The sequence below is a fragment of the Bacillus rossius genome, chromosome 10 (genome assembly GCF_032445375.1).
Source record: "Bacillus rossius redtenbacheri isolate Brsri chromosome 10, Brsri_v3, whole genome shotgun sequence".
NCBI classification, from domain to species: domain Eukaryota; kingdom Metazoa; phylum Arthropoda; class Insecta; order Phasmatodea; family Bacillidae; genus Bacillus; species Bacillus rossius.
This window is the reverse complement of record NC_086337.1, coordinates 57,574,124-57,642,523: the sequence shown is the minus strand read 5'-3', so window position 1 is coordinate 57,642,523 and position 68,400 is coordinate 57,574,124. Positions and strand designations below refer to the sequence as shown.

At 39.1% G+C, this 68,400-nt stretch overlaps 3 protein-coding genes across 8 annotated transcripts in view; 2 read left to right on the top strand and 1 right to left on the bottom strand.

The window, feature by feature from the left end:
• Positions 1-8,264: 8,264 nt before the first annotated feature.
• LOC134535666 (uncharacterized) lies at positions 8,265-26,346 on the bottom strand. 6 transcript variants are annotated; one of them, XR_010075674.1, is made up of 8 exons: positions 26,273-26,342; positions 25,145-25,214; positions 17,817-17,927; positions 15,721-15,822; positions 15,395-15,478; positions 11,966-12,118; positions 9,031-9,708; positions 8,265-8,754 (listed from the first exon to the last, which is right to left on the bottom strand). XR_010075674.1 is itself a non-coding variant. In XM_063374858.1 (7 exons), the coding sequence occupies exons 3-7, from the start codon at positions 17,913-17,915 to the stop codon at positions 9,640-9,642; spliced, it is 507 nt and encodes a 168-aa protein (XP_063230928.1). In that variant the 5' UTR covers positions 17,916-17,945; positions 25,145-25,214; positions 26,273-26,346; the 3' UTR covers positions 8,265-9,639. The 6 variants fall into 6 exon arrangements, 5 of the variants coding, with proteins under 5 accessions (XP_063230928.1, XP_063230927.1, XP_063230932.1 ...); XM_063374858.1 differs by having other exon boundaries at positions 8,265-9,708; positions 17,817-17,945; positions 26,273-26,346; XM_063374857.1 differs by having other exon boundaries at positions 8,265-9,708; positions 26,273-26,344.
• A 19,937-nt stretch (positions 26,347-46,283) lies between these two features.
• LOC134536361 (uncharacterized) lies at positions 46,284-55,168 on the top strand. Its single transcript, XM_063376114.1, has 6 exons — positions 46,284-46,340; positions 46,390-46,764; positions 49,372-49,441; positions 50,709-50,797; positions 52,462-52,609; positions 54,793-55,168. The coding sequence occupies exons 1-6, from the start codon at positions 46,284-46,286 to the stop codon at positions 54,870-54,872; spliced, it is 819 nt and encodes a 272-aa protein (XP_063232184.1). The 3' UTR covers positions 54,873-55,168.
• A 6,026-nt stretch (positions 55,169-61,194) lies between these two features.
• LOC134536259 (uncharacterized) overlaps positions 61,195-68,400 on the top strand; it is a 16,936-nt gene continuing 9,730 nt past the window's right edge. The window contains exon 1 of the mRNA XM_063375969.1: positions 61,195-61,355. Coding sequence (XP_063232039.1) covers positions 61,278-61,355 — 78 coding nt within the window. The 5' untranslated portion in view covers positions 61,195-61,277. The remainder of the gene's footprint in view (positions 61,356-68,400) is intronic.

The following is a 68,400-nucleotide window of genomic DNA, read 5'->3' as shown; positions in this document are numbered from 1 at the left end:
GCCCTCTTGCAGCCCTCTTGCAGCCCTCTTGCAGCCCTCTTGCGGCCCTCTTGCAGCCCTCTTGCAGCCCTCTTGCGGCCCTCTTGCGGCCCTCTTGCAGCCCTCTTGCAGCCCTCTTGAAGCCCTCTTGCAGCCCTCTTGCAGCCCTCTTGCAGCCCTCTTGCAGCCCTCTTGCAGCCCTCTTGCAGCCCTCTTGCAGCCCTCTTGCAGCCCTCTTGTAGCCCTCTTGCAGCCCTCTTGCAGCCCTCTTGAAGCCCTCTTGCAGCCCTCTTGCAGCCCTCTTGCAGCCCTCTTGCAGCCCTCTTGCAGCCCTCTTGCGGCCCTCTTGCAGCCCTCTTGCAGCCCTCTTGAAGCCCTCTTGCAGCCCTCTTGCAGCCCTCTTGCAGCCCTCTTGCAGCCCTCTTGCAGCCCTCTTGCAGCCCTCTTGAAGCCCTCTTGCAGCCCTCTTGCAGCCCTCTTGCAGCCCTCTTGCAGCCCTCTTGCAGCCCTCTTGCGGCCCTCTTGCAGCCCTCTTGCAGCCCTCTTGCAGCCCTCTTGCGGCCCTCTTGCGGCCCTCTTGCAGCCCTCTTGCAGCCCTCTTGCAGCCCTCTTGCAGCCCTCTTGCAGCCCTCTTGCAGCCCTCTTGCAGCCCTCTTGAAGCCCTCTTGCAGCCCTCTTGCAGCCCTCTTGCAGCCCTCTTGCAGCCCTCTTGCAGCCCTCTTGCAGCCCTCTTGAAGCCCTCTTGCAGCCCTCTTGCAGCCCTCTTGCAGCCCTCTTGCAGCCCTCTTGCAGCCCTTTTGCAGCCCTCTTGCAGCCCTCTTGCAGCCCTCTTGCAGCCCTCTTGCAGCCCTCTTGAAGCCCTCTTGCAGCCCTCTTGCAGCCCTCTTGCAGCCCTCTTGCAGCCCTCTTGCAGCCCTCTTGCAGCCCTCTTGCAGCCCTCTTGCAGCCCTCTTGCAGCCCTCTTGAAGCCCTCTTGCAGCCCTCTTGCAGCCCTCTTGCAGCCCTCTTGCAGCCCTCTTGCAGCCCTCTTGCGGCCCTCTTGCAGCCCTCTTGCAGCCCTCTTGCAGCCCTCTTGCGGCCCTCTTGAAGCCCTCTTGCAGCCCTCTTGCAGCCCTCTTGCAGCCCTCTTGCAGCTCTTCAATGCGCGGTTCCCTCTTGGTCCTGGTGACAGTGCCTTCCTTGCGTTGTACCTCTCGTTTGTTACCATAACATCCCATTTGATTATTTAACAGTTTATTTGTTGTTTTACTTCCATGTAATAATATTTTTTTTAAGTCAAGATATGCCAATAAAATCCTCAAGTACCATCAAGTATTTAAAACTTAAATTTTTTTAGAGTTGAGTTTAAAAAAATTGAATGAAAAATATTTAAAGTAGATAAACAATAGTATCTGTTTGTTTTGACAAGAATAACATACATATTTATAACTGCAGTAGCTATCAAATAAACATTTGTATTTTCCACCAGATGCTCTGGGAATGTTTTTTTAGTCCTTCAGGAAAAAAATTTGTTCCAAAGACTTTTTTTTGACACTTGATATGTTAATGGGTATTTTTAATAAAACATTTCATGAGTTGAGTGTTTCTTGAAATTTCATACGTCTGTGTTTTCTATAATTAATTTGTTTTCTAAATGCCTAAAAACAAGTGTTTACATGTTGCTGGTTAGCTATCGTAAGAAAATCCTACTTAATTATTATTTTTTTTACTGTTACTATCAACAGTGTTAATTTTTGTCGTAAAAGTTACATTGTCTAAAATTTAATTGTGAACCGATTTTGCAGAGGTCCGTAAACACAGGTTGAGAGCTTATGTTTTAGACATATTTCGAAGGAATACTACCTATTGTAGCCTTCATGGTCCATACATCCCAAAACTGATACATAAAATGTAGTAATGTAAAATCTAGTTCGAATTCGTTAATGGGCCAAATCGTACCAATACGGTAAAAATGGGAAACGTTTTTTGAAAAACAGGAAAATCGCTATGACGGATATCGCATCGTTCGAACGTATGGATATTCAAGTGTGTGTATGTTTACAGGTTTGAGGTACTCTTTTAGAAGAGTTGAGCTGTAGACTGCTGTTGGAGGAATATTCTGGTAAATGAGTGTATGCATGTACAAATTAGAGGAGAGTTTAACTGTAGACTGGTGTTGGAGGAAGAGTGGGTGGGTGTAGTTGAACTGTAGACCGGTGTTGGAGAAAGAATCTGGTGGATGAGAGTGTGCATGTTACAGATTAGAGGAGAGTTGAGCTGTAGACCGGTGTTGGAGGAGGAGTCTGGTGGATGAGAGTGTGCATGTACAGATTATAGGAGAGTTGAGCTGTAGACTGGTGTTGGGCGAGGAGTCTGGTGGATGAGAGTGTGCATGTACAGATTAGAGGAGAGTTGGACTGAAGACGTGTTGGAGGAGGAGTCTGGTGGATGAGAGTGTGCATGTACAGATTAGAGGAGAGTTGAGCTGTATACCGGTGTTGGAGGAAGAGTCTGGTGGATGAGAGTGTGCATGTACAGATTAGAGGAGAGTTGAGCTGTAGACTGGTGTTGGGCGAGGAGTCTGGTGGATGAGAGTGTGCATGTACATATTAGAGGAGAGTTGGACTGAAGACGTGTTGGAGGAGGAGTCTGGTGGATGAGAGTGTGCATGTACAGATTAGAGGAGAGTTGAGCTGTAGACTGGTGTTGGAGGAGGAATCTGGTGGATGAGAGTGTGCATGTACAGATTAGAGGAGAGTTGGACTGAAAACGTGTTGGAGGAGGAGTCTGGTGGATGAGAGTGTGCATGTACAGATTAGAGGAGAGTTGAGCTGTAGACCGGTGTTGGAGGAGGAATCTGGTGGATGAGAGTGTGCATGTACAGATTAGAGTAGAGTTGGACTGAAAACGTGTTGGAGGAGGAGTCTGGTGGATGAGAGTGTGCATGTACAGATTAGAGGAGAGTTGAGCTGTAGACTGGTGTTGGAGGAGGAATCTGGTGGATGAGAGTATGCATGTACAGATTAGAGGAGAGTTGGACTGAAGACGTGTTGGAGGAGGAGTCTGGTGGATGAGAGTGTGCATGTACAGATTAGAGGAGAGTTGAGCTGTAGACTGGTGTTGGAGGAGGAATCTGGTGGATGAGAGTGTGCATGTACAGATTAGAGGAGAGTTGAGCTGTAGACTGGTGTTGGGCGAGGAGTCTGGTGGATGAGAGTGTGCATATACAGATTAGAGGAGAGTTGGACGGTAGACCGGTGTTGGAGAAAGAATCTGGTGGATGAGAGTGTGCATGTACAGATTACAGGAGAGTTGGACTGTAGACCGGTGTTTGAGGAGGAGTCTGGTGGATGAGAGTGTGCATGTACAGATTAGAGGAGAGTTAAGCTGTAGACCTGTGTTGGAGGAAGAGACTGGTGGATGAGAGTGTGCATGTACAGATTAGAGGAGAGTTGAGCTGTAGACTGGTGTTGGGCGAGGAGTCTGGTGGATGAGAGTGTGCATGTACAGATTAGAGGAGAGTTGGACCGTAGACTGGTGTTGGAGGAGGAGTCTGGTGATTGAGAGTGTGCATGTACAGATTACAGGAGAGTTGAGGTGTAGACTGGTATTGGAGGAGGAGTCTGGTGGATGAGAGTGTGCATGTACAGATTAGAGGAGTGTTGGACTGTATACTGGTATTGGAGGAGGAGTCTGGTGGATGAGAGTGTGCATGTACAGATTAGAGGAGTGTTGGACTGTAGACTGGTATTGGAGGAGGAGTCTGGTGGATGAGAGTGTGCATGTACAGATTAGAGGAGTGTTTAGCTGTAGACCGATGTTGGAGGAGGAGTGTGGCGGGTGTGCGCAGAACACGGCGGTGCGCATCCAGCGACTGGTGCAGGCGCTGTCTCCCGTGCTGGGGCGCAAGCTGGGCATCACGGCCACCAGGACCCGGAGGGGGCCAGACGGCAGCAGCAACTTCCTGCGGTAGCCCGTCCTCCAGGTCTGCTGTCATGGGGCAGTCCGGGTGCACTGCAGCGTCTCACGCACGTCCAACAAGACATTACACTGGGAAAAAAAGGGGGTATTGTCTGTAAAGTCTGTTTACGGACGATAATTTTACGTGATAACGTCATAAAGAAATATTAATGAAAAATTGCATACTTTTTTAATTTACAAATATTATTAAATTTTTTTTGCAAATTTAACTAAAATAATTAGTTTAAATATAATTACGAACAATTAGTTATAGAAATAAACTGAAATCAAATCAATGTCAATAAATTGTTAATCTGAAATAACGAAATTGGAAAATATAAATCAATTTTTTTTAAAATTGCTGCTTTTAAAAAGCCCACCTTAACCTGTTTGATATTATAGAAGATATTCTCGCACTATGGTTGGCCGGTTCTTGCACTCTCGGCTCAGGCGGAAAGTGAAAAAATGAGTCATGCTTTTTCGTGCGCGCAGCCGGCGTTCATCGATTTGTAAGACGTTATCACGTCAATAATTAGGGGATCAGACAAAAATATTCGAAAGTAAATACCAAGTCCTTTATCGGGCTCCGTAGCTCGGGCTCCGTAGCTCGGACTCAGCTGAGACGCCTGCCCGCAGTCTCAACCACGGTTAATTTAAAATTTTATTTCGATGTCACTGGAAGATTACTTTTGCAATAATACTTCAGGTTATAATTTAAATTTTTTTATTTATAATAAATCAATAAAAAAATGTATTTTTCAATCACTATTCAATTTGTTCCCCCTCTCCTCCCTCGAGGACTAAGAAGAAGGTAGTTTTTGAACTTGGAACGATATTTAAGGAAGCAAGCAATTATTTTACTCACAATAGTGTCAAAAATAAATGGCACACTAAACAACTGACATCTTTTGCCATGTTCTCTTGTCCTTATTAACAACTTGATTCATTCTTCGATAGCTAAAATGTTCTACGTGTCAGCTTATGACTGTTGACAAAACCAGAAGAACCAAATAATGAGGTTAATACGAATAATTTACGTTAATATTCATGCGGTCGGCAATATTTAATAAATACCCACATTTTATTACTTATTGCTTCTGAATCTGACCATTTCTTTCCTCTACAATCATTTAAACAAAATGCAGAAAATTAACAAACTTCAAGAGGGCTTTTCTGCCTATACAAAAATTAACTGTCTGCCATTCCAGTCTTTTATGTTTATTCAATTAAATTACAAAATGAAGATACTAAATAAAGGGATAACCATCAAATTTTATGTCTACTAGCCCAAAAACCTTTAATTTAAAACATTTAATTTCGCTATATTGTTTATACCTGTTTTCTGTTTGAGGACTGTTCGACCTATACAACGTTGTATAACAGGGTACAGCAGTGTACAACAGTGTACAATAGTGTACAACAGGGTACAACAGTGTACAACAGGGTACAACAGTGTACAATAGTGTACAACAGGGTACAACAGGGTACAGAAGGGTACAACAGTGTACAACCGAGTACTCGCTGGACCTCCACATCGGGAACTGCGTTCACCTCGAGGCGAGTGACGAACCAGTAAGACCCTGTCTGTCAAGAGGGTGGTCTATCGTACACTGTTGTACCCTTTTGTACCCTGTTGTACCCTGTTGTACACTGTTGTACCCTGGTGTACCCTGTTGTACCCTGTTGTATCCTGTTGTACCCTGTTGTACACTGTTGTACCCTGTTGTGCCCTGCTCGCCCTACGAGGGACACCCTCCTATCACACGGTGCTTCACACAGACTCTCTGGCGGAGTTGGGATGTATAGTTGCTCAGAGAGAAGTACTCTGGCTGAAGGAGTCCCGAAGGAGAATGTACAGTCTCCTGGCTCCAAGGAACTTCACCGACCAGCACCGCAAAGGACAGTCTTTCGAAGTCTGGTGAGCCTGGACCGCTCTGGCGACGTGTGATGACTTGGAGCAAGTCGGAGTTGGTTACCCCAATGCAAAACCACTCCGCAGGCAACTTTACAAACGCAAGTGTGTTGCGGACGGTCTACAACCAGGCGTAAACTACTGACGAAACAATAGGGGTATGAAAAAACTTTCAGGTAATACTTTACATCTGTTACACATTTACAGTGCAATGTTTCTTTAAAAATATTGGATTGTGTAGTATGTTTTGTTGTATATTGTATTTGTAAGAATTATCTTAAAGTATCTGTGTTTTTTTTCAATGTCACTGATAACCAATAATTATATATTTTCTCTAAAAGCTTTTCTTGGCTAAAAACTGAATCTCTAGATATATAAAAAACTATTTATTGAATATATTTTACATGTCATCAAATTTATTTTAGCAGTTTATAGAAATCTAAAACATTATAATGTATGCCTAATTAAATAAAGTTTCAATAGAAGTTCCAGGATTTTTCCTGGTAGGAAATATAATTGCTAAAGGCTTTCTTTGGAATAACAAATATACATTAATTTCTTCTTCCTTCAGACAAATTATTTCTTTGAATAACAACCATTGAAAAATATTTGGTGTGCATCACAAATAAATAAAAATTTCAAGTTTGTACTGTTTATTAACAAACATTAACTAAAACTTCTTATGACAGAGACAGTGACAGCCTAGAAATCATGCATCGCCTCAGGAAAAAATCAAAAGAATGTACAAGAACTCTAGGCATTTATAGTGACAAGAGGGAAATATTTTTTCCTAATTAAAAGCAAGTTATTCATTCAATCCTGTTTTGTTAATTAACTATTAATTATAGTCAATTTGTTCAATTCTTTTAACTATGCATTTACAAGGTTTTTATTTAAGTAAGAGAATTTTAATTTGTAAAAAAAAGCTAAATTTGAAATCTTAACAAATCAAATATCTTACGATTCTTTGGTTTCTTTTATCAATTCAGCTAAACATTTATTATGTCAAAACAAAAATTTGATAAATCACACACTGGAAACTGAAGCATAACCTAATGTGTTTTTGTCCAACAACTGAAAATGTTCCAGCAAGACATTAAATTGACATGCCTTAGTTTGTGTTACCATTTTATTTGCATACCTAAGACATGATTATTATTTTAACTGAAGTTTTTTTTAACAAAAATGTATACATATGATGTTCAGTAATATCATTTGCTTATTTATGCAGTCAATAAAGTGTATACATACTTAATATTTTCTCAAAGTGAATGAAATAAAAGTTATTTTTATTAAGTATTATTGTCAATATATTATGTATAGCTGGTTTATTAAAACATTACTTGATTTTTATTTTTGTGTTTTTAATTTATATATTTTTTTAAAACCTTGTTGCCTAAATAAATATCCTAAAACAAATGTCACTCATTTTTTACATGAGGCGTTGCTTTTTGCCAACAAAAGTTCGAAAGCACGTTAGAATCCTACCTTAGATGACATTGCAGCCTCGTGTGCATTGGGCTGCGTTCCCAAACATCACTCAGCCAGTTCACATTCATCTAAAACTGCCCCAATTCAGTCCAAATAAGTATTTCACTCAAAGACTGGAAATTAATATCTGCGAGCATGTTTCCGAGGTAAAGTATTTACTCTTGATGTCAGTAGCTTATTAAAATCTGGATGGCAAGAATGAGTATTAAAATATGAATTTAGATAAGCCAATCAATTCCTCAAATTATTTCTAAAACTTCGCTTTTATTAAAGTTCTTAGAACTACTTTTATTTCACTACACCCAAAGAAGTAATTTTTTATTTTAATAAAAATTAGTCATAGATACTTCTCAGTCACCTTCCCAGAATTTTTAAATTTTAACTGATATAACTTTTTGTTTTATAGCTAAATGAAAATAAATGACACATACAAAAGTTTTTTCTCTCTTGTTTATTAAAAATGTTTTCAATTTTTATACAGTTTCAGGGGAAACATCTCCACGCGGTTTAAACATTAGAGGTAACAAAAAGTAAAAAAAAAAATAGTTTTTTTTATAATTAACTTTGCAAGTATACATTCATAAATCACGATAAAAACATTTAGTTTGTAATTAAAAATACAATTTTACTATAGAGCTAGTTCCATTCGTGAACAGTAGGCGTGAAAGCCCAATGAAGCCACATAGTATGACATGCGTAAGAACTGCAACTGCACATAAATAACTTAGTGGTTTTACAGATAATTTTTACAATTTTTACAATTTAATAGGTTTTTTATTATACAATTTTTCACTTTTCCAGCTTTGGTACATACAACAGGACACTCCAGCACTTAGTGCTCTTTTGCCTTAATATAATTTTAAATTTATTTACAGTTTCTATTTGAATAATTGAGAAAAAAACATGATTCAAATAAAAGGAAACATTTTAAAAAACCTTTTGCTTTGTTTTTTGGAGTCTTTTTTGGATTTAATGTCTTCGGTATGATAGTGCTTTAGGCAACACACAAATAATCATTCACCTTCGCACACAACTTCACACGTTTGTGTGACGTTATACGGACATACATCTCTGCAATTTGGTGTTAATGATAAATCACTTGGAAAAGGCTGCACAGAAAGCTGTTTGAAATAAATTTCGCCTTTCGTCACAGTTAAATAATCCATCTTATGGTATGAGTAATTCTTAGAAGTGATGATCCACTTTCACTAACGGATGTAACCTACAATGGCGTACATGGCCAAGAAAAGTTGTTTAACCAACCAAAACTTACTAAAATCAATTTTAGACGCACGACTACTACAAAAAAAAATATTGCTAGGCAGTAAACTGATTTTCTTTTACCTATAGTTTTTTTTTTTTGCGACACACTCTGACCGATTGTGTGCATGCGGAGTATGTAGTATCCATGCCACTGTCTCATTGGTAGAGACCTGTAAAATTCGCGGATTCATTTCGCGATGGGATAGGGTCCAAATACTTTTGACATTATTTTGCTTCAGTGATTGGGCCACAATTTATCTGAAGGACTCTGGGCCAATGAAAAATATTCAACAGAAGAATTAGCGAATCACGATAATTCCAGTCAACAGGTGTTACGAGTAGGTAACCAATCAGCCGATGTAATTTGCACGAGTGCATAGAGGATCATGGAGTCTATCTTTTAGGGATTTGAAATAGCGAATTTTACAGGTCTCTACTCATTGGACGTGAACTTAATTTTAACATAAAACTTTTTCTTTCTCAAACACGTACTGCTAGTCAATGGCAAAAAAAATATTTTAAATAATTATTTACAAGGAAGCATGTTTGATGCATGGTGTCCTTTAAGATATAAACCTTTCAGCAGATAGTTTATTAGCTTCATGCCGGTACGTTGTGGATGGCAGTCCATCGCTCGGTGCTACAGTCCGGGCCTCGGGAGAAATGTTAAAACTTTTCACTTAAAAATAACAAAGAACGCTCGTCGCAAATTATCCAGCGATCTTCGTGAATTTTCCGTTATCCTCGTGTATTTGCGAGTATTGAGTTCACACACTTTTGTTCATTGATAAACAATAATAATATTATTATATACAACTGAACATTGAAAAAAAAACTTATTTTTGTCTTCCGCGTGTGTTTTATCTTGTTTACAATACGTCACGCAGATCTCTGAAACCGACGTAGATTCCACGAACAAGCAGCTATCAAGAGCTTTGAAAATAACTGGTCGGTTTTTTGAGGTCGATTCTTGGTTGGAAAGTTGTCTGCTCTGGTGTTGGTCTGTTGGGCGTGGCGTGGCTGCTGATTCTTCTGTGCCCTCCTGGAGGTCGTCGCTAGGAGAAGCGAGGTCTCAGGGAATCCCGTAACTCCACACCGGCCCTGCGCGCGTTGTCGTACGAGTCCTGCAGACAAGAGCAGTGTTGTTAAACACCTGCAATGTTCGCAAACTTTCACGGCCATTGTCTGAAGTAGCTTGGCTTTTGGGTTGAAGCCGCGTCCTTGGCGAATAATTCACCGACGTTTCGGTCGCTATCATCAGGGAGCAGTTACCTACTGAGGTAACTAACTGCTCCCTGATGATGGCGACTGCAATGTCGACCGAAACGTCGGTGAATTATTCGCCAAGGACGCGGCTACAACCCAGAAGCCATGCTACTAAATACATACTACTTGGAAACACAAATCTTGTAGGTTTTTTTTTTTGTGTGTGTGTGAGGCATTTCGAGCTGTAATGGGGAGGAAAGACGTTATTGTAGCCCACTAAGGAGAAGAAAATAAATCCTCTCAAAATAATATCTCTGTAACCGTATGTAGCTAGGTTGCTATAATTGTGTTATTCTGCTCAGCTTTGTCTTTTTTTTTTTTTTTACATTTCTTTTAAAACCTGGAAGAGAGGAGTCCGTACCTCCCCCCTAGCTACATTTGGGTTGGACGAACTGAAGTTTATAGTCTGGCATTCGTCTTTGGCAATAAATTCCAAATGACCCGCCAGGAAGTTGGGCGCATCCATATCCCCACAGGCTCGGCCTGAACCCAGCAGCCCAGAAGAACACAAGTAGTTGGTAAATTAATAAAGTTATTGCCATGTGGCCTGGAATCTGTCTGGCAGTTCACGTGATGTCTTCCAAGTTTGGCCTCAATATGAGCTCTGTGGTGGTAGAAGAAACTAGTATAAAATATATAGTAGTGTAAAAAAGAGCTATAAAAAGATTAAAAGAAAATACAAAATTCATTAAATAAAGAAACATCTACTTAAAGCTCTAAGAAAATTAAAGGACCAAAATTTATAAAGTATAAATATAAATTATATATTTAATGAACTAAAAAATTAAATAAATATTCAGTATTTAGTATTAATGTGTATAAACATTTGTATATTATTAACGTTTTGATTTGGTAAAATAATCGATATAAATTTAATAAGTAATGAAAATTTAAAAACATTCTGAATTTTGATTCTAGTTAATTTTTTAAATTATTTATTAAATGATCATGTATAAATTTATCAATTACTAGCTGAAGTACCTGGCGTTACCTGGGCTGAACACAGGGTGATATATTGTCCGCGAGTTAAAAACAAAATGGATAGCGCTATATGACATTATGGTGGACATAGAGAAATGACACACCAATTTATGTTTGCATGTCTATGACCTATGATTTTCTGTTTACCCATGGTGATCGGTTGAACGATTTAGAAGTTGATTCGCTGCAGCGCCATCTAGCGGCGAAATACAAAAAAAAATAACTAGATTGCACAAAAACCTTCTGCATGAAAAAAAAATCCCTTCAATGTGCCAACTTTAACGGCGATCGGTCAAACGTTGTCTCACTTTATCGACGTCGTACATACCAACATCCGATTTTATGTGTGTAGATAATGCAAATAAATTATACATACGGGACCATAACCTCACTTTTATAAAAACACTTGAAAAAATTTATAAGCACGCTAATATACAAAATAATTATTTGAATCACATGACTCTGTATTCAGTATCAAGCACTGATGACTTAAAGGCACATATGTAATGTTTATCTCTCCCGGGGCTCGACTTTCTGTAAGCTTGTGGACATACGCCATTGCTAAGCGCATGTATGTCTGTAGAAGAAAACTACAAAAAAACACAAACCAAGCAAAAAAATTGCTGTTGTCAACAGGATATATACACCACATAATATTCCATAACAGGAATATGGTCAACAAACAAAGAAAAAAAAAAGAAAAATGGACTAAGAGAACGAAAAAAAAACCACAAATGATGAATTAAAACTCCAAAAAAATTGGTTGTCTGTAAAGTCGGTTAACGGACGATAGTTTAACGTGACAACGTCATAACAAAACATTGATGAAATTATAGTTTAGTTAAAGTACTAAATTTAAAAGCTACTTTTGAAAAGCCCGCCTTAGCCTATTTAATATAATAGTAGATCCATAGGCCAATCGAGCGGAAGAGAGATGGATGCGGCGCAAGCGTACAATGAGCATAACGGGACACAGCGTAACGGGGCAACGTGCGTAACGGGACACTTTTTTTCGTGCGTGCAGCCGGCGTTCATCGATTTAGTAGACGTTGTCGCGTCGAGAAATCCAGCACAGCAGTTGAAACGAGACAGGAACACAAGAAAACGGGGCTCGCAGAGCGACCAGGCACTCACGTTGATGGCGAGGCGGAACTCTCGTCGGAAGAGCCGCACCAGGCCGTACAGGTTCCTCCTGATGATGTCCAGAGCCTCCTGCCGCGTCAGGCGGTAGGGCGGCTCCGTGGTGCTGGCGCCCGCGTCAGCCGGCGTGGGAGGAGGAGGGGGTCCCTGCAGGCACGAGGTCCCTGCTTCGAGGTCCACCCCCGCGGCGCTGCGGCCTTGTGCGTGTGACCTCGTGGGCTCGTCCACAGAACTGAGGCACTGGCCTTCTTTCTATTCACTTCAATATGTTTACTCACCGGTCGATAGAAAACTGGAGGTAACAAGGGAGGGGGGGGGGGGGGTGTTGTCTGTAAAAGTCGGTTGACGGACGATAATTTCACGTGATAACGTCATAAAGAAAAAAACATTGATGAATAAATATGCATACTTTATTTTTTTTAATTTTCAAATATTATTCATACAGTTTTGTTTTTGCAAATTTAAATTTAAAATAATTTGTTTAAAAATATATATCACGAACAATTAAGTTAACCTGTTCGATTATTATAGAAGATTTTCCTCGCACGGTGGTCGGCCGGTTCTTCTTGCACGCTCGGCTCAGGTTGGAACGTGAGAATTTTTTTTTTTCGTGCGTGCAGCCTGGCGTTCATCGATTTATAAGACGTTATCACGTCAAAAAATTAAAACTATGATGAAAGAATTGCTACTAATTTTTACGCGTGAGAAGAAAAAATCGTCTTAATATCTTCATTACCGTTGGAGAGAAAACAATTGGCAATTTGGCGATTCTAGCCTCGACTCGTGTAAAGGTATCGTAAGGGGTAAAACGACAAAGAGAGAGAGAAAGAAAAAAAATATTACTCACTTCAAAAACCTACTCAGGATGTCACTAGTTATTTATCAATCAATAATGATTAATTAACAATAAATGTTACTCACTGTTGAAATACTCACAAAAAAAAAGAAAAACTGTGCGTGTTACTGTTTCTTCAAACAATTTTGCAATTTGGAACACGCCAAATCTCTCAAAGAGATATGAAATTCATGACAGTTAGTACTATATATGCGGGAAATGCAGGTACTGTCTCAACAGCGTTCTCTACGCTGCTGGTTGAACAAGGAATAACGCACGCTGGTAGCAAATATAAAATTCAAGTCATTCACAGCTTAATGTATAGGATACCTATATCTATTTTCTGAAACAAACTCATCCTCATACTGATTTATTCTTTCGTTCATCTATCTCTCTCGGTTCTTTTTTTATGGGGGACGTATCATTGCACAAAGAGGAGAACGAACTCGAGCCCAACAATATATACAGCAAAGTACTCTCTTTGTATCTATTTGGCTAAGTACGTATTCTCTGTTCTTTTAGCTTCAGAAACGTTTTACAATTTTTTCACGAAAACGTTGCGATAAAATTCGGTCTGGAAATTTTACTGTCATAGCGCCCAAAGAAGTTTCACTTCAAAAACACAGTATTTAGTTATCACTAAAAATTGAGCTACAGAACGCCTTTAAAGGTTTGCATTTCTCCAAATTTTCATTCCAATACTTTTTAAAATAAAATTTGTCCATTTAAAATTAATTAATATAAAAATTAAAGTTGTTTGGTAAATATATACTTTGGCCATATTTCCAGTGAATTGGTTTGGTTTATCATGTATTGTAAACAAAATTCAAAAACTAAATATGATAATTATATGTAGATATATATAATGTGATACATACCCATAAAACAAGAAAATAACAATCTATGTTTTAATATATTACCATTAAAGTGTTTTATTTGAACCTATAATCAGTATAATATAAAATAAGTTAGCTTTGTTGCAAAATATTGAATAAATGTTTGTTTAATAACGTTTGTTATTTCTAACATTAAAGTATTGTCAGGAATGAATACACAACATTTTCCCAGAGACAACTTTAATTTTGGGATGTGGGAAAAGTCATGCAATAAGCAGAACTGTTAATTTAAGGTGACCTTTAAAAACTCAAAACTAACTGCGGATTAACTATACCCGTGCTTGGTTGGTAAAATAATTGAACAAACAGTGTTTAAAAACCAAAACAAACATAAAAAGCTTATATTCACATACAAATGTTAATCAAAGCCTTCAAAACACTGTTAGTCTTGCTTCCTGAACCATTAAGTGTATAAGAAACGGTTGAACTTCTCAAAGTTATTGGCAAATGATGTAAGATTTGGTTGTGTGTTTAAAGCAGTCACTCGACAATTTCCTGTAAAGGCGGTGTGGTGTCTCTCATGGCAGTTGTGTTTTGCAAATTGCAGACTTCAAAAGCCGCAGGAGTGTGTTTTACTCACTGAGTAGACTATGGCACTAAGTACTTTATGCAAGATGAATTATTAAACATGGAAATGTTAATTTTAGTCTATCAGTCAGATTTATACCCTCCCCTTTGAGCTTTGCAATACAGCTTTATATATAATTACTTGTTACCAGCATGAAGCTCTCGAACAACATTCAGAATTAATGATTACGTTTGTCTCCTCGTGGTTTCTCAGCAACGTGCAATGGATATTATGAAGAGTGAAAGCCACCAGATAAGCTGTCCCTTATCAAATATTATTTATTCATGTACTGAAAAAATAATAATAACTATTTTATGTGTCTTATAATTACAGACAAAGCAAAGGTTCCGACCAATTCGTTGCACCGTTTTTTATGAATATCTTCATGATAATGACAGTAAAAATTTAAAAGTAAATAAATGTGCATGCGTAACGAACTAACATCCCACATAGTAGGTATTTCATGAGCTGAAATCTCAGGTCACTAAAGTGCAAAACTTCCCACTCCGCTACTCACACACTGCTGTCCTGTAAAGAGTGTAATGTGTAAGCAGGCCAGCAGTTCTACTTCGATTTGCCTTTCTGCACTATTTATCAAGAGCACAAGTATTTGTGTTCAAGAAAAACTTGCGAACCAGCGCTCGGAATGATTCACTATGTTCTCGTTACAGATGAACCAGGTTTCATAAGTTTACACAAGAATGTAATTTTAATCGTGTTTACGTTGATTCTCAGATTGACGACGCAAAGGTGCAACATAAATGTTTGGACAAAAATAACTTCAGTTTTTAACAGCGATTCTCACATAAGCCAGCACATTTGGGTATGATAGCCTAACGAAAACAAACTATTGTTCGTCATCACGACACGGCGACACCGCGACACCGCGACAACGCAACACCGCGACACCACGACAACGCGACACCGCGACACCGCGACACCGCGACACCGCGACACCGCGACACCGCGACACCGCGACACCGCGACACCGCGACAACGCGACACCGCGACACCGCGACAACGCGACACCGCGACAACGCGACACCGCGACACCGCGACACCGCGACAACGCGACACCGCGACACCGCGACACCGCGATACCGCCTAGATCTCATGCCACTTACCTGAAGCTGCAACATGGGCTTCACATTCGACTCTTGGATGAAGCCCGTGATGTTCCTGAAGGCTTGAACCACGTCACTGGCGGTCTGAAACAACCAGAGCATCTGCGAAAACCTGGGGAAACATCTGCAGCTGTAATTCACCCAACGCCGTCTGAGAATTCAGAAGTCAAAATTTTTCTAAAATACTTAGCACCCATAGCTGACCTTAAATTTTATCAAACATTGACTGGTTTACCAAACATCTTTCTAGCAAAAATTATATTAAGTAATGATTTATAATTTATTGCCATCCTGTGAAGGGACAGAAGGGGGGGGGGTGGACTCACCCCAAACACCAGCTGCCAGAGAGCTCGCAGCACGCCCAGTCTCCTGCCGCCTGCAGCTGTCTGTCTCCGCGACCTGCTGCTGTCCGGCCTGTCAGCTGCGCCCTGGGACACGCGAGCAACTGCTGACAGCTGGTCCAGAACCAGTCTCGTCTCTCTACTCGTCCTCGCCCTGACACTGTGCCCTCGGGAAACCCCCTTGTCAGCGCGCGAGCCCTGCTCTGGTACCGAACCTACCACATTTCTCTACTTACTTTTTATCTCGAGGAAATAGTGCCTCCTTAACTGTCAATAGACTAATAATTTTTAAATTGTAAATTGGTAAGTACTACTAAAGCACTTTAAAAAAAATATAGGTTCCTTTTGGAGGAATCTACTTTATTGAAAACGCAACAAATCTACCAAATTTATCTACTTACTTTGCATAATGCTCTGTGTATCAAGGAAATAGTGTTTATTTTACTGTAAATTTTTTAATAATTTTAATGGTAAACTGGTAAATACTACAGAATCACATTTAATAAATATATGTTATTTTTGGAGGGATCTACTTTATTGAAAACGAAGGAATCTACCAAATGCATCTACTTACTTTGCACAATGCTCTGTTTATCAAGGAAATAGTTTTTCTTTTACTGTCAATAAACTAATAATTTTGAAACGGTAAACTGGTAAGTATTAATAAAGCACATAAACAAAATATAAAAATTATTTTTTGAGATATACGTTTTTGGAAACGTAAATAATATATGTTGTCGGTGTCCACAAAACCCTAATAATTGGTTTATTTACTTTTCCCCCCGTGACTAACTTACTTGAAATGTGTATGCTTACTTTTTTTACAAATGCTATTGCATGAAATCACATAAGACTTAGGCGTCCTCACATGAGTGGGAGGGTGAATGTTGTCCATTAGGATACCACATGAAGTATTGCAACTTCTAAGCAGCTTTTGATGATTTCACATATCAGCCTGTTTAGCATCATGCAAGTTAAACTGCAGTGACGATCCGATGCCAAAATTAATTTGCCAAAGAACATAAATATGGTATTGAAAACCAAGATAAAAAAAACATGGCCTAGAACTTTCAACACATATATATGATACCGTGAAATTGAGGAAGGGGGAAGAATATGCCACATAAACGATTTGTAACTTTTTTCCAACAGGATCTCCCAAAAACCTTTTAATGCTTTTAACTTGAAGTGTTACAACTAGGTCTAGTTCAATAGCAAATTGCAGGGCATTGTCGCGCTATAAAAGGAATTCAGGCAAGTTCTAGCTAACTCTGAACATAGTACAGTATGTTCATAAAAGAATTTCCCGGTTATAATATTTAATGGCATCAACTATAAGTGTTGTAGAGTGTTCGTTCAAGATCACAATTATGGAGTAAATTATATATGCGCATACTTTGTTGTTTTTTCGCTTGCAACGCGAAATAATAGCTCTTTTCCAATTAGTAGATGGTAAACCTGTAAACTTTATTTGCCAACAGGATAAACCCTCTCCCCATTGGAACCTCTTTGCACGAGAGTGGTTGAACGTCGAAGTCCTGACCGTTGGATTGGAGACGACAGAGCTTTTTTTTTTTCGCTGGCCTCCAAGTTCACCTGACGTAACGCCACGCGATTTTATTTTTCCTTTGGGGCTTCATAAAATATCGTGTCTACGTTCCGCCGCTACCTAATTATTTGCCAGATTTGAGACATATAATTGAATAGGTTATTTCTTCCATTACTCTATGGAAGTGTTAACCAGAGTGTGGGAAGAATAATTGGACTTTAAGTTTGGACGTGTGCCGTATAACCCAAAAGTTGCACACATTGGACATTTGTAAGAAAGAAAAAAATAGGCTAGTTTGAATTTAATTTGCTTTGTGATTTGTTGTAAATGGTCTAAATTTAACTGAAGTAAATATGCCATTGAAACTGGGAGATTCTTTTATGGACATTCTGTATGACTTGGTGTTCCTGGGAGCTGGAGGTAAAATGACCATCCGGCGGTGTAAGCAGGAGCACCACGGGAAAACCCCAGAGGGCGACCACGTCTTGTCAGGTGAAGCACAGGGCCAGGGTCGGCATGGATGACTACTCGCCTGCCGGCCGGAGGAGCTGCGTGGTGATTGGCTCTCGGGCAGAACCAGGCACACCACCCCCAGCGCCAGGACGAGCAGGAGTGCCAACCTCTTCAGCATGGCGCCCTGCTACTGCAAGGTTGAGATCAGCTAGCATTGGGAAAACATAACAGCAACACATGTAGAACCTCGTCATCCACAACCACGCATGATGCGGTGATTGAAGATTTGTTGTATTTACTGTACAATACACGGCGGAAAGTAATTGTGATATACTACATTGTTCAAGCAATTCCCGCTTTAAAAAAAACACCAACGTAATTGTACGGATCAGTGACTCGCAATTAAAAAATATATATTTTGGTTTCGAGGTTAGAATTGATAATTTTAAATAATCAACATAATGTATCGGAAACTTAATTAATGTTAACAAATAGCTATGTTGGCAGGCTGCTGATCAGTTGTCGCGGTATAGAAATAAGATATTTCTAATATTTACCAACGCTACCAATATATGTCGGATACTTCAAGAAATTTCATTCGTCAACATTAATGCATAACAATTCAATTGTTAACCGATTTCACGTAGGTCGTGTTCATAGTCATTCATGTAAATATCCGCCTTATGTGCTACAATCATGCGCACTCGATATTCATTAAATATTCAATAACCAAGTTTGTACGGGTATGACGAAAAATATTCTCCTTAAGAATATGATAGAACGTGTTTATTTTTATGAAATATACGAAATAAATGTATTACGAAACATAAATTATTTCTTAATACTAAGTACGGATTAAAGAACCAAATTTATGCACTTAAAGTTCATGTGTAACGTTAATACAAAGATAATTAACTCACAGATTGTTGGCATAGTATGTACATGAAAATTTTATGAAGTGTTGGTTAGAAAGACGTGTGTGTGATGTTAGTGATACGTGTTAGTGAAGTTTGGTAACTGCGACCTACTAAATCTATTACAAAACTCTTCATTCTTTCTTACTCTGCTCAGTTTCGTTCCCACTGATGCAACGAGGGTGTTGTCAGACTCCAGGATAGCCTTAATGACGCGCGATATCACTGGATCTAGTTCCACACGCCTGGCTCCCAGCTGGGCCCGTGGCTGCCAGCTGGGCTCCACTTCTCTAATACAAGACTGCTCAACTGCTCGATTACTCCACTGGTAGACTGCTCGACTGCTCGATTACTCGACTGGTAGACTGCTCGACTTCTCAACTGCTGGACTGATCAACTACTCGATCACTCGATTCGTAGACGGCTCGGCTTCTCGACTGCTAGACCGTTCAACTGCCCGATTGCTCGACTTCTCGACCACTAGACTGATCAAATGCTCGATCACTCGACTGATAAATTTTTCGAATTCTCAATTGCTAGACCGCTCAACTACTCGGTTGCTCGACTGGTATACTGCTCGACTTCTCGATTGCTAGACCACTCAACTACTCGATTGCTCGAATCGTAGACAACTCGACTTTTTGACTGCTGGACTGCTTAACTGATCGATTGCTCGACTGGTAGACTGCTCGACTTCTTGATTGCTAGACCGCTCAACTACTCGATTGCTCGACTCGTAGACTACTCAACTCCTCGATTGCTAGACCGCTAAACTACTCGATCGCTCGAACCACAGATGGCTCGACTTCTCGACTGCTAGACCTATCAGCTGCTCGATTACTCGACTGATAAAATTTTCGAATTATCGATTGCTATACCGCTCAACTACTCGATTGCTCGACTCGTAGACGGCTCGACTTCTCGACTGCTCGACTGGCGGACCGCTCGGCCACGCCACGCGACCCGGGAGGACGCCATGTGGTCATCTCCGCGGTCAGTAATCCTGCCCCTCCCTCCGCGTGGACGCCGGTTCTGGCCGAAAGAACTGAAACACAGCTTTCACTTTCCGTGCGACCGCGGCGCCGCGTCGCTGATAAACCGGCCGGTGCAGGACCGCGCCGTGACGCAACGAGGAAGACATGTCTGCCCGTGCAGCCGCCGATACGAGCCGCGCTTGCACAACCCTAGTGGCCACCGCAGGGTCGGGTCAGTGACCCCGAGGGTCACGCTGCGGTCATCCTGCGGGGAGAGGGCAGCATGCAGGAAGTGAGCAGTCTCCGCAGCCGGCAGGGGCGAGTCGAGGCCACGTCTCTTGGGACGTCAAGCTCAGGAGTGGGGCGTTCGATTATAACATCGGGCAAGCGATAGTGAAGCGACGTTACGGCACTGTCCCCCCCTTTTCCTTCGTTTACGCTGAAACTACCTTTCCGCTAAAATCACATTTTAATGAATATAATTTAGGGATGGGCCAATGAAATCCAAAAAAGCCTCAGATCCCATTAAAACCTATAGTAGTTGAAGGATTCGATATTCGAGGAAAGAGATTCCAAGGGAAGTATTAGAGAAAATATAGTAAATTATTTATTTTTTATAGTAAATTATTTATTATTTGTAAGACGCCAAAGGCGCTCGTTAAAAATCTAAAATACACAAATTATTTATTTAAATTATAATTTATTATATAACTGTGATAATGATAATTATTTCTGATGTATAGGGGCCTATATGAAATGATAAAAAATAAATTTTATTATTGAAGAACCTCTTCGAAAACCACATTGCGTGTTAATTGTCTCTGATCATTCAGTAGTATTTATTCCTCGCTGTGGATCCAGCTCAATACAGCGTGGGAGATGGAGGGTGAGGGGGGGGGGGGTAGTGTCGCTGGTACGCGGCGCGTGAAAGCGCGCGACCCGGGCGTGTCGCGACTGCCGACTGTCGCTCCACTCTGCGGGCACTTCCGGAACTGCGTCGCCCGCCGGCTGCTTTCCCTTCATTGTTTCATTGTCGTTGAAGCGAAGCTTCTTCGGGCTCGATCAGAGCCGAAGTTCAAGGCCGAATTTCAATGCAAACGTTTTCGTGAAACATTGCCTTCAGACGTTTCTGAAGTGAAAAGGACAGAGAATAGGTACTTGTCCAAAGATAGATAAAGAGAGCACTATGTGATATATGTTGCTGGTTTTTTTTTTCGTTCTCATCTTTGTGCGATGATTCGTCCCCCCCCCCCCCCCCCCCAAAGAAAAAATATATAACCGAGAGAGATAGATGAACGAAATAATAAGACAGAAAATTTTGGCATATATTTTCTCAGAAAATAGATATAGGTATCCTATACAGTTAGCTGTGAATTCCTTGAATTTTATATTTGCTACTAGCGCGCTCGCGTTATATCTTGTTCAACCAGCAGCGAAGAGAGCGCTGTTGAGAAATTCCCTGCATTTCCCGCATATATATCACTACCTGTTAGAATTTAATATTGCGTCCAGAGATTTTTTGGCCTGTTCCAAATGGAGGAAATGTTTGAAGAATCAGTAACAAGCACAGTTTTTTCTTCATGGAGTGAGTATTTCAACAGTGAGTAGTATGTATTGTTAATCAATCATTTTTTATTGGTCAATAATTATTGATATCCTGAGCAGTTATGAAGCAATGAGTAATAATTTTGTAGATTCATGTTTATTTCTCTCTTTCTTTCGTTTTATCCCTTACGACGTACCTAAATGTCGAGGTTTCAATTTCCAAAGAAGTTTCACTTCTTTTACGTGCATTGAGCTACACGTCGCTACTAAGCAGAGTATTTTACTGCAGATGTATCACTATAGCTCTCTAGAATTTGTTCTTGAGTCCTAAATGTTCTCATCAGATATTTCCTGAACATAACTTTCCAGCTGCTATCTTAATTATGAACAATTGCGTGGTTTTTTTTACAGCTTTTAAATAATATTTTCAAACAACTGTTGAGAGAAGTTGAGACGAAACATAAAATGCAAGAGAGCTACCATGATTTATTTACAGGAAGAAACCTCAAAAAAAGGAATAACAAGAAAATGAAACAACCTGCATTACGTAAATGAAAAGGATGTCCGCAATTTCCTTAGATTTTTTTTTAATTTTAGGCACACTTTTTTTTAACTTAAAGTTTCACTAATTTACAAATACAAAAGATAAATTACCCTTTCATTGTTATTGTGATTTTCGTATAATATAGCTTATTGCAAATAATAAAAGTTATGTTACTGTTATAAACAATCTGTCATTAACTAACATGTATCTTGAAATTTTAACTCCTTAAAAACTAAGTTGTTAAACATAGACTATTGAATTTCGTTTCTATAATTTTCTTTCAAGTAAATTTTGTATTTACTGTTTCAAATAACTTGTTTTCAGTGTAAGAGAGTATACATATCAGTTTGCGACTTACATATTGAACCAGTCCGTTTGATACTTAAATGATTGATGTGTCACCTCCAGACATGCTCGTAGAGCAAAAGGTGATCGATGCACGCCCTCATAAGGGCGAAACAACAGTTGCTCTTAAGGGACCTGTCTAGTTAGAGGTGTGTTTGTGTTAGTGGTTCTTCCAGTGCAATATCGCCTTTAGGCACAAAACGCAGTCTTCTCGTCGCGCATACAGACTACTGTGGAATTTTGAGGGGCAACAAATACATTAATGGCTGAGAAATAAAGCTAAAGGAGTGTACTGAAAGTTACTTTAAATGCTTTCAAGAATCTGTAGCGAGTGTTTCACGACTGAAAATTATTTTAAAACGCGGGTTTTATCAATTTTACTCTTTAAAAAATACAGTTTGAAAAGAAAATATGGAAACAGAACTTAAGTGCATCTCGTAGACAGTCAGCACTCGGATATCTCGAGTAGTTTTCAAATCCCATGGATACTTCTGAAGCCCTCGCACCGTGTGTGTGAGCGGGTGGGCGGGCGCCTTAATCGGAATCAGTCGTCAAACAGGAACCCAACTGGAACGTGCTATAAGTATAGTCGTGGGTGGTTTGGGCGGGAAAAGGAACACCGGTTTTACGTCCCAGCCACGCGACGGTACACTTTCCTGGCCGGTGGGTATGGTGTGCACTGTTCGCTCCGAGTGTACTCTCGAGTTGTGCACACCTCGCCGTGAGATATTCTGGACGTCAAGTTGCTGGGTGTATTCAGGCGCATGTGCACAAAAATAATTACCTAATAATGTAACGATTTTTAAATTAAAATATAAAATAAAACTTTAACTGACAGGTAATATAACAATTACGAGATTTAAAAGCACAATTTTTTTATGTGAAGTAAAGGTAAAACCTTTTTTCAGATGTATACTGTCGGCGAGCTGTTGCTGAAGTAGTGCTTCAGGAAGTGGTGCTTCAGGAAGTGGTGCTTCAGGAAGTAGTGCTTCAGGAAGTGGTGCTTCAGGAAGTAGTGCTTCAGGAAGTTGTGCTTCAGGAAGTAGTGCTACAGGAAGTGGTGCTTTAGGAAGTAGTGCTTCAGGAAGTGGTGCTTCAGGAAGTAGTGCTTCAGGAAGTAGTGCTTCAGGAAGTGGTGCTTCAGGAAGTAGTGCTTCAGGAAGTAGTGCTTCAGGAAGTGGTGCTTCAGGAAGTAGTGCTACAGGAAGTGGTGCTTTAGGAAGTAATGCTTCAGGAAGTGGTGCTTCAGGAAGTAGTGCTACAGGAAGTGGTGCTTTAGGAAGTAGTGCTTCAGGAAGTGGTGCTTCAGGAAGTAGTGCTTCAGGAAGTGGTGCTTCAGGAAGTGGTGCTTCAGGAAGTAGTGCTTCAGGAAGTAGTGCTTCAGGAAGTGGTGCTTCAGGAAGTAGTGCTACAGGAAGTGGTGCTTTAGGAAGTAGTGCTTCAGGAAGTGGTGCTTCAGGAAGTAGTGCTTCAGGAAGTGGTGCTTCAGGAAGTGGTGCTTTAGGAAGTAGTGCTTCAGAAAGTGGTGCTTCAGGAAGTGGTGCTTTAGGAAGTAGTGCTTCAGGAAGTGGTGCTTCAGGAAGTAGTGCTACAGGAAGTGGTGCTTCAGGAAGTAGTGTTTCATGAAGTGGTGCTTCAGGACGTGGTGTTTCAGGAAGTGGTGCTTCAGGAAGTAGTGCTTCAGGAAGTGGTGCTTCAGGAAGTGGTGCTTCAGGAAGTAGTGCTTCAGGAAGTAGTGCTTTAGGAAGTGGTGCTTCAGGAAGTTGTGCTTCAGGAAGTAGTGCTACAGGAAGTGGTGCTTTAGGAAGTAGTGCTTCAGGAAGTGGTGCTTCAGGAAGTAGTGCTTCAGGAAGTAGTGCTTCAGGAAGTGGTGCTTCAGGAAGTAGTGCTTCAGGAAGTAGTGCTTCAGGAAGTGGTGCTTCAGGAAGTAGTGCTACAGGAAGTGGTGCTTTAGGAAGTAGTGCTTCAGGAAGTGGTGCTTCAGGAAGTGGTGCTTCAGGAAGTAGTGCTTCAGGAAGTGGTGCTTCAGGAAGTAGTGCTACAGGAAGTGGTGCTTTAGGAAGTAGTGCTTCAGGAAGTGGTGCTTCAGGAAGTGGTGCTTTAGGAAGTAGTGCTTCAGGAAGTGGTGCTTCAGGAAGTAGTGCTTCAGGAAGTAGTGCTTCAGGAAGTGGTGCTTCATGAAGTGGTGCTTCAGGACGTGGTGTTTCAGGAAGTGGTGCTTCAGGAAGTAGTGCTTCAGGAAGTGGTGCTTCAGGAAGTAGTGCTTCAGGAAGTGGTGCTTCAGGAAGTAGTGCTACAGGAAGTGGTGCTTTAGGAAGTAGTGCTTCAGGAAGTGGTGCTTCAGGAAGTGGTGCTTCAGGAAGTAGTGCTTCAGGAAGTGGTGCTTCAGGAAGAGTTTTAAGACACTCAGCAGCTAAGGATCCCGTGACCTCACAGACTGTAGTGGACTCCAGGGCTTCAGAGAAGTAATGGGCTATGTCATATCGCAAGGTCCAGTCTGGTTTCCGCCAGGAATGACTTCGGGAAGCATAAATCCAAACGGCCGCACCCCGGAAGGCAAGGCGATAAGTTCGACCACCGGGCCGTCTCGTATTGTAAGGACGCCCTAAGGCACATTCATGGAGCTGAGCTTTTGGCACCCCCTTCAAGGAAGTAGTTGCAGGCTGGTCAGATTGGTTTCTGCGGTTAGTTTTATTCAGTGCGTAACACTACCACCTGGCCGCAAATTAAATTTCGTTCCTTAACGGGAGTTAAGGAGCCTAGTAATCACTCATAGGTAGAGACCGGAAAAATTCCCGAATTTATTTCGCGATAGGCTAAAACACAAATAGTTATACCTCAGTGCTGCCCCTGCTATTGGCTCACAACTCACCTGGGTTACTGTGGGCCAATGAAAGCTTTATCGAATCACAGGCTGCTACGTTGGGACGTCTCACAAGACAGCAGCCAATGAGTGGGTGACATTTGACCGAGTGTACGTAGAACTATGGAGTTCATCCTAGAGGTCATTGAACCCGCGAATTTTTCTGGTCCCTACTCATAGGTAGTCAGGAAACTTCGTGGTAGCAGCCTAAAAGGCACGTACCTGCTCAATCAAGCGTGAGACTTCCTTGGAGTGCGGGAAACGTCATCTTGTTGAACCCTCCAGCAGATACCTGTGGTGGGAGAAGAAATGACAGGTAACATGTATTTTTAAAAAAGTCCCACGACTTGGCGGCAGAGTGCGTGCTCTCGAGCTGTGCTATCACTGGTTATCACTACACTAGCTTCCTCCCTGGGCAAGATCTCAAACCAAAACCTTTCCCGACAACACCCCAGATCACCACCACACGTATTCTAAACAGTAAATGGTAAATGAACAGATTTATTTTTCAGTCATTTCCTTTATTTTAATCATCCAAAGTCGGATAGTACGTGAAAAATACAAGGTTTTTTTTTATATTAGACGTTATACATGTATTTATCTTGATTACAAATAATTAAGTTAATCTGCCCTCCGATGTATATATTTGTGTTCTAACAAAACAATATTCAAATAAATATTTAAAGTAAATATTACTGCGCTGGTTAACTGTCGCCGCACTCCCCCCCCCCCCCCACCCCCCCCCCCCCCCCCCCCCCCCCGCGTTTCGTTCCTGGAGAGAAGCAGTAGCACACAGCCGCCTCAAGTCTCGCGTGGACGACCTGCTGAGGTTGGTATATATATATATATATATATATATATATATATATATATAAACTTACGCATAAGTAAGTAAAATATTTTTTTTTACGATACTATGTCTTGCAATTTATGTGTTAAAAATTGGACAGGGAAAAAAATATTTATGATGTTATTGAATAATCCCAATATTAAAACAACGTAAAAACCAAGTAAATAATGATTTCTTTGAATGATTCTTCCATTAGGAAAGATTTATTTAAAATGTGTTTTTATACACGCCATTGCCTATTAATTGCACGAAATTATCTGCGCGGTCTATGCACTTAACTTTTGACATCGGCTGATTTTTTCTCTCGTTCTCTGCGTTTGCGTATTCGTATTTTTTTTTTTTTTTTTTTTTTGGTTCGTTAATGGAGTTTCTATGTGACATTCGCTGTAGCCAGAAAAAATGTAGTATGACCGAAAAAAGAAACATTATACGTGATACTGAAAGTTCTGTGGGATTCACATGTGGACCAATGACGTGGACGCGAGGCTATAGGTACTCACGCGTGTTGCGGGTCCTCCCATGGGCGTGGCAGGAGAGGAAGGCAGTGATCCCACCGCGGCGCGCCAGCGACTATCCTGGCCGCTAGCACGGCGCCGGAGGTAGCCCCGCCCCCTCCACGCCGAGCGCCCCACTCCTCGCAGCCACGTGGCGCTAACCCGCCCGCCGTGGGAGCATTGCTGCAGGGAAGCCCGAGATGTCCATCAAGTTCTGTCCCTGCCCGAACACGCCCGAATATTCACCTTCGGCCAACCTCAGGTTCATTCATATATATTTATATTTCTCTGTTTATTTTAATGTAGCTATACTAACCGAACTAACCGCCCATAATGTTTTAGTGTAGCTAACCTAACCGACCACTTTTGATATTCGAATACATTTTCCTGCGCGAAAATAAAACAAATCCCGAGGTTGGCCGAAGGTGGATATTCGGGCGTGTTCGGGCAAGGACAACACTTGATGTATATCTTATGTTTCTCGTTGCTGCCTCCCTTCCTATAGGCCTACTTCTGCGCGCGCGCTAGAGGCGGTACTCACTCAACACTAACTTAATTTAATTTTTTTTTTTTTTTTAAAGGGGGGTTTGTTTACGGACGATAATTTTACGTTATAATGTCATAAGAAAAAATTGAAAAATGTGCATACTTTTTTAATTTTCAAATATTATTTACAGTTTTTTTGAAAATTGAATTCAAATAATTCGTTTGAATATAATTACGAATATATTAGTTTTAGAAATAAACTGAAATCAAATCAACGTCAGTAAATTGTTAATTTGAAATGACGAAATTGGACGAATAATTTTTTTTTAATTGCTGCTTTCAAAAAGCCCGCCTCAACCTGTTTGATATTATAGAAGATTTTCTCGCACGGTGGTTGGCCGATTCTTGCTCTCTCGGCTCAGGTGGAACGTGAAAATGAGTCATGCTTTTTCGTGCGTGCAGCCGGCGTTCATCGATTTATAAGACGTTATCACGTAAATAATTAATAGAAGTGAAATAATAAAAGGACTCGTGTATACGGCTGGTAAAGTATAAATTCAATCCAATCAAAAATTACTCTTTATTCAATAGTAATGTAAACATATGTATAAAATAAATTACTCATTTCAGAATGATAATCTAGATAAATATTAATTAAGAATGAAAGTCAATAAATATGCTGTATGTTTATACTTATTTAAAATTTTAATTATTTATTGAAATATTACTATGCTTATTAATAAGCGTGCTTAGAGGAAATATTTTTAAAAAAATGTGTGCTTGCACAAAATATAAAAATTTAATATTATGCGCCTGATTTTGTAAGTGCAGCTAGGAATATTCGGTTATTGTTTCCGGAAACGTATTTCATATATGCGAAAAAATAACCATGTCATTGATTTTTACACATTTACCATACATTTCTTACAATATTACAAACTATTTCTCGACAACTGGTTTTCAAAGGACTATTTTGTAAAAGTTTAAACAAACAAATATCTGCTTGGCTCCAGTGAGTTGACGATGACCCAAAATATTATTTGATGCTTATGTTGACAGTCAGGCGCGGAGTTATGCTGTAGTGTCTTTGGGGGCAATTTTTTATAGTAAACTACTTAAAGTATTCGAATTATATTTCTGTACAGAAAGAGAAAGAAAGCAAACGAATATGTCAAATGCCTATCTTCCAGATTTTTCACGTCTGGTAGAAATTTTGTTTTTGACGCGGCTGAAATGGGCATTTTCAAAAGTTTACTCCATCTTGGATTTCAAGGTGCAGCCAGTGGAATGACGTTTCTAATATTTTGGCAGGCATCATCAGGAATGCCAACTGCAGAGCGAAAGTTCGGCGCGCCAGACACGCGAAAGGCAGGTTTCGTCTACAAAACAATGGTGACGAAAGCCTACAATTTGCTTTAATCTCCATGCTGATTCATCTCGGAAACTTTCAACCGAGTATCAGCGTTACTATCCCAGCGCTCCGCGCTGATATTTGTCAAAAACTTCCCAATGATTCAAACACAGATATCCACCGTCGCTCGCAGCAAATGGAAGTACAAACATGACATTCTTAGCCACTTACATTAGCTGTATTTAAATACACAGGGCATAGCAAACACACACACAACCCATCATCCCTTAGCAATGCAGCCACAACGAAAAGGACGCATTCCTAAAGGATGGATGGTTTCCGAATACTTTTATTGCAAGCACCACCTATTGACAGTTGGTCTTACTTAGCTATTTCGAGTCGTGACATCTGCAAATATTCAGTAAAACGTAAATAACAACGACCAGTTAAAAAATATATATTGTAACGTGAATGTTATGAATGTAAGCTATCTAAATTAAAAGTTAATTATGAATTTCTAAATATAAAAAATACTGTATGCGATCATTAATTAACTCTACGTGTTTAAGATCACCTTTCCGTTATTTTTACTAACGTTTTCATTAATGTTTATTACTTACACTTTTAACGTTTTAAACAGATATTATACTAAAAAAAAACTGAAGTAACATTATACACAAACAAAATAAAACACGAGTCCGAAGTAATAGACTTAAAAATTTTATGTTTTTAATTAAAACTTAGTTTAAAAATTATTAAGAAATTTAGATAAATTAATTTTGAGTTAAGTTTATGTAAAATTGTCCGGAAAAAATTTCAGCCCTAGCAAGAAGTAGATAGTAGCAGTTAATTAAAATAAAGTATTATTTTGTGTCATCGATTTATTTTATATTAGTTGTTTGTCAAAAAATGTTTTTTTTTAAAGCATGAAAATGCAATAATGTTTTTATAATATTGTAAATAAGATAAGAGGTGATGACATATCGCACGCCCCTACGAGACCGTGTCAGAGCGAGTAAACTTTCATTTCACTGAGCGAGTTGCTAGCTACTCGCTTACAACCTGACTCGCCAAGGTGTATTCACGCAAGTTCGTTTAATCAAAGCTACATCTGCTATTCGCTAGTCGTCGCTGGGTTCTCATTTGTGGTACGAAGTCTCGATGGATTTTTCAAGCCACTTTAAGTAGTTTCATTTAATTTAAATCCGAGTAAAAAACAATTCGAAAATAATATTTGAAGGGGAAAAAATGCACCTTCTTGGAAATACCTTTTGTGAGCAGTAAAGTAGTTTTACTCACACTGTGTAATAGAAGCCCTCAGATACAGTTTCATAATCTTTTTTTTTTTTTTCATATTGTGTTATTTTTTCTAGTTTCAAAAATTTATTGCCATGACTCGGCATGAATTAAATTATCCCTTGCATGTTACGTATTGTTTTAAAATGTGATGTTTTTTTCTTTTATTTCAGTAAATGCCCACTTCGACACCACTACCTTTCGCTTTGCCTTTTAAGGAACTATTTTTAATATCACATTTTCTTAACTCTCCGTCTGGATGCGTTTGCGCGTATTTTGAGTATAGTGTTGCAGTTGGTTTCAATTTTTTTTTTTTAACCAGGTCGGGTGTTGAGCTTGTGCTATCTACGGAGTGCACATGGCGGATACCACGATGTTTGTCGACGAGTTGCAGCCTGAAACATGCGGAGTATGTAACTGGTTATTCCACTCAGGCGACTGCAGCTGTCGTAATCAGCGCCGGTCTGCGAACACTGACTCCTTAAGAGGCCAAGGTCACGTCACATGCTGATTTGAGCCACTGTATAGTCATACACTGCACTGCAGTCCTTGGGCCAGGACTCCGTCTCACACGCCGAGATTCTTGTTTGGTTTCTTGTCATTGCAATTATTTAAAGGTTTCTCCTCTCATTTTAATCTTATAAATCGCTTGTATTTGCTGTTGGGTTACAAATAATCTCACACAGATATTTACCCAACGTTCCAGATCGCGCAAGTTTTTATTGTCATGAACGTTTCACCGCTATCATATATATGGTTTCTCTCGTCACTGACTCATTGACTCTGTTACGCTAAGAAACCACAGCGATTCGAAAACCTCTCCACAGCTCAAGACATCCGAGTGGTGTCTGTTTACGAAAATCATATAAGAATACTCTGAAGGTGGATGGGTAGATCTGTTCATGAATTTCGTTTTTGTACTTTTTTTTATTTAAAAAAATGGCTAAAAATCGTGTGTTATTCGGAATAATTTTCAGGCATGTCACCTCCGAAACACATTCTTGATAGTATTCGAGGGAATTACATTATACTTTTAACTTAATTTCCCCAACGTTCAGTTTTATGGTTGCGACGCACATTTCATAGTTGCCAGATGCTAGGTGGGCCACTTGAAAAAAAATTGGATTTCGATAGTCTGGCATGGCGGTGTTCCTAAGCGTGAACGGATTAAAAACATTTTACGGTGTAGTGGAAGACTTGTGCTGAAACGCAAGTGAGCTGTCGTGATGAATTTATTGGACAGTGATGAAACGAAACGAGCCGGAGTCCAGACAGCAGCGGAGATCCCGCCGACAGAACGGCTTCCAGGGGCTTCCAGGGGCTTCCAGGGGCTTCCAGGAGCTCCGCCGGGGACAGCCCCGGCTGCGGCGGGCCCCACGGGGACTAGGGACTCCGCCCCTCCCACAGGGGCCGTGCCGTAGTCCAGGCACGCCGCCACAGTCGTGGTACGAGTACCGTACCGTACCCTGAAGAGCAATAAACCAGTGTTTGCCAACTCGTAAGTTACTAAGCTGTAGAGTTGTGTCTGAAATGTGCAGGCAAAAAGTGGTACACTTTATTTCAATTTTAATTATTCCTTAATAAATTAAGTTTATATGCCCTATTTCTACATTAAATCTATATGTATAAAAAAGAGTTTCCGTTGTCTTATTTTTTTTGTTGTTGGTTGGTACACCATGCTACATTGTAACTCCGAAAGAATGAAATTTTGGCTCAATTTTACCTTTGAAACGTAAGGTAACGAAGGGGGAAAATTAAAAACCCTCCTTGTTGAAATTTCGCATTTGCATAGTTTGATGCTTTCGTCATCTCCTGGAAACAAACTCTTCCATTGTTTGATTCTTTGTATTCTTGGTACGGCAGTGGCGTACTCACGGAGGAGGGACAGTGAGAGAACTTCAGCTAGTATCGCATAAAGATTTATAGTAAATCAATATATATAATGGTTCAACACTTTTTTTTTATTGAACAGCAGTTGAATTTAATTTCCGAGACCTGCGTGTGAGGTTTTCAAGCAGCACTGCTGAGGGATACACAGTAACACGAAGAACACGCCGAGAGTTGTCGGCTGCGTACCGTACTCCGCGCCGGCGTGCCGTAGTTACGGGGAGAAGGCCCGGGGAAGGCACCAGGCCGCTGCCACTAGCAGCAACCAGCTGAAACCAGCTGCAGCGCGGCCATGAGGGTGGACTCCTGCTGCTGCGGCTGCAGCCTGCGAGCCGGCAGCATCGCAATCGGCTGCTTCATGGCGGTGCGTACATCCCCACCCTCCCTCCCCCAAAACCTCCCTCGTTTATTTCCTCCCACTTCTTTATTCGTCGCACTACCCTCAGCAGCAAGTGGGTTCGAGTCTCTCCCGCGATCCCCGCCAAAAGAAACAAAAATTTTAAAAATACCTTAGAAGTAAACCCCGGTATCACACGGTTACACAACCCCGTTTTTGGCTAACTGCAGGATACACCAGCTCTTCTGTTGCGGTGCAGGAGCCATTTTCTACGCTAGTACCGTCTGGCGGTGGCAGTCTGCAAACAAAAGAAGTGCGTCTGTACGTCAAAAAAAAAAAATCTTCCAGAGATTCTCTATGAACTATATAAGGTTTGAAGCCCGTATGTGGTACCGTTTAGATTTTATGAATTTTTGAATTTGTATACTTCTTTTGTGCTCAGCCTGTATTTTCCACAGACATCCACGCATGAACTCTTGTTTAACAACAAGAGGCAGTGGCTTGGGACACCTCGCGGGCCCTTGGTTCGATACTCGGCTCCGGCATACTGTGTCTCGGTGTTGTCTGATCAAGCAAACAGTCCGAGCAAAATAATCCAACTCCGTTCCTCTCATTGTTCCCGAACAATTGTTCAACTGGCGAACCTTTCTAGCGCTTTTGTTTCTTCCATCAACCCAGGTTTAATTGATTTTTTTTTTAACTTTATTTGTTAGAGTTATTTTTATTTACTCTTTGAGAAGTTATGTATGGAAAAAAAACTAAACAATTTAAGAGCTTACATATTTCAACGTTAGTTTGAATGATTTTTATGTCATAGCCGTGATGCCTGCCGTTGCGTCCTTGTGCTTTCTGAGGTAGGATGATTGGTTGATGGTTTGCCGTTGCCTGTCGCGGGAGAGGGCATCACAAACACGCATTGCTGAACCCAATTAGAAGGGTTTGGCAACCCCCTCCCGTTGTAAATCGAACCCGGGCCCTTTTCCCCTCCAGCCGGACACTAGCCACTAGACGAAGTGGTGTGTGAATACACTTGTGTTTTCATTTATAACACATTAAAAATAAATAAATTCATCCTTCAGAAATAACAAACGGAAGGCTATTTTTTTTTAAAACATATTGTTTTCAGTAATTCCTTCTAATCACTTCATAGTTGTGTCTTCTAAATAATATCAAGTTGACTTTGACAGCCATGTACAAAACGTATTCTACATTTTGTTATTGAATTCATGTACGTAATTAACTTTAAGCTTTAAGTTTATAATTGCACAATTGTTTTACGATTATGATTAATAAATATGAGTAGAGACCGGAAACATTCGCGGATTCATTTCGTGATAGGCTGAAATTCAAACATGTGTACAATTATGCTGGTTCTGCTATTGGCTCGCAGTTTAACTGGAGCTCTCTGGGCCAATGAGAGACTATCGACCAAAGAATCTTCGAATCACAAGCTACCCAGTGGAGACGCCTCACAATTTAGTACCCAATGAACACGCGTGTTTACTTGAGATGTGCAGAGGATAATGGAGGCTATCCTAGAGGTCATTGAATCCGCGAATTTTTCCGGTCCCTAAATATGAGGCATGTGGAAGCATATATTCGGACATATTGATTGAGAAAAGATATCTCAATTTTTAACCCAAAACAAAAAAATCTTATACATAGCAAAGCCTATTATATTCTAATGTTCATATGCAGGATTGTGCAAATAAAATGTTTTAAATAGCGGAACAAATTTTAAGTTTCAGGAAATTGCATGGCGATTTTTTGGGGAAGTTTGTGAAGCTAAATTTTGTTTTATGAAATATTTTTACAGATTCAGTAATAAGTATATTTGCCTCCATGTTCCACTGTTTATAATTTCAAATATATTCAACTTCTTGAGCACTACCAAGCGAAAAATATACCTTCAAAACTTCTACAAGTTTAGTTAAACGAATGAAACATAAACGCCTAATAAATTAAGTAAGAAGTCATCAGTACATGCCAGGTTGTGAATAAGCAAAATGGTACTTGGAAAATATTAACATTAAAAGTCACTGTTTAATTTTATGCTTTACATAACTGTAATTCATGTGATCCAATAAGTTCCGCAGTAAATTTAAGTATTTTAAAATGTACAAAATTATGGCTTAAGCTAAATTACCTGATTTATTTTAACTTAAAACTAAATTTGCAAATTTTGTTCTCATATAAAAACGTTTATAAAATAAGTTACTACCATTAGAATATATAATTATTGAATTCTTTAATAAATTGTTTCAATAAATTTTCGAAAAAAAACCATTTTACTAAAAAAAAATTTTGAAACTAAAATTTAGTAAATAATATAAAATAATAAAAAAAATTGCAATCAAACATTTTAAAAAATCCATCAAGAAATAATGTGACCTTTATATTGGTATAAAATCGAGAGAAAAATAATTTTGGTATTTGAATATGTTGCAGTCGTAAAAAAAATAATCGTTAAATAAATATTTTTATCATCGATATTATCTGCCTGTGTGACACTATTCAGGTGTCTAGATGAAATTTCTTTCAGGCATTTTGTAAATCCTAATACAAGAGAATATCCATCCACCAAAACACTTATAAAATTTGAGTACATAACTTATTATCTTATCGGTCGAAATACATTCAGCTTTCCGTAATGCCTTTCAGGTTAGTGATAAGTTAATCGCAAGCGAGTAAATGTACTAAATGTACAAGACTCACGAATGTCACCCTGTAAAATTACAATTGTTTAATTACAACATAAGTTCAAGCCTTATTTTAAATGTTTATTTCTATGATTTGCAGGATAATTTCTATACTACGAGTGAATATTATTTGGAAATATGAGACAAATCGTGATAAACTTGTTAAAAAAGAAAAAGGACTTTTTATGACATTGTGTATGAACGAGGCAAAATGTAACAAGGTACTGAGTAATTTAACTAATGAAGACGATGGGGCCTAAGTCAGAAACATGAAAATTAATCAGGATGAGACACAGCAAAGGCAGCCGACCAAAACCAATGACTAAGACAAACCAACTAATACTTGTATATACATTTAGACTTTTTATTTATTGTGATATTCCGTGCTCTAACTGACTCATCGCCCAGATTTGGTTGGTTGGTTAATAAATTGGCACTTTTAAGGTCATGTTTTGTGATTTATTTAAGTCGCTAAGAGGTAGGGGACAAACCTCTTGTCTCGTTCTGCTGTCAACAAAAACTTGTAAACTTTTGGACTGGTTTTATTCTGTGCATTCGAGGTATGAATTTTTTTTCGAAATTTGTTAACGAGTGCTTACATTGGGGTGAACGGACTAAACTGAAATGATATGTTTAAGCTTATTGACGTTGCACATCCTTTAGAAATATATTTGTGTGTTTTTATGTATAAATATTTTTGTTCAAATTTTAGACACTAATAAGTTTCAAATTATTATTATTTTTTTATTTCTGGTGGGTTTCTATGTAGAAACCGGTGTATTCTGTGTCGTGAAACCACGCTCTGAAACTATGTCCAAAATTTGTCGTTTATTCAACTTAACATAATTTTCAGTGATTATGTTTCGCTCATATGAATCTCTGGATTAAAAGCTTTAATATCTTTATGTTTTTGCAGTGCTCTAGTGTTGCGGGGGCGATCTTATTCTTCACGTTCAAGCCGTCACCAAACATTGAACGTTTACTTGGCTTCAACAAAAGTAAGTGCACAGCTTACCCTTTAGATCTCATTTAAGATTGCGAGGGTATTATTGACTCGACGCCTGATATATAGCCTTTAAAGTAATTTTAAAGTTGTCAAGGTAACTAATAAAAATCTTAATTTTTCAAACGTGAATTACACTAAGCTATTAGTTTTGTATTTTCGTAAAATTGGTGTTCCAAGCCCTGGCATTGAATTGCTGTGAAAAATATTATCTCCCAATGCATTTTATATACTTACAAACACTTTTAAAAGTGGTATGACAATTTTGGATTGAACTCGCAATACATGTGAAAAGTCTTGCCAGAATGATATCTCGCCAGATAAAGAGAATAATTATTCAGTTTAGGAAATATTCCAAGTTTTTTGTAATATTTAATACAAATGGTTTTAAATGAGTATTTCAAAGTACGTGGTAAATTATTTACACACTCCAACAATTTTATCGTGTATCATCTGAAAAAAAATATATATAAATTTTTAGGAAAGTTGTTACTGTAAAGTTTACTTACCTTCCATTACCTTTTACATTGCCTAAGCTTTTAAACATCATTATTTACTTTAAGTATCGTTGTTATATTAATCTCCATTGACACATTTGCCTAATTTGGTTTTCTTAAAACTACCCACTGTAACAAAACAATGCATTCGTACTTGTGAAAACAGTTAAATAGCTTCAAATATTAGTTTCAGTTTTAATTACCAAATTTATTTAGTGATTAATGGTACGAATAAATTTTAATTTCTACAAAATGTATATATATACATATATATATGTATATATATATATATATATATATATGGGCATGCAGATTTCGCAAAAAATTTCCAGACTAGATGAAAGTTAAAACACTATAGCATCGTCTATGTTTCGTGATTGGGTGAGTTTCTCCCAGGTACATATCGATTGTAACATCACCAATCACAGTGATTCAGTGCGGAAATAAACGCGTCCTGAGTGGCTCGGTCAGATAAGGCAACGACTTCTCTCGGCGGACGGCCGCCAATCACAAGGAAAGAATCCACATGTGGGGGGTGTATCTTGTTGCAGTCTAATAAGTGCTCGGATATTTTCGCCAAAAATGCCTGCCCCTGTTGTATTTCTGCTAGCGCGTGAGGCTCGTAAGTGGAGGATGTGATGTGTGTGATTGGCAGACGTGCTGTCCTGCCTGTGTATGACGGCAGGCGTAGTGATGCTGGTGCAGATGTTGGCTGCAGTGTGTCTCGTCTACGGAGTCAAGAAGGTAGGCTCAACCACAAGCCAGAAATAACTAGAGACAGGAAAAATTCGCGGGTTCAATGACCTCTAGGATGAACTTTATCGTTCTACGTACACTCGGTCAAATGTCACCCTCTCATTGGCTGCTGTCTTGTGAAGGTGTCCCAACGTAGTGGCCTGTGATTTGATACAGCTTCAGTTGAGGTTTTCTCATTGGCCCAGAGTCGTCCAGGTGAGTTGTGAGCCAAAAGCAGAGGCAGCACTGAGGTATAACTGTTTGAATTTCAGGCTGTCGTGAAATGAATCCGCGAATTTTTCCGGTCTCTGAAAATAACATTAAGTAAATATCTATGTGAGTAAATTTGTGACCCAACACGATAAGTATATGAGAGCTTCAGTAATTAATTCACAGGGAAAAAAAGGGGGTTGTCTGTAAAGTCGGTTAACGGACGATAATTTTACGTGATAACGTCATAAGAAAACACTGATGAAAAATTGCATACTTTTTTTTTAATTTTAAAATATTATTTACAGTTTTTGCAAATTTAATTTTAAATAATTTGTTTAAATATAAATCACGAACAATTAGTTAAAAAGCCCGCCTTAAGCTGTTTGATATTATAGAAGATTTTTCTCGCACGGTGGTTGGCCGGTTCTTGCACGCTCGGCTCAGGCGGAACGTGACAATTTTTCGTGCGTGCAGCCGGCGTTCATCGATTTATAAGACGTTATCACGTCAAAATCCCATTCTTAACAGTTACGAACATAAAAATGTAATAAACACCTCGGCTTGTAAGACGAAGCCTCAGTATAAACGTATCCGTGTGTAGTGGTACAACTGACAGGTGTGTAAGGGAGAAACACGCAACACACAAACGTGTTAAACGTGGGGTCAGGTGCCGGTGTATGCAGGACAAGAGGGAGTTACTGACACTCTGGATAGTCGTGATCAGCGTGTACATGCGGATGGCACTGGTCTTTATCAGGGATCTGGAAACGATGCAGATGGAGCATTAGCCGTCAGACATGAAGCCTTTTTGTTTCTTCCGATTTTTACATACCAATATGGAGAACGTTTGTTTATATTTGTATCATCTGTTCCAAAATTATTTTATTAAAGACTGTAGATAAGCTGTTCTGAAGAAAATTGGAACGTAATATTGCTGGTTAATATTTTTTTATATATTAAAAGTCCAAAATGAATATTCCTGATACAAATTCAATGATATGGGTTGAAATTTTTCTCCAATTTAACCTCTAATCCAGGTCTGTGTAAACAATTGTAAACAAACGGTCACCATGTTGGTACGTGTAATGCAGTAGAACCTGTCATATCCGAGCATGACGGCACCGGGTCATGGTCGGAACGGCCAAAAGGTCGGATATCCGTAGGAGCAAAAAAAAAAAACGCCTTTCCCAGCTATACAGTATGTACTTAAATACAACTTTATTTGTAAAAATTTTGCTGTATACATTTCAAACATTTACATATGTTAATTTATAAATGAGAAGATGAATAAAATTTAAGCATACCTTATTTAAAGAATTCAGTAATGTATATTTGTTTCAGTTTTGACAGATCTTGATTTTGCAGAAGTGTCCCTCCACTTTTTTTGCCCACAATACATTACGTTACGTTAAAAAACATGGAACAGTACAAGATTATAGTACGAGCACATTCTACACCAAAAATCACGGCTGAACTGACAGTTGGCGACACGAAGACGTAGATGAGTCACTTTTTCAAGTCCGAACAGGCTCACCAACCACGGAGACTAGGTCGGATATCCGGAGGAGTCGGTTTTGGGAAGTTCGGATATGAGGGGTTCTACTGTACACTGAAATCCCCCTCCCCTTTTGGCGTCACCCCCCTCGCCGAGAATCGGACCTTATGCTCGATCTGTATGCTTCCCTAATCTCTGCTTCTTCATCGCCCTCGCCACAGTGCGTGCTGTCTGTGGTCTGTGCAGGACAAGATAGGGTTCCTGGCGCCGTGGATAGTCGTGAACAGCATGTATCTGCTGCTGGCGATAGCCCTCATCACCGCCTACATCGTGGTCTACTCGTCTACGGGGCGAGCCTTCGAGACCGGTCTAGCTGTCGTCGAGGGCGTCTACATCGGTGGGTGTCTTACGCAATCTCTTTCATTTGTTGACACTTGAGCTCTTCACGAGATAGACACAACGGTGGTAATAGTCGATGGAGTTGGTGTCTGATATGGACTCACTCTGGTTAGCAATTGGAGGGTTAAACAATCCGTAGATTGATTCAAGTGTATGATATAATCATTTTAAATAACTTCAACAAAGATTTACTATAAAAAAATCGTATGTATATTATCAAGTGCAAATATTCGTCAAATAAAGAAAAGATTGATCCAATGACTATAATGTGATTACGATAATTGTTTGGTCATTTGTTTGCAGATGTTTTCATTTTTACTTCCATTATTAACATCAAAGATTGCATACACACTCTCTGTTACATCTGACTTCTAAAAACATAATTATAAACACTAAATTTATTTTTGTGATAGACTTTAAAGTAATTCATAAATGACTATGAAAGCAAAGTTATAGGGTTTGTATACACAAAACATTAAGAAATACAAATCAGTAACGTGAAATTGGCCTTATAGTTTAAATTTTTCTTGTTACAAACATAATCAGTGTTAAATTTATTTTTGCGTAAGAAAAAAATTCCAATTTTTAATATTATAAGAATCTTTTATGTCTGTTTAATGAGGTTCATTTTTGTGAATACTTCATTTGGAAGTGGCAGTAAAAGGGTTTAAAACACTCTTTGGTCGTTTGAAAGGTCGGGATATTTGCCCGAATGATTACTGTTATTCACTATCTTGTGTTTGTTTTGCAGCCTTGTTGATCTACTTCCTGATCGTGGTGGCTAGTTACGGCAAGTCGGCGGCGGCGGGGAAGGGGCGAGTGGAACTCGCCTGAAGACTTCCAGCGTCCCGATCACAACTACTCCTACAGAAAATTATAACAATCTATATATACATAGTTTACTTTCTCTATGAACCCTAGACAACTTACTGTTAGTAATTAACCTTGATAGCTATTTTTAGTTTTATTCTAAATAAGAATAAGATATAAGATAAAAATAAAAACAAAAATTAATTTTCTTATGCAAAATGTATTTTAAACTTTTTTTTTATGTTCTGTGTAACTAATGAGTGTATTTTTCTTATTAACTGTCTGTTATTATTATAGGTAGCTATCCTTTACAGTTCTAGTACGTTTAACTTCACAATATATTTCTAAAATAGTGCAATATATGGGTATCTGTGAAAAAAATTTACGTATGAAATAACGACTCTCCCAATCAGGTCGCATGTGTCCTAGTCTTGGTGTTAAAAACAAACCAAATGTATTTTCCCGATTTTGCATAGTGTTAGTTATCAAACTGTATGGATCAATATTGTACAGTTAAAAAGCAAAATATTATGACTTCAAGTCAAATTTTCATATGACCGAACTATATAAATCAATAAAAAGTACAGTTCAAAAGGGGGAAAAAAAAATTCTTGCAATAATGTTGAACTTTTTCCCACTCCACTCATATCGCTCATTGCTAGAGACCTGCAAAATTGGCGGATTCATTTCGTGATATGCTACATTTCAAATAATTATACCTTAGCGCTGCTTCTACCACTTTTTAACTGTTAATCTGGATTAATGAGGGCCAATTAGATACCCTCGCTCAAAGAAGTGTCGAATCACAGACACTCAGTCGAGACGACTCGCAAGTCAGCAGCCAATGAACGGGTGGCATTTGCCCGAGTGTGTAGAGTGAAGTAGAGTCTACCCAGGAGGTCATTGAACCCGCGAGTTTTTCCGGTCTCTACTCATTGCGAAGAAGTTTCGCGTGCCGGTGATGACCTCGACCGGGTGTTTGCTCTTGTCGGTACTTGCCCGAGTCCCGGGTCCCCGCGCGTCGCCGGGCCGTGAGTCACGGGGGAAGCCTACAACTCACGTAGTGTCGGTTCTCTACCACGTTCGAGCAACTTCGGATTTCTCTCGAAAACTGAAATTAAAAAAAAATCAAAGGTTTAGGTTAGGTCAGGTCAGTCACAACATGCTTGTTTTCATTGGAAACCTCTGATTTAGCGGCTGAAGTGGCGTTAATACCAAAACGCAAAACTTCGGAAATCTTCGGAAATTCTTGCAGGGAACCGAAACTATGTGAGTTGTAGGCTTCCCGAGTCACGGCGGCTCCAACATGGCGGCGCGCGGCGATTTATTTAAAAAAAAAATCCTAACCTAACTAAAACTAAGTGTATTTTTGGAGGGGTCCGGGTTAGGGAGGGACCTAGGTGCGTCTCAGGCCGAAGCCTATACGCCTAGTCATGCTGGGATTAGCCATGCAGGGAGAGGGTCGCATGCATCATGTGCTAGGAGGGGAGTGGCCAGCCATGGCAGCGATTGGCGCCATGACTAACTCCCCTCACTCTTAAATCTAGACTATAACTAGATATAGGTTGGGCCCAGGTAAAACCTGCATAGACACAGGGAAAACCCTGGGCACATTCATGCGGGATGCAAATTGGCATGCATTACGTGTAGGAATTTACAGGAGACAGAGAATGGTCTGGATGAGGTGTTGGACGGCGGCGCAAGACAGCAGTCCGAGGATAGCCGAGAATGGCCGAGCTTCCCCGAGTGGTTAGCCCAGCTTCTCCGGGAAGTCTTCTTTTCACAGACGAGAGAGCCAAACGCCCGATAGTTCATCTTCGGTTTTTTTTTTGTAGGTTAGGTTATCTACATTATAAATACTTTAAAACATTGTGGATGGTTGATTTGGTTAGGTTAGCTACATTAAAGATAATATGAAATCATGTAACCGGTTTCCTAGCCCGGGAAAGCTACATATTAAAAAGTTATTTGCTAAGCAACCATAAAATGATTTTACAGTATTTTTAATGTAGCTATACTTACCTAATAAAACCAACCTTTCCACAATGTTTTAAAGTATTTATAATTTAGCTAACCTATCCTAATCGACCGCAAAATTTAATGCCACACCGGTTTATACAATGAGATAGAACGGCGTATGACGTATAAGTAAGCTACATCCCAAATAAATACACCTGTTGTGGTACGGAAAAAAAAAGCTAGCATGAACTTTGGGGAACTTCGGGTGTGGCTCTCTCGTCTGTGGAATGAAGGCTTCCCGCACGGGAACACGTGACGGTGTCCAGGTGACTTGGACGCGACTGTACCTGCTCGTCGCGGCCGCGAGCTTGTCGGAACCAGCCCCGCCTGGCGCGTAAAGCTGGGTTTACGATTGAAAATTAAGAATTAAGAATTAAGGCTTAGTCGCGTACTTACCATATGACTCTATGTAAACTAGTAGAATGGTTTATGATTGTCGTGTGTGAATTTTGACGGGTCGTGTGCGAACCATATGATGACTTAAGACTTAACAGAAATGGTTATATTTTATATTTTTCGTTAAGACTTAAGGGAAGCGACCAATCACAACAAACCGGAACCTTTCAGCCGGAAGTTTATGTCTTGGTATTGAACCGAGCGAGGCAGTATTTTTGGTTAGAATTCGTATATTTGTTACTACGAATTAATTTACACATGAGTGAACATTCTTATGCAACATAATTTTATATTTCAGTAGAATATGATGTAATGATAGAAGAAAAATAGATATCCCATTTGTCAATAACCTATTTCAAACCTGCTTCTCCATTTCGAACAATGGCCGACCATGTGTTTTGTGCTGTGATTGGTTGGAATTAACGACTTCTATGTCAATCATAAACTGGAAAATGTAGTTTTGACTTAATCGTGTGCTCGATGTTAAGTTATAATTTTTAAGGAAATCAATCGTAAACCCAGCTTAAGGGCGAGGAGGCGCTGTGCCGGGGCTGCGGACCTCGACCCTACCGCCCTTGGCGGGTGGGGGGTGGTTCGCTCGCGAGCCTTACGTGACCTCAGACTCCCGCCCGCCCGACGGGTGACGTCACCCTCTGAATGGGACAGCCGCCGGCGACCTCCAGCTGTCCGGCGCTGCCCTCCACCAGGTCCCCGATAGCAGCTGATGCTCCCCTCCCCCACCCCCCCGGCAGAAGTCCGCGCACACCGTCGGTGTTTGTCGCCTGGATTATCACTAGAGCCACGGAATTTTCGCGCATTCATTTAGTAGCATGTTAGAATTCAAACCTCCACACTGTCGCACTGCGTTCGTGATTGGACCGCAGTTGTCTGGACACGCCCCTCTATGACCGTGAGCCAACGATGTCCAGCTAGAAGAGAAGTGAGCGAATCAGGTAGTGCCAAATAACAAGGATAAAAATGTTCTCGCTAAGAAATCAACCAATGGGAAAGTAAAAATGGGTCGAGCACACCTATAACTTTGAATTCTATCCTGAGGCCAGAGGAATCCGCGAAATTTCCGGAACTCTAATTATCGCTCCTGGACGAGCTCCTCCCAAGGCCAGGCCCTTGTGTTTACAAGACAGTCGGAGGAAACGAGCCGTGTTTACCTCGGACATACACCAGGACACATACATACTTTCATGCGCCAAAACATCTCCAGACCATTTGTGCGTGAAAACAATTATGTCATCATCTGTGTTTCGTGGCTTGGTAAGTTTTGTTTTCAGGTACATTTCAGCTGACGGCACGTGAGTGAAACGGATGCTGCGAGAAAGCAAACACCACCTCTACTGGCCTGGTCAAATAAGTAAACTGACTATTTTTTTTTTGACGTTATAACGTCTTATAAATCGATGAACGCCGGCTGCACGTACGGAAAAAATTGTCACGTTCCGCCTGAGCCGAGCGTGCAAGAACTGGCCAACCATCTGTGCGAGAAAATCTTCTTTAATATAAAAAAAGTTAAGGCAGGCTTTTTAACTAATTGTTCGTGATTATATTTAAACAAATTATTTAAATTAAATTTGCAAAAAAACTGTAAATAATATTTGAAAATTAAAAAAAATATGCAATTTTTCATCAATGTTTTCTTATGACGTTATCACGTCAAATTATCGTCCGTAAACCGACTTTACAGACAACCCCCTTTTTTTTATTTACCTCTATACATCTGAAATGGATGGTTTGTTTGTAATCTAGAATCTATAAAGCGTTTAAATTGGTATTTAATTTTAAACTCACTCACCAAATACAAACCCAAAGTCACAATCACTATGTGTTGTTACTGACCATTAAGGGCAGTAAAAAATTCCCAATATACAAATTTTCATGGCGATCTGTTGAAAGGTACATTAGTTGTTGCGCTTAAGCGCCATCTAGTGGTGAAGTATTGCTAAATGGATACCGTGAGAATATTCTCCGTGTTCCAATATGTACGTACACCAATATTGATGGTGATGGGTCAAAAGGTGTCTGAGTTTATCAACGTCGTATATACCAACATCCATTTATAAATGTATATAAAAATATAACTTTTCCACTTGTTGCAGTATCAGTTATATGCAAACAGCCTAGCTAGTTGTTTTCCATTTATAAGCAATCCTCCGAGGGTTTTTGATATTAAACTTAGTTTCATTCAAACTGCATATGTTTCTCGGTAGCCAGTAAAATTGACTTTACAAATAAAAAGTTTCAATTATTTATTCAATCCATAATCAAACTGCACGGAAATGTTAAACAAGCAACTTTTCCAAATAGTTATGCAGTAATTATGCGTTTTAATTTTTTTTTCATTTTTTTGAAAGTGCAGCTACTCAAATGTCCGGAATTGTAACTGCTTTGAACGTAAATATAAAATAATGACTTAGAAAAGGTAATTCCCGCTTAGTAACCAAAATTAAGTCAACATAGCACAAATATCACAACAGACAAGAAAGGCCTGATGTAAGATTTTGGACATACGCCATTGCTAAGCACTTTTTCATCTTCTACAGAAAAATGTGCTTAGAAATGGCGTATGTCCAAAACCTTACAGCAAGTCATGCACTCCCATTGCACAAATCTTTCAAAAATAAGACAAGAAAGGATCTTACAAATTATTTTAATTAAATGCATTATTTTTCTTTGAGGCCCTTTTTTAATTTTTAGATAATTAATTTTCTCAAAAAATCATAATGAGGGACGGAGCTGCACTTCCAGGGTGTTGCAGAGTTGTGGAGTCAATGACACAGACTTCTGGTTGCGCCGCAGATAAGCCCCGTGCCAGCCGCGACCACAAACAAGGGCCGGAAGTTTGCGCAGAGCGGCAGAAGCGATCAGGAATGCGCGGCACTTAGTTTCTTGGAAGAGGCTTTGATAAGCGTTGGCCATGTCGTCAACATGTTGCAAGGGACAAGCAACTCGCATTACTGTTTCTCGTCCACGTGAGAAAATTAACTGTCTTTTTCTACATATTTCTACATACCATTATAGTTTATAAATCAAATAGTTGAACTCATAAAAAAATATATTATTTCACGCCCAGTTATGTATTGCTCGTAAACCAAAAGAGAGTCGTTGAAAAATAAATCTTGCACTCGGGGCGATAAACTATAGGAATACCAGTGATGGGGGATGCAGAATGACGTTTATCATTTCCGTTTTACAGTTGTAAGGTTATGGTTTTGCAAACGCGTTTCCAACAGCGTGGACCTTTTAAATCCCAAGACGGATCTCCCCCCCCCCCCCCCCCCAAAGGGTTTACGTCCATTCTAGCAAGTATGAGAATGTTTTACGTTGCTAACCTGCATCTGACTTGTTCCCACCAGTTTTTCTCGTCTATAATCGTTTACATTCAAACGTGTTTTATTTGATTTTTTTATTTAATTTTTGTACGAGTTTCATTATGTATAGCTAAAATAAACAACACCATATTGTTCGATTTAATTTTATACAACCAGAATAAAGAAACTTTGCAAACAACTAACAGTATTTTTACCGGAAAGTAACTCTGAGTAACTATCACTCGCCGGGCTAGTAAGGACATTAGTTTTATGAAGCGTGAAGTAACCTGTAGTTCTTCACTGTATTGCCTGAGCTGAATCTCCGTGCCATAAGCAGAAGCTGTTTTTATGTTTCTTTGTTTCGTGCATTACATCATTGTATTATTTCAATATGTTTGCGTACAATTGAAAATCTAAAAATATGGTTTGCACAATATCAGTTCCTTTATGATTGTTTAAAAATTTAATTAAATTTACAGTTGGAACACTACCATTAAAAATCTTTCCATTATCTATCTTGCTCACTTGGTTATTTACAACAAGCTGTTTCACCTATGTTTGAAATATTTACTAATAAATAGAGAACTGCGAAATACGTGTTATTAATTGAATCTATATGCTATAATGCTTATTGTAACACTTCTGAACCTAGATTTCACTCCGTCATGGGTACCTTGACACGAATAGGACAGAATCATTACAATATTTACCCCTTTAATGTGACCCAGTCATATGCAATCGGGACAGATGGCAGCAGCCAATGTACATAAGATACCGACTTATTTATGTAGGATTGAGTTGAGTTGAGCCTGGTACCAGAAAGTGACGTAAATTTTGGAGATTTCATTTAAATAATCACCCAAAACAGGCAGTTGTAAAAGTCCTTTTGTGACATTTAAAATTAAATATTTTGGTGAAATTATATTTCCCAGGGTCTTTCAAACATATTATTTTGGGCGCAAATTTAATGTTTTTCTTTTAAATTTCAACCCTTCCTCCGACGACCACGGGTTTACACATTCCTTAAAATCGCTTTCTTTCACGTCAGCGGTTGGCTAGCGGACTGGAAAGATGGTTGTCATCGCGCACCAGGGAATTTCCGCATATTCCAGGCGTGCGCCGGACTCGGTGAGGTAGTTCCGGTACGAGCGCGGGAATTCCGGCGCCTGGGGGTCAGGGGTCATCCCGAGATGCCGTCGAGCTGACAGTCAGTGCCAGGGCGACGCCGCTGTCAGCAGGACCTCTCTGCAAGCTACTGGAAGCAGAAGGACCCCTCTGTCAGCCTCCTAGAAGCAGCAGCACCTCCCAGCCAGCCTCCTGGAAGAAGCAGGACCTCTTTGCAAGCTACTGGAAGCAGCAGGACCTTTCTGCCAGCCTCCTGGAAGCAGAAGGACCTCTTTGCCAGCCTTCTAGAAGCAGCAGGACCAGCGGGCCCGCCTCCTGGAAGCATCAGGACCTCCTGGAAGGCCTCCTCGCAGCCATGCCCCTGCAGGACTGCTGCTGCGTGCTGAGTCTGCGCGCAGGATCTGTGTGCATCGGCCTGTCGCAACTGGTGAGTACACCCCGGCGCGACTAGACCCAGTGCGGCCGGCCGCTACCACGAAGCAACAGCAATACACTCGTGCTCCTCCATCCTTCCGCCGCCTCCACACTGCACGGAGACACATCACATGACAAACCAATACATTTAAATTTCACTGTTAAGAAAAATTAATTTGACTGAAGGAAATTAAAATCTTTAAACATGACAATAATACACGGCATGTGATAAAGGTATACAACAAAAAATAACTACAAACTAATGACATAACTCTACATATTCTTTGCACTAGAAATAATATTAACGTAATCAAGGCACTTTTCTACAGCGGCGCGGAAACATAGTGTCTGCACAGAAACGTAACAAATGGCAACCAATGAGAATTTAATATTAATTTTTTTTTAATTATGCTTTGAAACCATAGCACGGGCATAATTGACATAACTTACATACCTGAAACCATTTATGACGTATTTATAACATAAACTAACACGGAAGCCCAGTACCGTGTACAGTCCGTACAAAGCGTACGCCTTAAAGTGGCTAATATGAGTTAACTACATTATGATACTAAAAAAAACTGTTTTACCCACAGCGGCACGTTCTTTTTCTCTTTTAATTATATCTAAAAAGATAAACTGAAAACCTGACCATGATATTTGCTTTGTAGCTTGTCATTATTTTGATAATAATAATTATTTTTGATTTTGAAAAATTTAGCTCTCGGTATACAGCACTAGTTTGTAGTTATTTCGTGAATGGAACGGAAGTCGCGTGGAACGGAAATGTGTAACCGCGGTGCTGCCACCTGTGTCGGACGGCGCGAACTAAAGTTCAGAGAGCCAAAGGTAATATTTATATTATTAACTGTTATATGAATTTTAGCAAGATGGGCAGTATTTTAATAAAATTACTTCTCAAAAATTCCTGCCCATAGCATGGGTTTAGTATTTTTTTAAAGTCTTTTTCGCTTTTATCGGAGCCATTTCATTACGCAGTTTAAAATTTCGCTCCTCAAATCGAACGATTCGTTGGTTGACGTAGCTGCTCCGGCGACTTCTAGCGGCGGCTGCAGAAACTTCGAGTGATTCACGTCCTGGTATTTAGTTGAAAACACAATTTGCGTGTAAATGTATCCCTCTTGGCATTATTAAAAAAAAAATTGGTTGCCTGTAAAATCGGTTTACGGACGATAGTTTAACGTGACAACGTCATAACAAAACATTGATGATTGCATACTTTATGAATAAAATTTAATCATATTTATTTCAATAATAAAAGAATAAATACTTGAAATTATACTAGTAATCAGATTTTCAAAATGCAAGAATAATTAACCTTTATTGCCGAAATTGTTGTTGTAACAAGCAATGAAAAGCACATTAACTTTTCACTTCACTTTATAAACAGTCGAGTGGAAGAGAGATAGATGCGGCGCAAGCGTACAATGAGCGTAACGGGACACAGCGTAACGGAACAATGTGCGTAACGGGACATTTTCGTGCATGCAGCCGGCGTTCATCTATTTATTAGACGTTGTCACGTCAAAAAAAAATTCTACGTTAAATTTCGTGCCCGAGTTTTGTACGATAAGTGTATTTGCAGACGAAAATACACGAATTTGCCCGTTCCCAAGGTTAGATGTTACACATTTTTCTGGCGAGAACTGAAAGGCTCGTTCACATTTTCTTTTGTTTGAAATACTTTTTTTTTTTTACTCTGTGCAAAGATAAAGGAACGGTTAACCCATTCGATGTAACATCCAATTATGTTTCGCTCAACTATCGGAACACCAATTTGCTCGACGCTGGTGAAAGTCCAAAGATAGGAGCTGGCGGCTAGCGAAGGGGCAGCGGTCGGCAGCTATTGAGGAAGTCCAACTCTACTCGCTGAGGCGCGCACTGCAGACTTTCACGATTCTACTTGATCGTGCCCACGATACTTCATGCACCTAACTGTTCCAGCAGTCACTTACCATTAACTTCATTTGTAAAGTACACGGTGCAGACAGAACATACGTACATTTACCTATTCCCTGTATTTAGTAAAAAAAAATTCACAGAGAAAAGTTTTTACTATTTTTGCTTTTAAAAATTTGTAGTAAATCTTCTTAAAAAATTAAAAACAAAAAAAAATATTGAAAAAAGTGACATTCTTTGTCTGAATAATTTAACTGCTGAAGAGATTATTTAAAATATTTTATGTATATATAGGTTTGTTCTGAAACAATGTTATATTATATCTTGTATTTAAATTAATCGCTTTTTTTAGCTTACAGATTTATAATAACTAATTTATGTTTTCTTAAGTTATTTTTTATTTATTAGTTGACAACAACAATTTTTTTAAACATTATTTTAAATACCGCACTTAGATTAACATGACTAGATGCACCCACACACAAGCTTGCTTTTGTGTAAGTGCTTAATTTTTTACTGTTTAATTTAATGAATTATTGCCAATGTTTTAAAATAAAAAAAATTAATAAAGAATGGCTGTTTTGATGAGTAGTTCCTCTTGCATCTGTACACAAGTGTTTTGCAACATTTTCGATCGCAACTCGACCACAGAGATGTCCTGCCGTCGCGACTCACGCCAGTGCTTGTTGTCTGTCCGCAGATCACGAGTCTCACGGCGCTTCTTGCTTACTTCAGCTCGCAGTCAGCTCTGGTCGCGCTCAGCGAGGACGGTGAGTCGCCAGGTCGATTGCCAGGTCGATTGCCAGGTCGATTGCCAGGTCGATTGCCAGGTCGATTGTTTGTGCGTTGTGTAAGGGTGAAGGGGGGGGGGGGGCCGTGAAAGAGACGCGCCTCATAGATAGTTGAGTTATTTAGCACGCTTGAATAAACCAATGAAATATAGTCTTTTGATATACGAGTTATTACGTATTACGTATATCGTATTACCGCTGCGCAAATGCGCGGTTTAAGAACATGTTTTGGACACCCGCTCCTCGAAGAATAAAGCTTTTAAAATTTACAAGATTTTGAAGCAACGATGCCAGTAAATAACGTATTCATTTGAAGTAGCACCATTTTACTTTTACGTGAATTTGTATTTCCATGCGCGCATGTGTGGCATCAAACACAACGCAACGAAAATTAAAAATATTGTTGCAAGTGGGGAAACACAGGTTCGTAAGTATTATCTTTGAAAGATTTGTGCAATCACAGGTGGTTTTAAACTCTTAAATCAAACAAAAATAATGTTAATATGAATACTAAAATTTTTATTGAAAAAAAATTTTAAATAGTTTAATTAACGCACACATGAAATAGTCAGTGGTTGCTTGCCTTTGACGACACTGTTCTATGCCGTGGCTCCCAGTGCCGTGGAACAGCCGTTTGGTTGTTTGTGAGCACTTTCATGTTCTAGAAAGATTATGGATTCATGCAAATGGGGAAGACTGATTTGAAACATCTTATTTGTGGACATACACCATTGCTGGTTGCCACTTTGTAGAGAAACCACAAGAACGTACCAGAAAGATGAATGTACAAACACACAGAAAAACAATTCGAAATCAGGAGATGTCAAATGTTAAATGTTAAATTTATTTTCCTTGTACTTTCTCGTGTTTTCTCAATAACATTCAGTGAAAACAAACAAAGGCAAATGTCTACAAAAATAATTTAATCACTAGTGTGGTTTACATATTTATTTCAAGTTTTAATTATAATATCATCAAATTATTATCTGTGTCAATCTTTTCATTTTATTTTATTTTATATAAATGATTTATAAACTAATAAAACCAATTTTTTGTTACTCCTACATCAATTTCTTACACTTAAAGTTTCACTAGGTGAGCCATCAGAATTTTTTCTTCGTTTTAAGCTTTTATTTTGAACATTCTCAAACTTCAGTGTTCTTATCGGTGTGCTGTGACTTTCAGTTGTCTAAGAGCAGTTGAGAGATGGGAGGATTCCTTATCACGTGTGGTTGTGTGCCCGTAGATATGGCAAGTAGAACTACGATTGCGGTGGCGACGGGTCTACTGGTGAAGACTATCCTGAGTGTATCTCTCGTCTACGGGGTCTGCAAGGTATGCCACATACTTGTCATGGTCTGCTGTTGGTAATATGTCCGACAATTAAGGAAATATTAACGATGCCCGTCTACTTTCATACATGCATAGTTTTTTAGCATTAACTTACAGTGTTTAGATTTAACAGTACGGGGTGCACTGTCAAATTACTGTTTACGAACTGTCAACCACATTATATGTATTTGCATTAGAATTGACAAAATGTGGTAACGCCTCGCAATTTCCTAAGTTTGTGATCTATTTCGTATTATGTTATACCGTTTGCACTTTATCTTGAACAGGGTGTAAAATATTATTAACATTCCCTAGTTTCAATTTCTAGAATAAATTAATTTTTTTTATTGAAGTCACATTACATTTCTGTAAATGTCAGCCCTTATCATAAGCAATTTAAATGTAAATAAAATTTTGTAATAATTAACTTTATTTAACGTCCATTTAACACATAATGTTTGATTATGATTACAATATTTAAGACTCGTTCTAAACGCTCATGATATCTTCGCTCCGGCAATGCGGCGTCATCTGTTCCGTTACACTGCCCTGTCGCATCGACACACACAATCACGTTTAATGTGGTTGTTAGTGAGTTGCTAGTAGAAGCTAACGTTATATATGTATTTTTTATTGGAGCTACTTTCATAGCAACGCCCTAGTTTTAACAACGTTCGCTCTGCATGACGTGCAAGTCAAGTAAAATATTTACTAAAACATTATTGCACCTATCATGTAAAGACATTGTATTTTGTCTAATTATTTAGTTACCTGGGGCCATATATACAGCTACATAAATACTATAAAAACATGCAATTTGTATTTTGTAGAAAATTTTGTCATCAATCGAAATATACCCGTTATCTTCTGTTTAATGTTACTCAGCAGTTATTAGTATTTTTTTTCCTGACTAATTGTGTCTTGTTGGCTCACAAGAATTCATTTTCTGTCTTCACGCTGGAAAATGCAAACAGTAAATTAATTTCGTCTTAACATATTTTATAAATTTAAACAATATTTTTTTAATAATACATATAACAATGACATAATATCAAAAAATAAACCGCAAAATCATAATTCTGTATAAATGTTTCCTAGCGCAGACGAATGGATTGAATGGGATAGTGAATGTTTGTAAAACTGTTTCATAAAAATGTTGAGTTGGCGAGACCCGAAACGTCGAAAACAGCGAGTGATGCCTAGCCTCAAACGAACTCCCTGGTACGCCCGCAGATGATGACGGCATGTCGGTCATGTCGGTCATGTTGATATTGTTATTAATATTGGTCATGCTGGCCATGTTGGCCATGATGGTCATGTTGGCAATGTTGATCATGTCGGTCATGTTGGTCATGTTGGTCATGTCGGTCATGTTGGCCATGATGGGCATGTTAGTCATGTTGGCCATGTCGGTCATGTTTGGCCATGATGGTCTGTCGGTCATGTTGGTCATGTCGGTCATGTTGGTCATGTCGGCCATGTTGGTCATGTCGGCCATGTTGGTCATGTTGGCCATGTTGGTATTGTTGGTCATGTCGGTCATGTTGGTCATGTTGGTCATGTCGGCCATGTTGGTCATGTCGGCCATGTTGGTCATGTTGGCCATGTTGGTATTGTTGGTCATGTCGGTCATGTTGGTCATGTTGGTAAAGATGGTCATGTTCCAGGGGAAGACCGGCGTGCTGCTGCTGTGGCTGGTGACCAGCGTGCTGTGCGAGTTGGCAGCCCTGGCTGGGACGGCCATGTTGCTGCTGGGACTGCTGCCGTTGGTAGGACTGCCGCTCGCCTCCGTCCTGGGAGTGCTGGTGGATGCAGGTGAGCAGCCCCCGCGTTCGATCACGGGCCAGGACCCAGGATCGGAGACGACTACCCCCTTAATTTTACAGTCACGTGATACATTATAATTTTAAGGTTATTTTTTACCTACAGTCTTTTTAGAATGTTATTTAACCTGAAAATTCAGGGTATAGCTATGGTTTCTATTTTATGAGTCCAAACCAAGCTTTATTTATAAAATATTCAATATGTTTTTTTCTACTTTGTAAAATATTATAAAAGTTAAACATTTAAACAGGGCTGAGCCCTTCACCCAGCGGTCCACCCAGCCCCACCCTTGTGGCGGCCATGCAGGTGAGAGCTGCAGTGCGTCCACGCAATGAACTCCTTCAGCAGGTTCGAAACTCAACACAAACTTATTATAATTTTATTTATATATGTATTTGAGATAGACGAATTCCGACACCGTTTGACCGTTCATCATGGTAGTTGAGACATCGAAATGTTTGTAGAAAGTATTTAATCTATACATTTTTTTGTAACTCTCCGCTAGATGACGCTGCAGCGCAACAACTTCCATGCCGTTCAACCGATCGCCGCGCCGTGGGTAAATTCAATTTTATGATACTAGAGGATCCGAAGTAAAATCGACCTTCACCCATCTGTTTGATGGATAAAAATTATTTTATTAGTAATTTAGTATGTTAAAAATTATTTAATAAAATGGGTTGCCTGAAAATTCCTGGCCAGGCTATAATTAATTTAAAATTCAAAAATCACTTTGTTTAAATTTCTACAGATGAGTTTAACGAAAAAATCTTACACCAACAATAAGGGCAAAGCCTATAGAATATGCAAACGTAGGGTTGCCTATAATTATCTCCCGGTCTAACTATTGGGTTGCCAGGTATAAACAGGTATTTTGGTCCTAGTTATTTCCACCTACTTTTTGACGTGACAACGTCTAATAAATCGATGAACGCCAGCTGCACGCACGAAAAAGTGTCCCACTACGGATGTATCCTGTTTGCTCATTGTACGCATGCGTGGCATCTCTCTTCATGCTCATTGTACGCATGCGTGGCATCTCTCTTCCACTCGATTGGAACAACCATCGATTTGACTTTTCAAACATATTTTCGTCGTTTGAATTATTAATATTATGTAATTTAACGATCGTCCACCGATTTTCAGCACAATCGGTACGGTTATTTAAAAGTAATGTTGAATATTCAAATACGTTTTGAACCAACAATGGTGTTTTACAGTTACACATAATAATTCAAATTACACCCGGGATATTTTGCACAATGTTTTAAAAAATATTGTAACATTATAAATAAGTTTGGTGTATTTGGGATGCGTATTTGTTATAAAATCGTGTTATAAAAACGAAATAATATTATTCCCCTACCGTGAACAAAATTTTTATAAATATGTATATAACATCTGAAACTAATATTTTTCAAGTATGGTCTCGTGGCCGTGCGGTCAGCATCGATACCTTCCAATCGAAGTGTAACTTGTATTTAAAAATCCTGTACTTTAGACAAAAGAGCACTGCGTGCTGGCGTGTCTTATAAATCATTGACAAATAATTATAAAGAGTAAACATGTAGAATATAAATCATTTGAATTTGATTTCCAATCCAAAGGTTGTCGGTTCGAATCCCGGCAGCTGCGAAATATTTTTTTTTATACTTGTTAAAAATAAATACGGCACACGCAACATTTCAAAAATAATAAATATATTTGAATTAATGACTGCAAATAAAAGTAAATTTATTAATTAAATTGTACATTTGTTTTCACTCCTTCTTTGTATCCATACAAAATAGTGATAATTCAATAATAATGATTCAATTTTATTCATAAAAGTATGCAGAGGTAGATTTTATCATACAAAAGATAGAAAGATTAAAAAAAAAATTCTTCCTCAAAGAATATGATATTTTTAATGCCTAAATGGTTTGGTTGCAAAAACCTATTACGGCTCAGTCTCAGGCCGAATATTATATTTCCTTTTCTTCTGGATCAATCATTTCATCAATGTTTTGTTGTGACGTTGTCACGTTAAACTATCGTCCGTAAACCGACTTTACAGACAACCAATTTTTTTTATCTATAAATTAAACATAAAAAATAAGCGCTTGCGGCAGTGTTGTGGTCATAAGAGGTTTTTCCGTCGCAGCGCGTCCTCACGGGTGGTTCTCGTGTTGCAGCGCTGATGACGTACTTCCTGCTGGTGGTCCACAGCTACCGGAAGTCCCTGCTGGGGAGGGCGGCGCAGTGCAGGGCGTGATCCGCCACGTGACCACGTGTCATGCTCGTGCGTGACGGGACACTGTCGCGTCGTGCGTGACGGGACACTGTCGCGTCGTGCGCACGGGATAGAAGAAAACAAGACTGAGCGCATGAAACATTCCTTAAAGTGATATCATGCCGGACACACAAACAGTATTTTTTTCTTTTTAGCGAAACCAATATCTTTCTTTACACTTAAAATGACATAAAGTTTTTGACTCAATGAATGCATAGTTTTAAGTTTAATCTAATCTTACTCCAGCAATGAAAAAAAAAAAAAAAAAAAAAAAAAAAAACATTTTTTTTTTTTAATTTATTTGTAAAATGATGTTTATTTTATCTTCTTCTACTTTGTTTAATTTAAATATTAATATGACGAGCCCTTGATTTTAGAAGTTCAGTGATGTAATTAAAAAATATATATATTTTAAAATTACATGTATATATGAGCGTGGTTTGTGTAAAAAATATTTAACGATAAATCTGTTGAGTTTGTATATTTAAATCAATTTGTAATAAATTTGTAAATAATCCCAGATTATTTTTTATGTCCTTATTACCGGCCAGCTACAATGTTCTAGGCGCGACTGAATCCAACCCCCCCCCCCCTTTTTTTTCCCCACAAACACGCCCTTCCACAGTAGGACTACCCGTGTTGTTTCCCGGAACTGAGGGACAACGCAAAGCGAAGATAAGAGACAACAGGGCACAAGATCACTCACTTGACAAGGAGTTGCCTCGTATTGACTACTCCATTGCAAATTCCATTGGAATTACAGCAGCCAACTTACATGTCGGCCATCATATCGCCACTGTAAGAAATTCAAATGGACACAAAAAAAATACAGGTATTTCCTAATACGAAATGAGAATTACTTTTAAAAAGGTGAAATAACACACCTTTACACCGAAAAGGACCGTGGTCACAAGAAAGAGAGATTGAGCAAAAATGAAATGTGCTTTGAGTTCGCCAGCCCAACAATTAAAGTACACTCCATTACTGTTCACTCACGAACTCACGGCAATTTTTCGTAAAATCTCGTTCAGATGCGAAATGAGTATTTTGCAGGGCAACCCAACCATGTACCTGAAGGAAAGAAAGTCAAAGATTTCTATAAAATTAATTTATGACACTCTGGATATTGTGTTAAGCTGTCGTAGATATGATACTTTTGAGAAAATATGAAAATATTTGTGGCTGTGTTTGGAGAAGCATTAGATAAATGCGTCACTTCGTAACATAAGCTGAAAAGCAAGAAAGAGAAGTGCAGATGAAAGAGGTGTAATTTTTAACTATTCTACGTACCAAATCTAATTAACTGCAACGGAGATTTCTGCAAAAGAACTATAGAGAAACATAAAATTGCTTGTAAGGCCGTAAATTTATGCATTTTATTCAAGAAATTTGCCTTAGAGATAGCGTTTATTTAACCAAATAGTTTAACGTATTATTGTTACTGTAACTCCAAAAAAAAAACAGAATACAAACATTCAGAAAACATATTAATATTATTTATTGTAATAATGTTTTTATGGTAAACAGTATGGTACACGTTTCAGTACATATAGGGATTCTTATGCTTTTGAATATTTCAGGATGCGGTTTTTTTTTTTTTTCAAACTTCCGTGAACACAGTAATCGACAAGCATAAGTTTGATGATTTTGAACTTATTTATGAGATTTCCATTTCAAAACTCTACTTATCTACTTAATTTTTAAGAATTTAAACGTGAATTTTATATATTCTATATAAATGTGTTCTCAACTTCAAAATTTTTAACAAAACGTTTTCGTAAAAACAACAAAGAAAATGGTGTAAGTGTATACAGAATATAAACACATTCGCAATACTTTCCAGCTTAATTTATTTACACTCGTAAGCAAACAAAATCTTTTCCTAACAAATGTTATATATATTTGTAAGAAATTTAAATGATAACCACCCAGACAGTCATAGAGAATAAATGTCGTCTTAGTTTTGCTTAGTCATTTAGATAATTTAAAATCTTTACCACAGCCAAAATTCCAAAACGAGATCGTCATAGTCACAGTAAGAGACAGGTCAAGCACATTATATTTATTCTATGTATAACAGGAGCTAATGTTCCTGATAAATTAAAGAGCTAACAAGTAAGTGCGAAAAAATTCGCTATTGAAAACCCTATCAAACCAAAACACAAACAATGAAAATTGACTATTTGCCAAAATAAATTACAGTAGATGAAAAAGACACACAATTCTTGCAGTAGTTCATAGCACTTCGAACTATAATTTCTTTATAGAAAAATCTCATCACTTTATGAAAAATAAAATATGCCTGAAATTATTATCTACTATTGTATAGTTTTAAGCCTAATATAGCTCGTAGGCCTATTTTTGGTAGAAGGGTTATTTATATAAAAACCTATTCCTTGGTTGACTGGAGTTACTTGCCTGTCGACGTAGCTGCCCTGGGAGACGGCGTGGGAACTAAGTGTGAGTCGCGCCCAGAAATTTAGTTGAAAACACACTTGGCGTATATTTGCCACGCTCGGCATTATTTGAGAAATTATTTATTAAGATTTATTTTCATAAGTATGTTTGGAACATGAAAACACATGAATTTGCACATCACTGGCAAGAATTAAAACACTCAGGTTTTTTTTAATACCCTACATAGATACGTGATTGCTTCCCAAATCAATTGCCAGAAAATAGCAAACCAAACTACCATGAACTCGTGGAATAACATGATGTCAGTGTTAGGAGGACTGCCGATCGTCGCTCTACCACTCTGGTTCTGGGGTAGAGCGCCTGCCTTGTGACTTGTAGGACCCGGGTTCGCGCCCCGGCTCCTCCAAGGCGGATTGCCCAGATAAAATGGTGGCATTTTCTCTGGTAGGAATACAATCCCTTGTAACAAGTCAGGCTACCAAAGAAACGGTGGTGTGGAACAGAAAAAAACCTACCAGGTGGCTTCCAAATGGGGAGCCCGTTTCTTTTCTAGGGCTCCCCATGCGGTGGCCATTCCGGGGGTTTCTCCGGGGGAACGGAGTTTTGCAAAAATATTTTTTTTTAGTTTTGAATCGTTATGTTATAAATAAACCTCAAACCAACATACATATTTTTTTGCTTTTGTACATAAAATATTTGAATTCAGTGGTTGTATACCGATGGTGTATGCTCAACCATTTATCGGTATATATTTTCTTGAAGTATTATTGACGGTTAAATTTTCGTCAGAAACCTTTGTTATGTAGTATTTTTGAATTTTTAATATTTATAGGCACATTAATTTTATTCCTAAAAATATTATTTCTTTAAAACCACATAGTTTTCAATCAGGAAGATCGTCTTTAATACACTTGTATTTTATATATGTGTGTGTACCAGTATAAATCCAGATGTAAATAAAATATTCTATTTATTTCAACATGAGCAAAGCCTTTCATACTTTCCAACATAATCTTATGATTAAAATATTATCAATTTGAGGCCTCGTCAAGCAATTCGTGATATATATGTTTTAATTATCTTCCAAATGGGGTCCCCGTGTGGCTATTCCGGGGGGTTTTCCGGGGTCGCGGAGTTTCGCAAAAAAATATATTTTTTTAAATTTTCGTAAGTCACTTTGGGAGTGCATGCAACGGTCTTCGCGCCCACAAGGCCTCGGAAGTTTAACATAAGCGCGTTTCTGCTGTGAACATCGGGGGACGTGATATTTATAGTTTTATTCCTGGGATTACATAATTAATAACAAATATTCTCAACACCTCAATATCTTTCAATGGCTAATTGAGTGTTAGTCCAGTACAAGAATACTGGTATCGAATCCCACAACTGGAACATTTCAACACTAAATTTATAAAAATGTGTATTCATAGTATTTAAAATATTTTATTACATATCTCTGCAAATTAATTTTGTTATTCAGTGGTATCTATTCAACTGTTAAAAAACATATTATACAGTTAAACTTATTTATTTTTACAATGCGCGTGCATCATGCAACAAAAATTGGCATTGTGAAAAAAGAATCCATACAAATAAGTATTACATAGGCTATGCGATTTAAAATAATATAATTTAGTAATTGACATTAAATACTGGTCCATCTCAATAAAAAAATATTAGTAATTTTAGTTAGAAATCGTGTTTATATATTTTTTTAATTGTTTACGTCTGTATAATTTATTTTCTTTACAAATTATTACTCACGTATGTATAATTTACTTGTTTTATAAATTATTACATTTTTATTCATTAAATAATTACAATTAACAAATTATAGCTAACATTGAGCGTACCTATTGGCTTTCATTATTATTTAAAATGTATCTTGACTTTTTCACTTATTTAAATAATAAATGTGTTGAATACTGATGATTTATTTTTTAAATTAATTGTCGTTACAGTAGATTCAAAAATAGTTCAGTGTGCTAAATTCTGGATATGATCTGCAGTCAGCCATACAGCTCTTCTAGCATCTTCCGCGCGGTTGAAGAATCAGTATTGTCCCAGGATGGTGTTGTAAGTTGCACCTGCGATCAACCGTTATTCGTCAGGATGTCGTTTTGTAACGTACAAAACAAACCAGTGATAAGAGTTCAACCCGCACTAACACTTCTTTACTAGCGTAGCTAGTAATTCGAACACAATGTAACCGTAAAGCCAGCCCTGCCAGTCAAGGCACATTATAACGTACACTTCATTGTCCAAGGTTATGTGAGAGGTATGTTGTAGCTTGAGCTCTGGAATGATTATTGATCAAACTCATTAACGATGGCAAGAGACCGGAAATTTTTCTATTGGTTCACGTGTAATGTGAGTAACCCTAGCCCAATGAGGATCAGGCTGTTCGTTTAAGGTCCCCCGCCTACCCGGGCACACACACACGGTGTGCATAGCTCCATGATAAAACAAACGCGATTTCAAAACCACTCGAGACATCCGAGCTGGGTCTGCTTCCGAAAAGCGTTTAAGAGTTCGCTGAGGGCCGAAAAGTACTTTTGATTTTGGATTAAGTTTTTAAACGGTATTTTTAGACGAGTTATAATGGCTGAAACGCATGTTTTCAGAGTAATTTTTAGGTGTAAGACAACCGGTACAGATTCTTGAAAGTACTTGAATTACACCTTTATCTTCATTTCTCCGCCATATAATGTTATGGTCACCTCTCAAATTTCACAGTTGTCCTGTGCACGACGAGAAGACTGCGCGCCAGTCCAGAGGAGACACCGCGCTAGAAGCATCAGCGAGCGTCGCGCTTATCATCCCGCCTCGCCGACACAGATACGCCCCTGACAAAGTGGTCTGTTCCCGCCCATTGCTTAGTAGTTTATTTCTACTCTGTCCAAATATTCTTCCGGAACCATCCTTCTGATTCCTGTAACCAACTTGCTTGTTATTAATGCATGAAATTTTTGCATCCCGCAGGGTTTTCACTGTGTCTATGCAGGTTTTACCTGGGCCCAACTTATCTAGTTTTTAGTCTAGAATAGTCAGTGAGGGTAGTTGGTCATGGCTAAAACGTTGCCATGGCTGGCCAATCCCCCTCCTAGCACATGATGCATTCTTCCTCTCCCGCATGGTTACCAACCTGCATGATTAGAGCGCGTAGTCTTCGGCCTGAGACGCACTTATTAGTCTTTCCTTGACCCAGACCCCTCCCTTGGTTATTAGTTAGGTTGGGGACGCACCACAACGCCAAATTGACCACAACACCGACAGCTAGAAAACTGCTGTGTACCACAACACCGAAATACACTAACGCCGAAAAATTTCATTGCAGGACTGCCACAAAGGTAAGGTTAGGTTAGACTAGGTTAGGTTAGACTAGGTTAGGTTAGACTAGGATATGTTGGACTAGGTTAGGCTAGGCTAGGTTAAGCTAGGTTAGGTTAGGCTAAGTTAGGCTAGTGTAGGCTATGTTAAGTTAGGTTAGGTTAGGTTTGATAGTGGCATTTCGGCGTTAAGGTACATTTAAGAAACACACACAAATTCATTCAGTTGTTATTTCGGCGTTGTGGTACACAGCAGTTTTCTAGCTGTCGGCGTTGTGGTCAATTTTGACATTCGGCGTTATGTTATTTCAGTGTTGTGGTAATTCAGCGTTGTGGTACAGTCGGCGTTGTGGTCAATTTTGATATTCGGCGTTATGGTATTACGGCGTTGTGGTCAATTCTGACATTCGGCGTTATGGTATTTCGTCGTTGTGGTAACGACCCAGTTAGGTTAGGGGGGGGGGGGGGGACGAAGCGGTCAGCGACGACGAACAGGGACTGTGTCGCGGCGAGATAGCACGGGCAGATCAGTCGCAGCGCGCTTGTTGACATTCCTCCGCGGCGTCTCTGACGGGAGAGACTCGGCTCGGAGCACGCGCGCCTTCAGTAGCGTCGCAGCCGCAGTCCAGGCCACGAGGATATGTCCTCTGCGCATGCGCGGGCCTGGTGCGGCCTGGGTCCGCGTGGCGGCGCCCTGGTCGCGGCCTGCTGCCACCTGGTGAGTGCGGCGCTAACCTCTTCCTGCCTTCGCGCATCGTTCCCGCCATCTTGGATTCAATTGTAATTTTAATGCATGCCTGTTGCAACCTCATGTTCAAACCTTCAACAAGTAGCCAAAGCTAAGTCCTATGCCATGTAAAAATAAAAATAATAGCACGGGAGCTTAAGGCAGAGAAGAAGCGTTTAAGACTTTTGCAATGTCCGTGACATGGTAACATTACATTTTTGAGTGAGAATGATTTTTAAACGAGTGGCAGAAAATGCCGAAACAGGCAATTTTTTTTTGTGAAGGAGCGATAGTACAGAAGCAGAATGACAGGTCTTCAGGGTACTTGCTCCATTGGCCGAGAGGCAATGGGCCTGGGAAACAAGTGACGAACCGGACGTATAGCGCATCTCATCCTCAGACTGTAGTGTGCACTTACGTTCTCTTTCCAATCAATGCACTTACCAGTGTTATCCTTGTTCCGATGTGCTCTGTTACCAGATGCACTCGATTGAACCCAAAAGTTTCGGACACAATTTTGCAATGTAATGAAAAATGATCTCTTTTAAGGTAAAATTTGGGATGAGAATCGTGGAAACACAGTTTCTGGTGTATTTCATCAAGAGCATCATCTCACAGTTTCATTTTTTTTTTTAATTTCTAGCATGTTCCTCTAAATTATCCTAAAAATGCTCTGTCAGACTCATATCGGGAGATGGTGAAGGCTAGTCCAGAACTTATTATCTTTGAAAGATTTGTGCAATGGGAGTGCATGACTTGATGTAAGCTTTTGGACACACGCCATTGCTAAAGCACATGTATGTCTGTAGAAGAAAACTTTGTGCTGTCATCATTTGTGAGGGTTTTTTCGTTCTGTTAGTCCATTTTCTTTGTTTTTCTTTATTCGTTGACCATATTCCTGTTATGGAATATTATGTGGTGTTTTTATCCTGTTGACAAAATCAATTTTTTGTTTAATTTGTGTTTTTGTCTTTTGTGTTTTTTGTAGTTTTCTTCTACAGACATACATGTGCTTTAGCAATGGCTTATGTGCAAAAGCTTACATCAAGACTAGTCCAGAACTATAATCACCACGTGCTACCAAGTATCCGGTGACCATTGTCACGGTGTGATGCGACTCTGAAGAGTCACTCCCCTGGTCGTGATAAAGGAGTTCTGACCGTCCAGAGCGTTCAATGAGGCTGTGATCACGTTTGCTCCATCTACTGGTGAACAGTTTTATTTTGGTAGCAGAGTAATTGCATGTCCACATACCGCACTAATAGTCACTAAATACTTGGAGCACGTGGTAATTACATTTCTGCACCAGCTTCCGATATGAATCTGACAGAGAATTTTTTGGAATAATTTAGGGAGACGTGTTAGGCATCGTCATCTTCCTCCTAGGGACTTAAACCAGCTCCTAACTGTTCTTCGTGAAGAATGGGATGCTGTGCCTGACAGGGTTAGAATTCTTCTCCGTGGAGAATCCCTTGTCAGAAAGCTTGATGAAATGAAGAACTATAGGTTTTTTAAAAAAAAATGTGTGAATTACTTGTTTTCATCGTTTGTTTTTTATTTTCACAGTATTTTTTTACAAAACCATCTTTGTTTATAATAATTTTTTTAGTTACCTGTTAATAAACTAATTCTTACCCCAAATTTAAAAAAAAATCGTATTTATTATAATTATGAGGAAAAAAACTATTGTCCTTTTTTTTTTGCTGCTGACTCTATATGCCCCGCGATTTCCAAACATACTGTATTTAGTATTATTACAGTTGTAGTTATTCCCATACATGAGTTGTGTACTTCAAGCCAATGGCTTCACGAGGGACACCTTTATGGAAGCCAGTCACCGTTAGCTTCATAGAATTACATCTATGAATTATGAAAATTAATCGATAAAAAATTTGTTGTGGCTGAAAAAAACTGTTGAAGTCAAAGACGTCAAACTGAGTCTAAAATATTTCATGAAGCATTTTGCTTTCGCAGAAACCCCACGGTGATATGAAACAAATCAGCTCAGAAAATTCATCACTTTAATTCACAGCAACCATTCACATAAACATCGCCTAAGAGAAATCACGAAAAAAAAAGAAAATCCGATAAATACATTTATATGAAAATTTGCATCATTAAAGAGATAAAATGAGTATTCGCAACGTTATGATAAATTCCTCATCACAATTGAATTAACGGGATCACAGTCTGGCCAAGTAGTGTTAGTGGGACAGAAACAAAAGCTAAGCAATTGAAATTCCAATAAACTAAGCCCTAACTTTTCCAAAAAAAAAAAAAAAAAAATGGTTGTCTGTGAAGTCGGTTCACGGACGATAGTTTAACGTGACGTCATAACAAAACATTGATGAAATTATTGCATACTATTATGAATAAAATTGAATCATTTTTATTGAATTATCACTATTTTGTATGGATACAAAGAAGGAGTGAAATGAAATCTACAATATAATTGATTAATTTACTTTTATTTTCACTCATTAATTCAAATATGTTTATTACTTTAATGAAGAGATTATTTTAACTTCTTCCAATCTGTGTTATTCTGTTAAGGATAGGACGATGATAGGAAAAGTAGGAAACGAATGGGAGTGTTTCAAGTTTAATGTGCCTCGATAAAGTCAAATCGATGGTTGTTCCAATCGAGTGGTAGAGAGATAGATGCGGCGCAAGCGTAAATGAGCGTAACGGGACACAGCGTAACGGGACAATGTGCGTTACGGGACACACTTTTCGGTGCGTGCAGCCGGCGTTCATCGATTTATTAGACGTTGTCACGTCAAAAAATCATATAATTTTAGAACTGATAAACAAATGAGAGAAGAAGGGCATGGTGAATTAATTGGGTTTAAATATGTATGAGACACAGGAAGTTACTAAATGGTTCGTCCGGCCTCAGAAGGCTTGTAACTTTCTCATGAATGGCGGCAGAACCTCGCGACAGCCGTGAAGCAACGCATCGAAACGCCCAAAATTTCCCGTGGCCGTGGAAAACGGTACATTCCGCTCCATCGAGTCACGTGTGGTTCTCGGTCGAGTGGCAACTGCACATCAGTTTTTTCCTAACCTAACTAATAACTAAGTGTATTTAGGAGGGGTCTGGGTAGGGAAGACTCTAAGTGCGTCTCAGGCCGAAGCCTATACGCTCTAATCATGCAGGTTATGAACCATGCAGGAGAGGTAGCATGCATCATGTGCTGGGAGGGGATTGGCCAGCCATGGCAACGTTTTAGCAATGACTAACTCCTCTCACTGACTATTCTAGGTTAAAACTAGATAAGTTTGGGCCCAGGTAAAACCTGCATAGACACAGGGAAAACCTTGGGCACTGACATGCATGATGCGAAATTTCATGCATTAATTACAAGCAGGTTGGTTACAGGAAACAGAAGGATGGTTCTGGAAGAAGAGTTGGACAGAGTAGAAAGACTACTAGGGGAACTTGCCCCAGTACCGGACGATCCCCAGTTCCGGACAGTACAAGGTTACAAGTTTCTCCGCTAGATAACAGCACTTGACGGTCATAGGCAGGTAGAGTTACACAAAGCAATTGTATAGATAACGCCACTTGGTCGTATCTCTTGCCGTAGTTGAGTTATTCGTTGGAAAGAGTGGAGGGCTTGTTTTTCATACTACACAGTTAATTTTTGAACCAATTTTTCACCTTCTTTAGGTAAGTAAATTGTGTTTATCATATTTTACTTGAGATTCCACATGTTTAGAGATAAAAAAGCAGTATTGACATTGAGATAATTTCGCTTAGGTTTTAGTCATTTGCAATGTTTTGTAAACTATCGCGTGGCCCCAGTACCGGACAGTGGCTATGTTCCCAGTACCGGACAGAAATAAAATATCGTAAAAAAACACATTATAAGTATTGTTTGTTTTCAGGAGTATTTTGAACGATGGCAGCAGCCAAGAAAGGAAAATGGGATGAAGATAAAATGAAAAAAGCTTTAGATGGTGTTTTGGCGGGCATTTACAGTATTAGAGAAGCAGCTGGACATTTTTCTGTGCCTAAAAGCACATTAGGAGAGCGTGTCTGTGCAATCAAACAAGGTAATTCTGTTAAACTCTCACCTTCAATGGGTAGATTTCGAAACACATTTAATGACAGTTTAGAAAGTGATCTCGTTGAACATCTTAAACACCTGGACAGTTGTTTCTTGCCAGTTAATAAAAAAGAACTGTTAACCTTGGCATACGATCTAGCTGAGCACTTGAAATTGCCACATCAGTTCAACAAAAAGAAAAAGACTGCAGGAAACAAATTTTATCGTGGATTCATTAAACGCCATCCTGAATTTTCTCTGCGCTGTGCTCAATCCACAAGCCTACAGAGAGCTCATGGTTTTAACCAGGAACAGGTGAACAACTTTTTTGCCAAATTAGAAGAGCTGACAAGAAAGTATTCTTTTCCTCCAAGCAGAATTTTCAACTGCGACGAAACTGGTGTCAGTGTTGTACATTCTAACACATCGAAAGTTTTGTCTCTTAAAGGGAAAAAACAAGTTAGCAAGCTCACATCGGGTGAACGTGGAAGGAACATAACTGTGATGCTTTGCATCAATGCTGCAGGGGATCTGTTTATCTCCCCTCTTTTTGTGTTTCCCAGGATTCGAATGAACACAGTATTGACAAAAGATGCACCAGATGGAAGCACATTTGATGCTCAAGAAAGTGGTTGGATCTCAGTATCAGGATTTCTGAAATGGCTGAAGTCATTTGTTGAGAAAGTTCACCCATCAGAACAGAGTCCAGTTCTGTTGGTATTGGATGGTCATAGCACTCACAAAAACCTGCAAGTCATTCTGTATGCCAAGGAACATAATGTTCATATGTTGAGTTTACCCCCACATACCACACACAAGCTCCAGCCATTGGATAGAGCAGTCATGAAACCTTTCAAAAATGCATTTAATTCAGCATGTGAGACATGGATGTCCAAGTATGGAAGAAAAGGTTAGAAAATCACTGAACAAGATATCTGTGGATTGGTAGGAAATGCTTTCTCAAAAATATGCAGAATGGATCTAGCAAAATCAGGATTCGAATGTACAGGGATCTACCCATTGAATAAAAATATTTTCACTGAGCAAGATTTTCTCCCAGCATCGAACATCAGTGTAGGTCCACTAACAGAACCAAAAAAAAAGTAGGCCATTGTGATGTCTCTGGCCAACATCTTGAAGAGACTAGAGCTTCAACTTTCAACATGCAAGTGGCCATACCACCTCAGCACACACATTTGGTTGACATGGCTGTTCCCTCCACTTCCAAGGCCTTCCAAAATGCCATTGAGAATATTTCTCCAGTTGCTGATGATTTGAAGAGGAAGATCATTTCAAGGAAAAGGATAGGAAAAAAGTGAAATTTTGACTTCTACACCCAATAAAAAACTGCTGGCAGACAAAGAAGAAATTAAGCGACTGAAAAAACTAAAAGAAGAACAAAAGCAGAAAAAACTGAAAGATAAGGAAGGACAACTATTCAATAAAAAGAATGAAACAAGTGAGGCCAACAGAATGTCGAAAATGAAGTCCAACTCAGAAAATACAATCGCAAAAAAAAAGACTTGATTTCAACAGAGAAGTTAAGGAAAAGAACACAACGGATGATGGTTACGAAAAGACTGTGTGTGTTCTTTGTGGAGAGAATTTTGAAGAGGACTGGGTTCAGTGTTGTACCTGCTGTGGTTGGGCTCATGTTGCATGTGCTGACAGTGACCAAATAGCATATTTTGTGTGTGAATACTGCCAACAATTACAAAAAAAAATCACTTTGAAGTAAAACTGTTACTTAAAGTTATGTATTTTATGTCTATATGTAATGTATGTTGACTTTATATAGTATTTTTGTGTTAAGAATAATGTGTCCGGTACTGGGAACAGGTTTTTGAAATATCTTGATTAGCATGGTATTTGTAATCTTAAAATAACACTGTTAAAATTTTTTTTGATCGCGTTATTTTGGTATAAAATTGTACCTCATATATCCACCTATCGCTAGTAATATAAATTTGTTTCATCCGTGTAAAGGTTTTAAGAAATCAATTTTTTTGCCTTAGGTGTCCGGCACTGGGGCAAGTTCCCCTATGCAAATGGATGGGAACATTTGGTTTGGTGGCACTGGTTGTTTCGGGGGCGACTTTGTCGTTTCCCAACAGGCTGCCAGCCAGCCTATGCACAGCAGTCGAGCCAGGGAGAGACAACCTCCCCCCCTTACCCACCCCCATAACTGTGCGTCGTATCCAAGAAGCGGGTTTTGTATTTCGTCCTTATATGTAGCGGGAATCAACATGACTTGATACGCCGGAGATATGGCTTGTTCCAAACAACGAGAGCCTTCTGAAACGTTTCACTTCGCTGCAGGATGGCAGCTAGCTAGGTCCTGGGCGATAGATAGTGGATCCTAGGTCACATAATCTCGGCGTGTGAGTTCTTTCCTTTTTGAAAATAAAGGAGGGGGGGGGTGTTAAAGACTTCGTTTTGCCTTCCGACAACTGCTGCAATTGTACTTGACATGCTCGTAAGTGTGTGACAGTTTTGGCTATGCCGTGCGTCCAGTGGTGGGTATGCTTATTCCCGGAGGTTCTATCTCCACATCCTATAATCATGTACAATTTTTCAGCATAGCGAATTCACACGAATCATTTAACAACATTCCGTGTATTAAAAGCGATCGTCTGATAAAAAAATTAAATTTTCAAATTTTATTCTTAGAAATGCTGTTAGTCCCGTTATGCATACGTGTATATATATATATATATATATATATATATGTGTGTGTGTGTGTGTGTGTGTGTGTGTGTGTGTGTAAATAAAACCATTTCGCTCATGTGTAAACTCTTTTCATTCAGTTTGTCGTTGGCGCGATATAAACAAAGCCTACTAAATATTGTGACATTTAATTAAATTAAAAGTGAGAGTGGGTTATGATTATTGTGCACAATATACTTTATTGAAGAGAATATTATCTCTATTTGTAAAAAAATATGAAAAAACAACCTGTAATAAGGGCTTTAAATGTTGTATCT

Bases quoted from the DNA above. Each gene is read 5' to 3' on its own strand.
- LOC134535666 (XM_063374858.1), bottom strand. From the start codon at position 17,915: ATGCTGAAGAGGTTGGCACTCCTGCTCGTCCTGGCGCTGGGGGTGGTG. The intron at 12,119-15,394 runs GTAAGTGGCATG...TCGTGCCTGCAG, and splicing joins AGCCCATGTTGCAGCTTCAG to GGACCCCCTCCTCCTCCCAC. The intron at 9,709-11,965 runs GTGAGTGCCTGG...TCTTGTCTGCAG, and splicing joins AGTTCCGCCTCGCCATCAAC to GACTCGTACGACAACGCGCG.
- LOC134536361 (XM_063376114.1), top strand. From the start codon at position 46,284: ATGGTTGTCATCGCGCACCAGGGAATTTCCGCATATTCCAGGCGTGCG. The intron at 46,341-46,389 runs GTGAGGTAGTTC...CCTGGGGGTCAG, and splicing joins CCAGGCGTGCGCCGGACTCG to GGGTCATCCCGAGATGCCGT. The intron at 52,610-54,792 runs GTGAGCAGCCCC...CTCGTGTTGCAG, and splicing joins GGGAGTGCTGGTGGATGCAG to CGCTGATGACGTACTTCCTG.